We start from the raw sequence: 72,089 nt of genomic DNA, 5'->3' as shown, positions 1-72,089 counted from the left end.
TCAAATGATTGGTAACATCATCTATTAGAATTTGTAGCAAATTCGCATATACATTGTTATGCTATTTAATTTCATATTTTATAACATGATTATATGCTTTGGTCGATCTATATCATGATTGTAATTTGTTATTCATGTTTTTTTTTTCTTATTAAATGTTGAGGGAGAAATCAGAGTAAGACAAAATGAGGTGCAAGACCACACACGGTTATAATATTATTTAGTGCAGGCATACGGGCGCAATGTCACCGTATAGGGGAGACGTCGAGGACGGTAGCCTAGAACTTGCAAACTGCAAAGCTGCAGGTGCAGGCATCACCCGCTGATTGTCGGGTGTGCACGACTCTCCATTAAGACTTTGTACAGCTCAACAAGCCTCTACCTCCTCAACCATCGTCCTTCCTGGTCGATCATTTGCGCCTATAAAAGGGAAGGACTCACACCAACACCAAGTAAGTGAAAAACCTGTCACTTAAACCTCACGATGTATATCCCTATTTTCTTACTTCAACTACTGACTTGAACGTTGGAGGGTATTAGGCGGAACATCGACTGACATCAAGTTTTCTGGCTGTAGGTTCATTTGTTTATTGACGAACACTCTCACACTCTCACATGAGGGACACATGTCCCTCTCCAAAACTTGTAATGAACACAAAATTTTAGGATATTCATTATAATTTATACAAGTTCCAAAATATTTGCTCATTTCCTCGACACTATACATCCAAAAATTGGGCATTCTATAAGAAGTTAATTAGTATTTTTCTATTTTGCCAAAAGAATAAAAGATTTGCAACGTAGCAAAAACATATTAACAAAATATCACTGTCACAAACATAGTAATACAAATAATAAAAAAATTTACTTATCTAAAAAATACAAAATATTTGTTCATTAATTTCTTGATTTATATGATTTTTTTGTTATTTATGTTTCCATCACCGATTCTCGATAAAATCACGATGTCCTATCATCATTCGTACCAAAATTTAAAATGTCAATATGAATTAGATGTTAAAGACAACGGTACTCCAAGTACCCGAGTATTTCCACAATGGGACGATATTGTCCACTTTGTGCATAGCGTCATCACATCTTTACTTTTGATTTCACCCAAAAGGTCCCGTACCAATGGAGATAATTGTCCTCTCTTATATACCTATGATCATTCCCTTTTCTATCCAACGGTGAGACTTTGTTTGCAATCACTTTACAAACCCAACATTAGAAATATTGAGATCTATATTTTATCGAAATGTCAATATCACTGATATTTTATTGATGTTATAAATTATGGATATGTGAGATGAAATCTACAATTCTAAAAATAACACTGAGCTATACTTAGGTTGGCTTCGTGGAATCATGTTTAACGAAAACAAATAAATAAAAAAGAAAACACATAAATAAAAAAGAAAACACATAGTGTCAGTTAGGGGAGACCATGTGCGTTTCCGCACTCTCGAAACGGCGCGTCGCAGCACCTTCCCCTTTAGGCAATACATTTCCAATTAATTACACAGAAAGCAAAAATATATATAAATTCAATTCAATTCAATTTTATAAAAACACGACAAAAACATAGGAATAGGGACAGCCAATAGGGCAGGGGCAGTGGCAGGGGCATAATGGTCATATCACTCCATCTTCCTTTTTAAGGTTACCCTCTTCCCTCTCTCTCTAAAGCCATTTTTTTCCTCTCTCTCACATTCCTTCAACTGAAAACGACTGCAACCATGCCCAAGTAACCTGTGGTCTTCTCTCTCTCTAAAAATATTATAAATTAATAATAATTATTATTTTACTGAAAACGGATTTATACACCGACTCCAAAACTTTCAATGCCCACCACTTTTCTTTATATTTAAGTCTCTTTCTCTCTCTTCATCTTCATCTTCATCTTCATCTTCAACCTCTTATTTTGTTGTTTGTGTACTAAAAACTTTGCCCCTCTCTCTCTCTCTCTAGAAATTGTGAGTGATAAAAATTGTAATGGTGGATCTTCAGATCGTTTGCTGCATGTGCGGCGACATCGGTTTCCCCGACAAGCTCTTCCGCTGCAACAAGTGCCGCAACCGCTTCCAGCACTCGTATGTCTCCCTCTCTCTCTCCTCTCCTCTACCTCTTTCTCTCTCCTCTCCCTCTACCTATCTCCTCTCCCTTAACATGCATGTTCACTCCCACTCTAATTTTAGAGTTTTTGTGTTCTTACATCAGAGCCAATTTTCATCTCCTCGTTGAATTTTGGGTGATGCACTAATTTTAATCCTAAATTTAACCCTTTCTGAAGAACGAGATTATCGATTAGTGGCCCTCGACACCTTGGATTATAGAGATCCAATTCACGAAGCCACACAATATCGAGTTATGAAGAAAAAAGTTACTAATTATTTTATATTGGATGGATGGTATGAAAAGTTGTATGTTGAAATTCGTGAAATGTAACATTTTTTAAAGTTTTTCATGTTTTGATAAAATTATAGTAACTCATCCGCTTAAATTTTTGTACGAGGTGATTTGGTGGGATCGCAAGAAAATGGTGTGGGTTTTTTTTTTTCTTTTTTGTGATGATTGGAGATTTTTAATTTTGGTGAACAAATTTAAATTTGGATTTGAATTGGGAATTATTTGTGTTTATATTTGGTAGGTATTGCAGCAACTACTACAGCGAATCGGCGGAGCCAATTGAGGTGTGCGATTGGTGCCAGTGCGAAGGCCGGAGCTCCTCCAGATCACACGGCAGCTCCTCCAAGAAATCGCCACCGCCGCCGCCGCAAGCTGGCGGCGGCGCCGGGATCATGACCCGCTCCGACTACACCACCGTCAAAATCAAGCACGGAGAAGATCATACCGCCGCCGCCGACAAGGGCAAACACGCCGGCGTCGGCGGCGTCCCGTCGCCGCGACCGACCACGCGGAGGTACAAGCTTCTCAAGGACGTAATGTGCTGAAAAATGGAGCGGTGTGTAAAACGCTGCGTTTTGAATTTTCTTCCGTATAGTTTCTCTCTTCTCTCAAATGTTAATTATTATATAAAAACGTATATATAAATATATAATATAAGGTTGCTTTTTGACTCTGCTTGTTATAATTTTTATATATATATATATTATCAATATGGTTTTCAACTTAGATCTTTAAATCAAACTATTAGTTTAAACTTTATGATTAATTGGTCCATGTCAAAATGCGTTATGAATGAATTTTTAGAATTTGTCTTAATTAAGTAATTTTTACTGTTAAAAAATCAAGTCAAAGTGAAATATTAATCTTTAATATACAACATTTTAATTTTTCTAGTTCAAAAATATATTTTTGGACCCCTAGATAGTTTTTTGAACTATATATGCATAAGAAAGTCGTCCATTAAATGGGATTTTCTGAATAATTAACCAATTCAGAATTGTTGTATGACTTAAATCGTTATGATAAGTTTTAAACTACTATAAAGATTAAAGCTGGTCCGAACATGTATGATAAAAAAAAAACTAAAAAAATTAAATTGTTATCTTCATGGGTTAAATTTTTTACTTTAATGAGATGGTTAAATTTTTTATTTTAATGAGAGTGGTGCATATGCATCTCCTTAATATAGCTGTATATTTTCACTCCAGAAATTAAATTTTATGAAAGACACTATGAAGGTTTATAAAGTCGTCTGTTTTTTATTGAATTATTTATCTTATTTTAAGAGTGAGAAATAATTAATATTTAAGAACTCACAAAATAATAAAAGGATTATCTAGACCTTCTAACAGGGAAAACACATATTCATAGGGATTAAAATTTATGAACTTTATTATTGCTGGATATATCATAGTATAGGATATAATTAAAACTACTTTGATGGTGGTCCTTCTTCTTGAAAAATAAGATCTGACTGCATTGATATGAGCTTGTAGTTTAATTGATTAAAATATCTATATAAAAACCAATATAATTATATTATACCTTAAAAATTACTTTATAGTGGCACCAGAATAGAACACGTACAACTTTATCTTTATTTTTATGCAGTAGACTCTTCAGATTATTTTTGGACACGATCCTAAAACTAGAATTAAGGTGAAACTCCCACCTTTGTTTGTAACATTAGGTTGTTAAACAACAAGGTTTAGTGCCTAGATACTTTTTAGGCTCGTGTCTAATACGTCCCTGAACTTTAAAAATGTCTAATAAGTCCATAAACTTTCAATTTTGTGTCTAATAGATTCATAGACTTTAAAAGTATCTAATAGGTCTCTTTAACTTTCAAATTTGTGTCTAATTAAACCAGGGTTGTATTAGACACAAAATTCAATTTTGCGTCTTATAAAACCTTTAGCTTTAACCTTTCCATTCTATATCTAATAGATTCATAAATCTTTAAATTGTTTAATAAATCATGGACCTAACAGCCACAAAATTGAAATTTAAAGGACCTATTAGAAACGTTCAAAGTTTACCGTCCTATTACACACAAAATCGAATGTTACTTAATCTATTCGACTCAAATTGAAAGTTCACATTGACCTAATTGTTCGACATTTTTTGAACTTCAGGAACCATTAAACACAAATCCTAAAAGTTTAGGGATATAATGTTGTAATTTAAGCCATTAGGTTTTAATTATAATATTGGGTTTTAAAAAAGAAATGAAGGGTTGGTATTGGGTGAGACACACTCATCATTTTGGGTTTCTTGACGAGTAGTCCAAAGGGGAATTGAATGCAGTTGAATGGCTTTCGGCTTAAAAATCTGTCACAGTACCCTTTTCAATCCCTTCTTTAAACTCTTTGCAGGTTCATTGATTTCCAATTTAATACCCAAGGCCCGCCACTGGCAATTTCCCAATAAAATAAAATAAAATGTTCAACAAACAAACTCTGTCAACTAAAATATTGCTAAATGATTAAATTTACTGTAATTATCGGGGTAAATTTTTGAGTTCAGTCATGATTTAACATGTTATAAAAACGTGATTCTTGGTATCCAAATACCCCAAGCATATATCCATATACAATGAGATGATATATCTGCTTTGGACAACTCTCACGACTTTGCTTTTGGTTTCTCCCAAAAGATGTCATACCAATGGAGATAATTGTATTTTCTTTATATACCATATGAATCACTTTCTTTCCTAACTAATGTGAGACTTTGTTTGCACATACTACAATTCCAACAAATATAAAGGTTTATAAGTAACAAAAGCGTGTTAAAGGCCCGTTCAGTAATGTTATCAATTCTAATTTTATTAGAAAATCTAAACATTTGTTAACTACTTAGGTTTGTTGTTTCTCATTTCTTAGAAACATTCTCAAAATTGTATAGAAATCTTGAAAATAACAAGAAGAAGTTAATAGAAACAAGAAACGAGGACGTTACCAAACGGACCCTAAAATGATTCAATTCGTTGTTATCCATCGAATTAAGTATTTGAATTTGGTGGTAATTTACTCGGGAAAAAGGAAGACGAAAAATAGTAGAAGAAAGAGAGGGAAAAAAAAACTAGAGAGAGAGAGTGATGTTTCCCAAGGTAAAAGTTTTGTAACTTTTTAACCCACATCCATTTTCTGAAAAACTTGTTGAAAAAATCACCCCCAAGTCAGAGAGAAATAATAATGAAGCCTTTTGTTGTTATTGCTTTGTGGCAATTCATTTATGTGTCTTTCAAACTACCCAAATATATACATGCACATTTATGTTACATGTTTGAAATACCCTTTTTATAGTCGAGTGTTTGGTATCTAAATTCAGTTACTTTTTAATCTTTCTATGTTTGTACCTCAACTTCACATAAAATATTATTTTAATTATCGTCATTAATTCTTTTAATAGAAATATTACGTGGGCAATCTTTTTTAATTCTTCACCTTATAAGTTTAATTTTAGGTTATTTCAATAAAATTAGTTGTCAAATAAAGTCACCACATTTACTAAAAGTTATTTTTTTCAATGCTTAAGTTTCGGGATTAAAAAAATATATTTTAAAGTTAAGAGGATAAAATATTTTTTTTTTAAAGTTTAGTAATAAAAGGAATAGGGTTTAAACCAATAAGCCATTTTTTTTAAAAGTAGTTCGTGATGCGTTCGAGAGTAACACTTTTAAGTGCAGTTTTAAGTCTTTTTATAAATTTCATAATTACTTTCGAATATATATCAAACACCATCGTAATTTTGAAACGTATTTTAAATTAGTTAAAATATTTTTTACACATGTCAAATTCACCTTGATTAAGTAATTTAAAGTATGTAAATCTCACTTTCACTTTTGATAACTTATAGTGAATTTAGGATGATTATTTTTGAAATACATGTTCTCAAGTGAAACACTTCCTGATCTGAAGTACTTTTGCAAGAAGTATTACTTGAGGGTGTGCTTTGGGATTTTAAATGCCCAATGTTTTTTTATTTAAAAAAAAAGCACTTGTAAAGTTTTATTGGTCTAATTTCTTGACTAAGAAACTTGTAAAACCACACATGAAAGTTATTTACTATATATTGTACATAATTTTTACTTAAGTATCTATAATTAAAGTATTCTTATCTAAAAATAGTTATCTAGAATCTCTAAAAAGTACTTTTTGGATCCATTTTTTAACAAAACATTTTTTTATATAACAAAATGGTACACCTAAGGTTTTAAATGTCGATGTCGATAGAAATATTGATGTCTCAATTTCATGGAAATATTGATAAAATGTCGATATCGATGGATATTTCTATAAAAGATAGAAAAATTAAAAAATCGTAAAACACTATTTAAAATAACAAATAAACATTTTTCTATTTCTAAATTAGTTAAAATAATTAGTATTAATATTATGTATATATTGTTGATATTTTTCATATCTTGTCGATTTTCTTGTACTATAATAGAAACGTCGATTTATCCCTCATGTCGATATCGAACCCATGAAAACATGGATATGTTGATGGAAATGTCGTCATATCGACGGATATTTAGAAATTTCAAAAAGAGCTAATCTACCGAGAAAAAAGGGTACTTCTAAAAAAATGATACTAAACTAAACATGCAGCTATTTAGGCCATTTACAAGAAAGCAACAAAACTCAGTTGAAAAGAGGGAAAATTTCTCAATGTGTCGGCCAAGTCATCACCTTTCTTTTAAACTAAAATGCCTTTTACTTCCATTTGATTGCACCGAGAATTATTCAATAATCATTGACTCTCTCTCATGATGTTATGTTCATGTGATGCTAATTTGGAGAAGAAGAAAAAGCAACTTTACATTATATATATAGCACATGAGATGATGAGCAAGTAGAGTTTCTTAATTATTAGCCTTCTTAATATATATTTTGGGGCTACCACACTTTCCTTTGTTTCTAAACTATTTTTCCATTTGCAATCACTCATCACATGATATTGCTTTCTTTCATTTCTCTCCCTCCCGTGATTATATATGTGCTTGGATTTTTTTTCCCATAAGAAACTCTCGATTTTAAGATCTGGAAACTATATGACTACACTAGCACAATTACTTCCATTTATGCCGAGTTCTGTCAATCTTGAGAAGATCAACTTTTTCTCACCTTGACAAACTAAGTGGAGCGAGTTATGTAAGGAAGACCTGCACATAAGGAACAAACACTCCGTAGTTCAAGACAGTCTGGATTTGAGTTGAATAAGCTAGTCTCAAACAGAATAACATACCTAAATATGAGGAGTGAGAGTCCTTTTATAGATAGATGAGTGGTGATCGTTCTGTTGTGCCTGTTCCATAAACTGGTTGCAAATGGTTATACCTCTGTAGGTTAGAGACAGTGGAGCTTGGAGGTGTGTCTTGCCACTTTCTTTGTCCCTTTTATCTATATAGGTTGGCCCCTAGGCATAGGTCGGGTTGTGTACTTAGTCTGAATAAGGTGAAATAGATCTCTCAGAGGTCAGTTTTGTCCTCGAACATTGGCTCCCTATTTGACGGATCAAATTTTCGACCTATCAAAGAGTATGAAGGAAGGAGTCAATCTACGCGTGGGATGATCTATCATTGGAAAATAAAGATGATCTATCATTGGAAAATAAAGGATGATATATCATTGGAAAATAAAGGATCTTCCGACCATCCTGACAAGAAGTGAAACGTCGCTCTGACAAAGGCGGTAAAATCAAGTGCTTAATTGTCGAATCTTCCACTTGATCTGAGTCGTTGACTGCATATGATATGGATGACTTGAATTGAAGTAAAGTTTCTTAAATAATATCAAGGTATATAGGTATTCACTTTTTACGCATCTCCGTATTTTGCTCTCTGTTGCGTCTCTACCTTGATAGATAAAAGGTTTCATTGCAAGTGCACATTGTCACAAGCAACACAACGAAATACTCCAACTTCATTTCCGCATGAACTAGTTTCTTTTGAAAACACTTGTAATTTGTTCAAGTGAGCAATCAGATTAGGGTAAAAAACAATTGTGAGTGTTTTGGAATTAATACTTAAAAGGGAAGACAGAATATAGAAAGCTAACACCCCTACTACTACCTAATTTTGAAAAGAGTCCTTGCAATTACCAATTGCACCCGCCGTACTTGAAACTTCATATGCAAACTAAGTTCTTCTCCTATTCCAAATCGGTTTTAATTTTTTAGAAGCTTTGGCTAGTACTTGCATATGTTTATGAAACCGTAGCATCCTAAGTAATTTGAGCTTGAACTTTTGTTTGATGGGTAAGTAATCCTATATTTAGGTTCTTGTTTTAGTACTTTATTTCGAAAGCTACTTCCCGTTTTATTTTGATGAGATCTATTTTATTCTAACATTTTCAGTATTAGACTAAACTTGTGTGATTATTTCAGGTGGCCAATACGGAAATCAACTTGAGAGTCCATCGATCAAGACTAGCAATGAGGATCCTGACCTTGGATGTCGTGCTCCTTGATAATAGCAAATTAATGGACGGATAACACTAAGACATTTGTAGAAGGGTTGAGAAATAAATTTAGTTCATGATGGAAAAAAATTAAAAATATAACCCATAAAAATAAAATTCATGTTCATTGAGAATTGGAAATGAATATAGATAAGAATTTAAATGGTAAATGAAATTAAGAGAAAGAAAAGGTTAAGCTAAGTTGCTGGAAAATAAAACTAGAATCGAAAACAAAGAAATGATACTTTATTACAAACTAAAGGAAAGAAAGCTAACACTAAAGTGAAGAAGCTGAGAACGCGAATGGGATCATATCGGTGGAGTAAGAGCTGCTGAATTTATAGGCTTCAAGGATTATTGGTTTGTTGGATTTGTGGGAGAAGATCAAGAAAAGCTGGTAGTTCAAATTGGTAGTTCAAATTGAGGGGCCTAGAGGCACGTGGTAGTTAACATCGACCAGTTCAATTTTGAGGTATGTGATGACAACTTTTATAGGATTGTTGATTTGCACTCAAAGACATATAGTTGTCGGGAGTTTAGTTATTTTAAAATCTCATACTCCCAGCTATTGTTGCGATGACAGTACGCAACATAAATCCACACACGATGTGCGATGATGCATACACGTTAAACTCTTGAATGTTAGTCTACGCAAAACTAATTTTTCTTGTTGGCCACGTCTCAACATGGAGGAGATTGCAGAAGTTGGTTAACATTCAAGTGAAGCCTCTTCGAGAGGCTTTCAAAAGTTGGTAGGAGACAGATAGTGAGGATTGCATCAAAGGGGGAGGTGCGCCAAATGCATAAGTGCAGTCGGTGTAGGACTTCTGACCACAATTACTAAACGTGCCAAGAAACTCTCAACACTGCTTGAATACAATACAAAAGGATTGTCCTGTATCAATGGTTCATGAACTTTTCTCTATTTAATATATTTTATATTTAATAGATCCCTAACATTTAAAAGGTAGCGAAGAAGCCTTTAAACTTAATGTTGTATCTAATAGGTTTGAACTTAAATTTTATATCTAATAGGTAACTTTTTAAGATTCAAGAATTTATTAGATACAAAATTAAAAGTTTAGAGATCTACTAAACACTTTTTAAAGTTTAGAAATCTATTAGACATTCAAAGTTTAAGGACTTAAAATGTTTTTTCTTTTTATTTGAAAACTTATGAGAAATACAATTTTGAAAGTTCATAGACTAAACTTATAATTTAATCCGGAAAAAATAACTTTTAAGATCAAATAAAAAAATGGGAAGGTTCTCCAATTATAAATTATTATGAACATGATATGTGGGGGCAGATTGGGAATAAAGTTTTGAAACAAAAGAAAGCAATGGGGCAAAATTTGAGGGGTGGGAGATGGTAGGTCTGTATTTTATGGTTCACTATCCGAAAATTTCTACTGCCACCGATTTATGTGATACTTATACCCCTAAACCTAGTGTTAAACACAATAATTTTTAAAGAAGAAGCAAAATATTTGAACCGTGGAGTTATACTCGTATTATTGACATGCGAAGCTATACTCATATGGGTCTATAGATAAATTTGGAATAATTCAATTTCTAACCTACTTAAGCCTTGTTTGACAACGTTCACAGTTTTTTATTTACTGTTCCTTGTTTCTAAGTTTTTTAAAACATAAGTATTTTGCAACTGTGGTTGTTTTCCATTTCTCGTTTTTAAAAATGTTTCCAGATTTCTATATAAATTTTTTGAAACAATAGAGTCAAGTTTATTGTTTCTTCGTCCTTTTTTCCAATGTTTTCAAAATATAAATAAAAGTACTATTTTATCATTTTTTTACTTCTAAAATACAACATAAATATTTTTTTAATATAGAATAAAAATTCTGAATATCTAATTTAAAAATTAATTTTCATTAAAAACTTTACTTTTTCTAATTAAAAAACTTTTAGAGAATTAGTAATAAGAAATAGTTATCAAACATATATATTTTTTTCTTTGGTTCTTTTTCAATCATAAAATAAAGAACAGGAAACAATAAAAAAATAAAGAATCGCGCTACAAGAAAATAGAGTTTAAAATGTCGTTAAAAGTGGCAAAATGTTGTTGAAAGTATTTGGGATGTGAAGTCGTTATGTTTCTATTTATTAATAAAGAAGAAACGAGAAACAAGAGCATTACAAGACGTCCTAAGTATTTTGTAACTGTTTTTATTTCTCGTTTCTCATGTAAAAAACATGTTTCAAAATTGTGTGTAAATTTTAGAGACAACAAAATTAAGTTCTGATTCTTGTGTTTTTTCTAAAAAAAAGAACATAAATAAAAATATTATTTTATCATTATTGAGGTATAAAATGTATAATAAATATATAAAAATAAATAAAACCTGAAATTTTTAAATATTTAATTTAAAAAGAACAATAAAGAGGCAAAATATCTCTCTTATAATTTATAAAATGTGGTCATCTTGTTTTAATAATGTGAAAATTTCGCTAATATAATGACTAATCACATCGACAAAAACGTAAGTTTAAACTGAAATTTTGAAAGGTCAGTTTAAAATCAGGATGACTAATAAGGCCCATGGCCCAAAATCTTATTTAAGGGGAAAACAAAATAACTACAATGACGCGCTTTTTGAGCATTGTAACGGTAACAAAACATTGGCATTTTTAAACTTGAAGTTGCCAATGAACAAAACCTGTTTTCCTCGGAGAACTGTCGATTGTAGTAACAAACAAGATCGAAATTCATAGGGACTGAGTACAATACTTTAAAATACCAAACTGAATCATAAACAAAGAGCAAGTAAATGAAAAGACAGCTAAATCACTAGATATAAGAAATGTTGGAACACTAGCAGTAAAATGGGAATGAGGGAGTTACTACGATGTGGTTTCTTACTCCCAGTAAATAGTATAGCAAATCGAAATCAGTTGATGCTTAAACAGACATGATTCCCTAACGAGATACTTAAACACAATTGCTCACAACTTCTGTTGCTACAATTGGACATTGAAACGGTCTATCAAACGAAGTAGGCGAATCTCATTTCTAAGCATTCACAACCTACTAAAGAGTAAAATAACCCAAGTAGAGTCAAACTTGCATGTCATACATTTTTCTACATCATATTAGAGCTTACAATCTTAAAAATGGTGGTCAACAAATTCAAAAAGATGGAAGAAGAAAAACAGCTCTACTTATCAGCTTGAAATCTACAATGTTACTTTTATAAAATACAGCTAACAATCCCCTGTTTGTCTCATGGATGAAGTGAAAAATAAAATAGATAAAATAGAGGAACAATCCATTTTGGTGAAAGCTAAGGAAATACAAAGAATCGTCAGCTGCTTGTGAAAACTAATGGGCAACCCTTCTCCTCTATTAGCTTCAGCCCAAACAACAGACAATAACGGTACTAACATCGGATAATATCTGTGTCAAAAATAAAAGTTACCGCGTTGTCCAAGAATTTTTTGCAACAAGCAATACTCGCATCAGGCATCCTAGCTTTGAGAGTCCTAACGTCTTATTTGGTTCAGCTGCACTGCTAATAATGCTTTTAGTTTCTACATGAACAACCCAAATATAGAAGAAATAAGCTAGAATTTATCTACTTTCACGAAAACAAGAATTTCATATATGATTTTTCTAATTCTCACGTCAATCTTTATTTTAAAAAGGCTATTGCGACTAAGATTCTCCCATTTGCACTCGATTTAACTCATTATTCTGTCAAATAGCTCTCTTTTGGAGAGTTATCACACTCTCAAACTTTAGATTTTACTTGTCCTCAAGCAAGACTACACCTAATATCCCAAAATTAATGAATGTTCAGTCCTATTGCAAACCATACCTTGCATCAAGCTTTACCTTCTTTGTTCACCTACAATACAAGCACACTATACAATTCATTCAACCTGGCTCTGCCTTGCCAACAAAAGAGAGTAGCTTAGATCTTGCTCTAACTTTAAAAAATATTATTTCCTTACACTCTACATCCTCCTACTTTCCCTTTCAAAAACTCGATTCACCTAGAGACTCATTTTTCAAATTCCCTTTCATTTGCCTAAAACCACTAGCTCTTTTATTACAAGTTTGATTTCTCAACTATGGGGTACTAGTCCTTCCTAATTCTATAGTCTCTTTAATCTTGTGTTTCAGCTATGATGAAATTACTTGATTAAAAAGGTTAATAGTTGTACAAAATTGAGCTAAGGAGGGTTAAACACAAAGCGGATGCGTACACCCTCAAATTTAAAAGCTTGCATCGTCCTCAATGCAACTAAGGATAGGACATGTAATGCTCATCAAGCACACCCCTAATTAGCAATAAAGAAAATATAAAGAAGTGAAAGAATTTTCACTAAGCTTGTATGTAATGTGTGTATGGGAAAAGAATATTGGCAACTAATAGGGTAGAAGGTCCAAATAGTAATACTAAAGTAGGGTCTAGACTTGTATGTGTGAGCTATTGAAAATTATCAACCACGCTTTCCTGGTTTATGACCGGTACTAACAGAACGATGCTACGACTTTAGTACTAAAACATAAATTAGGGAGAAAGTAAGAACTGTTGCTACTCGCAACTAATGTCCTAACATTGGTAGAAAAGCAAAATTATACAGGCATCTACCATAAACATAGGGGAAACAAAAACATGCATTTTCATTTCATTCCAAACAAACTAAAAATAGAAATTACTAAAACTAAAATAGAAGAAACACATAATTAAAATACAAAAAACTAAACACATTAAAGTAGGATGAGTGGGTGATATTGTCTTGGGATTTTGAATTTGAAATAATTGATAGAGAGCAAGTGTACACCCATCACAAGTAATAAAATAGAATGAGTATTCCGAGTATTGATCTATAGGGACTAATAAAGCTTTTTTTTTTTTTATAGAAATCATGTTGATCGACGACTTTTCAATTATTTTTAAGGAAACAAATATCAAGAATGATATTGGTTTTGGTGTTTAAAACTCAATGGAATTAACCCAACCCAGTTACTTCAAATTAGCTAAAAATACACCTGGACCTAAGCCTCCTATCATGCTATTGCTTAGTTTTCTCTTTACAAATTTTCGTATTTTCATAATAAAAGTTTCTATGCTCCTCAAGTTTCATCAATTGGAGCTTCCTTGACTCACCTACAGAAGAAAGATTAAAATTTAGTCTCTTTGTTGCCCAAAAAGCTTTATACTCTAATTCTAACGGCAAATGGCAAGCTTTACCAAAAATCAATCTATATGGAGACATGCCAATAAGAGTTTTATGCGCTATCCCATATGCCCACACAGAATCGTCTAGTTTTAAGACTAGTCTTATTTTATTAATATTGACAGTTTTTTCGAAAATAGACTTTATTTCTCTATTTGACACCTCAACTAACCCATTGGATTGGGGATGATAAGTTGTGGCTATCCTCTAATAGACGTTATATTTAGACAAGAGACTTTTTATTGCTTTATTAAAAAAATGAGTCCCCTCATCACTTATCAAACATCGTGTGGTTCCATAACGAGTAAAGATATACTCTTGTAAAAACCTTACAACTTCCCTAGCATCATTAGTAATAGCTTCTATCCACTTTGATACGTAATCGACAACTAACCAAATATAATTCTTACCATACGAAGGCAGAAATGGGTCCATGAAATCAATACCCGATGCATTAAAAATCTCAACTTCCAAAATGGGGTTCAGAGTCATTTCATTAAGTTTAGAGATGTTACCTCTCCTCTAACACTTATCACAAACTTGGGCGAAGCTATGTGCATCACAGCATAGAGTGGACCAGAAGAACCCACTTTGTAGTACATTCGTCGTGGTCTTTTGTCGTGCAAAATGACCTCCATATGGAGACGTATGACAAGCCTTCAAGACTGCTTTTTGCTCTTCCTCCACCACACACATGCAAAAGATTCCATCAAAACCAAGTTTGTATAAATAAGGCTCATCCCACCTATAATATCTAACATCGTGAAGAAACTTTTTACCTTTTGTCGGCTGAATTCATGGGGAATAATACGACTTACTAGATAATTTGCAGTGTCAGCATACCAAGGGACATCTTCAATATGAATAATTATTGTCTATGAATTGTTCACGAATCTCTACTTGACCTTCCTGAAGTGGGAACTCGAGCCTAGGCAAGTGGTCGACCATTGGGTTTTCTATTTCCTTTCGGTCACTTACTTCTATGTCAAATTCTTTTGCAAACAAATATTTCAAAGCAAAGTGGTCAGTATAAATAATTACTTTTGTCCCTATCAAGTAAGACTAAACTTATCAAAACCAAACACAACTGCTAATAATTCTTTTTCGGTAGTGGTGTAATTTAGTTGTACTCCAGTTAAAGTCTTACTTACATAATATAGTAGGTGTAAAATTTTATTCCTTCTCTAACCTAACATTACCCCTAAAGCATAATCACTACCATCACACATGAGTTCAAAGGGTAAATCTCAGTTAGGTAATATTATGATTGGAGCCGAGCTCAAAGAAGATTTCAAAGTTCAAAAGCTTTCATGCAAGCATCACCAAACACAAATGGTCTATCATTTTGTAAAAGTTGGCAAAGGGGTTTTAAAATCTTTTCAAAATCATTTATAAAATGTTTATAAATACCCTTGTGGTCTAAAAAACTTCTAATACATCTACCATTCTGAGGTGGTAATTTTAAATAGCATCAATTTTAGCACGATCCACCTCTAACCACACTCATACCATAAAATGACACTTTCTCCTAGTTTAAAACAAGATTGGTTTGTTCGCATCTTTATTAAACATTTTCTAAATTTAATAAGTAGGCATCAAAAGAATTTATAAAAACTGAAAAGTCGTCCATAAAAACCTCAAGAATGTTTTCACCATATCTGAAAATATGGTTGTCATACACCTTTGAAACGTCATTGGTGCATTGCATAAACCGAAAGGCATACGCCTAAAGGCAAATATCCCATATGGACACGTGAACGTCGTCTCTCTTGATCATCCAGAGCGATGGTAATCTAGTTGTATCCCGAATATTCGTCTAAAAAGTAGTAAAACTCCTTACCTATACAAGACAGTCCACTAATAGACGCTGGTTTTCAATGTTGCTATTGCAGTTACTGCAGCACCACGCATGACAAACTACATTAATGCAGTCTGCCATTTTTCTTAATAAACAAAACTAATGTTAGTCGGTTCGGTTGAAATCAGTTTTCTGACCAAACCAACCGATCAACAAATTAGTTATGTATATAAAAAACCGACTCTGACCGAATCATTCATTAAATCGATCAATCGATATCGGTTCGGTCTGTTTTGGTCGATCGGATCAATTTTTCGAAGTCCTTTACTCACCCCTACCATTTAGAGACATAATCCATAGCTAGCAGGATGAATGAATGCTCATTTGATCATGGGAACGGTCCCATGAAGTTCGTTCTGAAAATATCAGAAGACAACTCCACCTCTAGAATGCAAGTCAGGCGAAACGAAGTAGAAAAAAGTTGGGGAGGTGAGCTTCTATGCGATTCAAGAGATAAGAAGAAGAAAAATAAAAAAGAATGAAGAAGATGAGGAAGAAGAAGGGACAGGTGAGAAGAAAAAAATGAAGAAGAAAAATAAGGGTGGGTGGTGTGCACTGCAAAGTGAGGGATAAGAGCATTGAGAAAAGAAGGGAAAAAAAACAAAGAAATGAATGAACGGAGAGGAAAAACCATGATTAAAGATTAAAAAAACTAAATTAAATTTGTTTATGCAAAGAATTGCACAACGGGGTTTGTGAACCTAGCTCGAACTCGGTCACCAACTCGACCCGAACCGTGGAGTGAACCTGCACAAAAGGGCAAACTCTCCAACGATCAAGTCAGTATAGGTCGAACTCAATATTAAGTTCGAGGTGAGATTCGATACCTGAGTGTGAAATGAGGCCCTCTATTTATAGGTGGTGGGTCCGACAATACTCACGACTGGCTGTTACCTTTGTTCTTTTTCATGTCGAACCTGTCGGGTTTGAACAGATCGAACCCGTCCAGGTCGAACCACGGCTTTTTACACTTAGCCTTGTTTACAGACAAATCCGGTCTCCTCGGCAGGTTCGAGGTGGACCTGGAATACTCTTTTATTTCTAAGCACCAATGAGCGTCCTCCACGTGTCCACGATATTTTTATCCCCAAACATTGGCCCCCTCTCTGTCAGATTCGATCTCGATCTGGCAGAGAAGTTTCTTGGTTCAAACTGGGACACGTGGTGACTTCTGGTTCGTGGAGGGAATATGACCGTTGTTGGAGGCGGAAGACGTTTCAACCTGACAGGCTATCGGAGCACTCAAGTATTCTGACGTTAGAAATTCCGAGGTGATCCCAGCCGCTCGTTTATTACACGTGTACGGTGTAGAGGTTTTTCCGGTTGGCTATAAATAGTTCCGAAACTTCAGGTCAAACCTTACACTTTATGAATTCTTGGAGTTCGATCTGAAACTAGCTCAAACCCTCTGTAGGTCAATCGCTTTCCTTGTTTTAATCTTGATTTGAAATATGGTAGTCTTCATGTCGTCCCCCTCCAGTAGAGATAGCTTAAAGAGTGCAGGTCTGACTATAAGCAGCTCGCCCCCTAAGTCAAGTGACTCTGGGGAAGACTTAGCTCTTAGGTTAGAGTCCGAGCTGGAAGAGATAGAGAACTTTAGGTTTTCTGATGATGGGGAAGATAGTGATGCTTCCACGTCGGGCCAAGGTCTAGAATATCCTTCAAGAATGCCTGAGCATTATCTTGGATCCCTCCGTAGGGGATTCAGTATTCCGGATGATATCGTCCTTAGAATTCCGGAGGAAGGGGAAAGAGCTGACAACCCTCCAGAGGGGTGGGTCACTCTTTACTTAAAGATGTTTGAGTACGGCCTCAGACTTCCTCTTCACCCCCTTGCCCAAGAGTTCTTACACCGAACTGGATTAGCTCCCGCTCAGATGGCCCCCAATGGATGGGGCGTCATTTTTGCCTTGGCCATCCTTTTCTGGTTAAGAGCTCGGGAAAAGGACGAGGCCGAGCTACTAGATGTTGGGCAACTTCTATGGTGTTTTGAAGCCAAAAGGATAGCTAAGAAGCCAGGTCGGTACTATATAAGCGCGAGGAAGGGTGCATGTGGTATAGTCAAAGAGCCGACCTCCATTAAGGGGTGGGTGAAGAAGTGGTTCTTTGCCTCTAGAGAATGACTGGCAAAGAACGAGTCTGGTCGTCCCTTTTTTGACGTTCCCGTTAGGTTTGGGAATTTAGGTACGAGGTCGTTACAATTATTTTTGTGGCTTTATATCTTACAGCTCTTTTGCTTCTCATACTTAACTTTAATTCTTTTCTGTCTTATGCAGCGTCAATCAGACCAATTCCCGAACTTACTCAAGCGTCCTTCAACACCCTTAAGTATTACAAGGACCGCTTCCCAAGGGCAGGAAGGTCGAAACCTTGGTGACTGACAAGCTGCTGCTTGAATCTGGGTTGTTAGATTACAACCCCTTGGTACGTTCAATCGAAGCCTCAAGGCCAAACTCCAAACTCGGTAAGTCGTGCTCGACCTCAATTTTGAATTTGCTTTTCGATCTCGGTCTCTGACCTTTGGGCTTGTTTCTTTTGCAGCAATGGTGTGCAGATTCTCAAGCAGCGTGAAACGCAAGTCCAAGGGCCGTGCTCACGCCCTTAAGACTATCTAGAGCTCGGAGCCAAAGACTCCTGCTACTGCTCAACCTCCGGCTTAAAACAAAGCTGGACCTCTACTGAAGCCGAAACTCCAGTGATCGAGGTGGACTGTACAGGGGAACGTTCCAGAGAGAAGCGTTTGAGGAACGAGTCCGAGGCGCTAGACATGTCATCTCTGAGTGAGATGAGAGAAGAGTCTCCTGTGAAGAGGAAAAGGAAGAAGAAGAAAATCGCCTCCTCCTTAGAGGTCGGACCTCGTGGGGACATGCCTACGAGTCATGTTTATCTGGTGGACGACCCCGAAGCTAGGATGGGGGGGACGTCCGACGTGACAATGCGGTTCCGAGTTGACTCTGAATCTTCCTTAAGACCACATATTCGACTTGAAAACTACGAGGTCGAACTCGGGCATTGTAATGTCTGGCCATTCTGTTCTGTTACTCTGCCAAGCGTAGCTGTGCCATTTCCCTTTTCTCTTCTAATAAATCAAGGTTGAGGAGCAGCTCTTCCTCATTTCTTAATGGTTCGTACTGCTCTACCCTGTGTGTTGGCACGCCGATCTCGACTGGGACAACAACTTCGTAGCCAAAGCCGGTTGACTCTCTTAGAGTAGCCCGGTATGACCACAGGACTTCGGGTAGCTCCTCAGCCCATCTTCCCTTTCTGGAGTCCAATCTCAGCTTGAGTCCACGCTTTATGATTTTGTTTATTGCTTCAATCTGCCCATTAGCTTTTAGATGGGCAGGGGACGAGCTGAGGTGGCTTATGCTCAACTTCCTGCAAAAGTCCTTGAACTTTGCGTTATCGAATTGCTTCCCGTTGTCTGTCACAATGGCGTTCGGTATACCAAAACGGAATACAATGTTTGTCCATATGAACGATGTGACCTTGGACTCTGTGATGTGGGTGAGCGTCTCGGCCTCGGCCCACTTTGTGAAATAATCCATAGCGACAACGGCGAATTTGGTTTGTCTTTTGCCCAGGGGAAAAGAACCTATGATGTCTACCCCCCACTGTGCGAATGGCCATGGGGCCGAGATGGGAATGAGCAGTTCGGGAGGCTGATGAATAATGTTTGCGAAGCGCTGGCAGTTGTCGCAAGTCTTCACAAACTGCTTGGCATCCTGATCAATTGTGGGCCAATAATACCCTTGTCGGACCACCTTGGCCGATAACGACCTGGCTCCTGAATGGTTGCCACATACTCCTGAAGGGATGCGAATCCCGGAGCGGAAACGAATTCTCGTTACTGATTTTCGGGATACAAAATCGAGTTTTAAAGAAGAAAATACAGGGGAAATTCCAAACCTTTGAAGAACGTTTCTTCAGTGAATTCCCCTTGAACACCACCACCGGATCTTCCTCGCTATCCTCTTGGGTCTCGGGATCGTGCTTGTGGTAGCACCTTGATCGAAGAGAGGGAGAAATTGAGAGAATTTTGAGAGAAATCGTTGGGAGTTTCTTTTTTATCTTCTGTTCTGTAACACCTTCTTCCTCATTCTTCAACACTTGGAGAAGAAGAAGGGTGTTCCCCACGTCACAACACTTCCCACTCCCCTGCAATTTTGCAGGGGAGTTAATATTAATATTAATATTATATATATATATATATATATATATTTATAGAATAATAATTAAAATATATATAATAATATATATATAATAATATATATATATATATATAATAATTAATATATATATATAATTAATAATTAACACTTAACACTTAATTATTTATTATAAAATTAGAATCATATTCTAAAACATTTCTCTCGTATAACCTATAGTTTTAATGTACATCTTATGCACATTATTTTTAACCTATAGTTTTAATATGAATCTTATTCATATTAATTTTATTTGAATCTCATTCAAATAATATCTCTCATAATATATAGTTTTAATTTACAATTAACTATATATATTATAATGTATCAATATACATATAATCCCTTAAGTAATTTGAACAATTCAAATTCTTCCAAAAAATTTGATCCTCGTTTTACCCGTTATGAGCTAGCAAGGGGACCTAATGGACCTACAGATCCGAAGCTCCAACGATGCAAGATTAATCGGTCAAACTCATTGACCGAGTTAATCTAGATTCGTTAACTACGGGTCATTCCACTAAAGACCCGCAGTTGCACTCTTCTCACTGCAGATTGTTTTCGTGTCCAGGGATATATGATCATTAATGACGAGTCAATCCTTCACGAGTGTTCGTAACTCAAGTTGGGTCAAATTACCGTTTTACCCCTGAGTTACATCTTACTCCTTAAACACCACTGATCCTCTAATGAACAACCCGGTTATGGTCCAACCAATAACCGGAAGTCCCTCTCGGCCAATGAGAGGGTGGGGCCCCTTGTTCAAGTCCCAGAGTCAGCATTTAAGGGAACACTCATCTACTCCCCTAAAGTCGGGGAGGAGTGAATTTCATCTTGTGAAGTTATGTTCCCAGCTCCCCACTCGGTCTCGTCCCCAAAATGGTAGGAATGTTGAGTCCGCGACTCGGGCCACTCTCACCCATACAGATCAAAGAATGAGCCCTCACGGGCAGGAGTCCATAACTCACTCAGGATTGAGAATGAGTTGCCTGGTCATCCTAAGAAATGACAATCTATTAGTTAACGGTGTTACATCTAAAGATTGCCTATTTCGCGGTCCGGTCTTATACAAACTCATTGTATAGGATACCCCCACTCGCATGTCTCCACACGAACGACCTGGATCGAGTCGTCTGTAACCTTTACAGAGCGGGCCGTATCCATAGTGTTGCCAGGATAAGGTACCCAGCCTTATCCATACACTATAGACCCTTTAGGTTATTCAGGGGACATTATCCATTCATATATCAGGGGTATATCAAATATATACCCCGTATATCAACTATATACCCAGTATATATACTGTCCCGATTACATCAAAAATAACCTTGGATGTTTAGTTTATTGGATTTTGGACAACGCAAAGCTATGATTCAACAACAAATTTATTGAATAAAACTTTATTAAATAGACATTTGTTTTTACAAAATACAAACTACGAGTTTAGGGCAACACACCCAACAACTCCTTCGTGAATTTCCCTGAGGATGTAATTCCCCTCTTCAGGAGTTACACACTTAAGGAAAGGCAGGCAGAACCCTCGTCGGTACAATGCTCCATCTCGGAGTATGAACCGAGCTGCTCTTCGTGCCATCTTCTTGTGTGCTGTTGAGTCTTGCGGTGCGTTTCCTTTGATAAACTCTACAATTGGATCAATCCATGAGCGTGTTGGTGTGTCAATATCCATCATGTCTGGCTCCAAAATTGAAGGATTATCCAAGATTTCAACCGGGACCGACCTCGCTAGATCGGTCTCGTACGCCGACGCTAATTTGGCTATGGCATCTGCGTTTGAATTCTCTGATCTTTGAACCTGATTCACCTCGTAAGTTTTGAATTGGGCGAGGTGCGATCTGACTTTACTTAAATATTTCTCCATTCGGGAGTCTTTTGTTTAATACTCCTCCTTGATCTGATTTACCACCAACTGGGAGTCGTTGAAGATTTTGATGTGAGTGACCCCTAGTCCTTTGGCAACGCGGAGTCCTGCCAGGAGCGCTTCATACTCGACCTCATTGTTTGAAGTCCGAAAGTTGAATCGTAGGGCATACTCGAACCGCATGCCATCTGGTGCGAGCAAGAGGATTACTGCTCCGCACCCTCTTTCGTTGGAAGATCCATCCACGTAGATCGTCCACGGGAGGTCGGTCGGGCTGAGATGGGGGAGTGAGCTCCGCGATGAAGTCTGCAATTGCTTGCCCTTTCAACGCAGTTCTGGGTTCGAACTGGATGTCGTACTCACTCAATTCCATTGCCCACTTCATCAGGCGTCCTGATGTTTCTGGCTTGTGGAAGATGTTCATCAGCGGCAAGTCGGTAAGCACCACAATGGTGTGTGCTTGGAAATACGGCCTAAGTCTTCGGGCTGAAGTGACCAAAGCATACCTGGTCTCGGCTTCGGTCATGGCCTTACTTGTGTAATAAACTGGACTTTGGCGTACTCCTTCCTGTTTGATTAGGGTCGAGCTGACGGCACTATTGGGTACCGCCAAATACAAGTGGAGCTACTATTTGAGCTACTATTCTTCAACTTAATCCGCTCATATGTTAATTACATACCAAGTTTAAGAACACATTCGGTAGATCATGTACCATTGAGCATTGAATACTTTAATTAAAGACAATTATGCACGTGTAAAAAGCATAACCAATTTTATTCATATTATCAAGTTTACTAAAACATTACAAGGCTTTAAGGCATAAAACCCAACAACAGGCACCTAGATCGCAACGTGCTTGCCCCACGCTCTGTCCTCCTTTTGACATAGGAATAGTAAAGCTCCCAAGGTCCTTCATCTTTTAAGTGATCTCCTAACCTCCTCTTCTTTGTCAGAATATCCTTCAAAAAATTCACATAATTGAGTATTGTTATACTGCGTTCTCCAATGGTGTATTGATGTGAAGTTGCTTCAGGACATCTAAGAATTTTCTAAAATACGCAACCTGATTCTTTTTCTATAACCTTTGAGGGTAAGGTGGCACTGGGTGATATTCTGCTTGCGTACTTCTCTGTTCTACATGCGATTGCTTTTATTTCTCAATTGTTCAGACCTTTGATGTGCCAACATTCATTGCTCTAGAGGAAACCTTTTCGGCATTGACTGTTGGGTGGTCTTTGATCTCCTGTAGCAACACATCGATTGATGCTCCTATAGTCTGCGAATTGTTGTTAATTGTTTGAGTGATCAGTGGAGCCTAATGCAACAGGTGTTCTAACTGGCATCTGTTGCATCTCAACGCTGGTTGGTCTTTCTAATTCATATCTTATTTCTTCTGTTCATACATGTTCCTTGTCCAATCTTAGAGCATTGGGATGAGTAGGTGGCAATGCCTTGCCACTCCTAAGTGTAAGAGCTTCTACATTGCTCTTTTCCATCCCTCTTTGAATGTTCTGTATCACTAGGCAACACTCAGACCTCTAAATTTCTCAATGAAGCTGCTTTACTTTGTAATAATGTAAATTGACTTTGGATAGTCGCATCATTCTTGACCATATATGATTTGAACATACTTTCTAACGACATAGACATACTCTTAAACTGCTTAGTTACTGCATTCTGGTTCTGCCCTAAGAAACTAGGAGGATAATTTCTTTTTTGCTAATATGGTGGAGCATACGAAGTCCTTGACTGTCCTTGCCCTCCATGTAAATAACTTTATTATCATCCAAGACTCGCTCTATTACTAGCATTTGGACATTCTGGGACTCAACCATCTAAGCATGCATGGCATAGTTGTATCACTAAGCTTGTGCACAACCTTCCCTCCTAATGCTGGTATATTCTCGTATGCCCATAGCTGCAAACACATATAAAAAAAAAAGTATACCGTTATTACATGTCGAATGACAACAATGTAGGTGATGAATGTCAATGACCAAATAACTTGTAGATCGTAGTGAACATTACCTGGAAAGTTGAAGGAAATCTTGGGAGATTATACTTTAATGCGTACTTCAGATTTTTCATCATTTTCCTCTTATATTCCATGACCTTTTCCTTTAAAACAAGCCAAAGGCCCTTAATTGTCAACTCCTATATATGGTTTCCCCAATTGATGATGTTGAAATAATTCAAGTCATGCACTTCCCTGTATAAATCCTCATCCACAAGGAAATTCCCCTTGACTTTCCCCATCATGGCCAATTCAGAGTTCCAATGACACCTTAATTGCATCGTCGTTCATTCTCGAACATGAGCTTCTTGTACTCTTCTTTGAACAAATTAATCTCTATGTCCACTTTATTATTAAAGTACCTCCTTCTGCACTACTCTACCAAGGGAACGCCACAAATCAGTGATTAAAAGAAATTCAGCCTTCAAGAATAATGTAACAATGGTTCCCCTTATATTGAATGTGATCACATCTGGCGACTTCTCTTAACAAGATGTAGTGCACCAACCCACTACAGAAGACGAATCGAACGCCCACAAATCGGCTAAAAACAATCCCCCTCAATATTTCCATTTGTGCCAAGGTCAACTTCTTTATAATAATAATAATCACATGGCTTATGTGGGACAAGCGCGAAGTTTGCCCAGGAAAGCGATCACCCTCAATTATCTTTAAAACTTGTTTCATTTTCAATCCTGCTACCCAAATTCAATTCGCTTAAGAATGACAAAAAAGAAGTTCAGAGTTGAATTTAACTGTATAACGATTCTATTTTGCCTTTTTGAATTATCTCTCGTATCGCTGCCAACAGTATATCTCATATTACTATCATTGCTTGTGTTACATTTGCCCTCCCCACCATTTATACAATTACTCTCACTACTAAACCTCTACGTAGTATTATTGTATATATCATCATTGCTATCTATATGATTTTCTCAACTCTTACTACCTACTTCAATCGACATGTCATCATGTCGTCATGTCAACTGACTCGAGATATCATGTAAGGAATAACATTTTTTTCCCCAAATATTGTCGACGCCAGCAACAATTTTGCGAAAACTTTGCTCTAAAACGAAGTTTTGCAAACATTTCCACGACAAACTTTAATTAATTTCATCTCACGGGCAACAAGCCCACTATTTGAAAGCCTAAAAGCCCATGCAAGTGAAGTGAAGTTAAACAGAGGAGAAATACCTTTTTATAGTACATGAATTGCTTCCGTCCTTCCAAATTTTTGGATGTGGGGACAACATTCCCCCACTCCCACATACAAATTTGTCTAATATTATGAATTCTCAATTTTTTTCTACTAAAAAAAGATTTTCTTGTCTCTACTCTATCGTCTTTAATTTCATCATTATTATTTATTTATTTACTTTATTTTTAAAAAATTTTGTTTTATTTTATATGCATATTTTGTTATTTTTTAAAATTCTCTTTCATCTCTCAACATAAATATAATTATGCTGAGTATGTTAACGTCTTTTCGATTGATTAAGGTGTTCCTAGGTCATTAGTGGTCACCTCCATTTGCCTGCCAATGACGTCTTTGCTAAGTAACTTAACACATTTTTGGTTGGTTAAGGTGTTCCTATGCTAATAGTGGTCACCTTTATCTACCTACAGTGACATTGTTGCTGAATAGGTTAATGTCTTTTCAATTAGTTAAGGTGTTTTTAAGTCAGCAGTGGTCACCTTCATTTGCCTAATAGTGACGTCTTTGCTGGGTAGATTAACACCTTTTAGATTGGTTGAGGTGTTCTTATGCTAGCAGTGATCATCTTTATCTGCCTTATAATGACATTATTGTTGAGTAGGTTAACACATTTTCGATTGGTTAAGGTGTTTCTAGGTCAGTAGTGGTCACCTCTATTTGCCTGACAATGATGTCGTTGCTGAGTAGGTTAACACCTATTAGATTGGTTGAGGTGTTCATATGCCAAGAGTGGTAATTTTTATATGCCTTGCAGTGATATCATTGTTGAATAGGTTAACACCTTTTTGATTGGTTAAGGTGTACCTAAGTCAATGGTGGTCACCTCCATTTGCCCGATAGTAACGTCTTTGCTGAGTAGGTTAACACATTTTCGATTGGTTGAAGTATACCTATGCCAACAGTCATCACCTTTATCTACCTTGTAGTGACAACATTGTTAAGTAGGTTAATGCATCTTCAATTGGTTAAAGTGTTCCTACGTCAGCAGCGGTCACCTCTATTTGCCCCACAGTGACGTCGTTACTGAGTAGGTTAACACCTTTTCGATTGATTGAGGTGTTCTTATGCCAAAAGTGGTCACCTCTGCCTACCTTGCAATGACATCATTGCTGAGTAGGTTAACATCTTTTTTATTTGTCAAGATGTTTCTAAGTCATCAGTTGTCACCTCCATTTGCCTAATAGTGACGTCTTTGCTTGGTAGGTTAACACTTTTTCGATTAGTTGAGTTGTTTCAACACCAACAGTTGTCATCTTTATCTGTCTTGCAGTGACATTATTGTTGAGTAAGTTAACACCTTTTCGACTGGTTAAGCTGTTCCTAAGGTCAGCAGTGGTCACCTTCATTTGTCATTATTATAGCCACTTTGCAATATCTTCGTCAACCATCAAGTAGCTATAATATCTTCGACAACCATCAAGCGAAGATCCAACTTGTAGGACGACGCTTGAGGAGCAACACCTTATTTAGTTGTTTATGTCCCTAGTTACCATCTTTCATTCTGAACTAATTTCAATAGGGTTGAGCATCATGTTGTCACCCTTTATAAGGTTATACATATTTGTCTTGCATACTAATTGTGATGTCACCATTTTTTAACTTGGAAATTTTTTTAACTTGGACTAAACTTAAAGTTTAAATTTAAGTTGCCTACACACCCTCTAATAAATAGATCAAGTCATAACGTAGTTTATTTGCAAATTTTTTTCTGGGTCATTCACCTTTTAAACTCAATGTGAGCTAGGAGTAACGTGCAGTTTAGATTATTACGATAAGAAGTGTTTACATTTCACGCATAAAACTATCTAAGAAAATTTCCATTAATCAGACCGATTCTTAATCCATCTTTATCAACGATCTTATACGCTCCATTTGTGTAAACTTCTTTGATGATGTAGCATCCTCCCCCCCCCCCCCCCCCCCCACCCCCACCCCCATTAGGTGTGTCTTTGTTCTCTGTGTGACATGTTGTGATGATGGGTCTTCAAACAATGAGTATCAAATCACCAACTTGAAATGACCGAGGCCGAACATTTTTATTGAAGGCTTTGGTCATTCGTGTTTGGTAGCATCTAGTGCCTGTTGCATATCAAGTATCCTCTTGTCAAGTGCTTCTAACTCTTGAAGATGTATTTTTGCATTGTCTTTAGTGGTTAGACCTTCTTGTATTGTCATTCGTAATGATGGAATTTATCTCTCGAATGGAGGGATAGCTTCTACGCCATAAACTAGAGATAAATCTACAACTCATGCAGGAGTACAATGGGTAATTTGATAAGCCCATTTTACTTCACCAATCTTCTCTTGTCAATCTCTTTTTGTTTTAGAGACCACTTTCTTCAACAAATTACAGAGTGTCTTGTTGAATACTTCTGTTAACCCATTTGTTGCGGTATTATACATGGACGATTTATATTTGCTTGAAGTAAAACTTTTAGCATAGTTCGTCCATTAGGTTATTAGACAGATATCTGCCATTGTCGCTGGCAATTCGTTGAGGTATATCGTATCAGTAAATGATATGATAAATTTGTCATGTTCTTTTTCTTTGCCTCTTTTAGCGCCAACCTATCTTAAAAAATAATCTATCCTTGTGAGAATATAGGAATGTCCAACCGATGATTTAGGCGTTAAGGGTCGACAAGGTCAAGCACCCAAGATTCAATTGGCCACGAGGCTACAGTATGCTATAAAGATTCTGGTGGCTGATGTATGACATTAACATGAATTTAGCAAACTTCACATTTCTTCGCGTATTCCATGGAATCATAAACTATTGTGAGTCAATAGTAGCCCATCCTCTTTAATTGGAAATGGATCTTTGGTTTGGATTGATGAGCATTGCAAACTCCTACATATGCTTCTTCTAATGCCCTTGCAAATTCTTCCTTTCCCATACATCGAAGAAAGAGGCCTTCATATGAGTGTCGATAAAGAATTCTATGTAGTAGATAAATCGAACGGCTCTTCTGCGTATTTCAGTCTTATGTTGAAGGTCTGATGGAACCTTTCCATGTTGGAAATAATTTATTATGGATTGTCGCCAATGGTCTTTTTCGATGGCACAAATTGATATTATGTTTGCCTATTGACACTCATTTTCAATTGGTGGAGTGATCCATTTTTGGCAAAGTGAGATGTTTAACATCTCATCTTTCGAAATTGTAAGGGTAGTAGCCAAGTTTGCTAAGGCATTTGCCTTCTTATTCTAAGAACCAGGAACATCCTCTAGTGTTTCGCCCTCAAAGTTTTTCAGTAGTTGTCTCGCATAAGTGAAGTAGGGCTTAAGGTTGTCGTGCTTCGCATCATGCTCAAGCAGAGATTAGTTAAATATCAACTGTGAATCATCGTAGATCTTGATGTACGTTATTATGATTTTTACGGCCATTTTGAGACTTATGGTGAGTGCTTGGTAATCTTGTTCGAACACAATTCACCAAGTGTGAAGCTATAGGATAGCATATTTTTCTCGGGTGATATGAAAACAACACCTACCCATGCTCCATTCTTTCATGCTACACCGTTGAAGTACATGGTCCAAGTTTCAGTAACTTCAACATAGAAGACTTCTTCGTCAGGCAAGTCCTCGCACAATTTCCATCTAATGGGATTTGATGATTTGCTAAGAAATTTGCTCATGTATGTCCTTTCATTGCCTTTTACCGTATGTAACCACTATCATATGGCTGAAGTAGAATTGCTCATTTTGCCAAACCTCTAGAATGATTGTCCACACGAGATTTCCAGAGAAAGTGTATTTCGTGGAGTTCAACTTTTATGTTGTTGTATGTTTGTGTAATAAATTTAATATCTAATAATATTTATCCTCTGATTCTCTCTTGAATTTGATGCGAAGATTGAGATGCTTGTTCTCGAACTTGAATCGAAGTTCTATGTGCTCCAAAAGTCTTACAAAGTTTTCAAATTGGTTTTCCAATCATGAATTCTTTAGGGAGAGTCTTCATATTTGATGTTTGAATTCTCTCAATTTTCAATTTCTAAATCCTTTGAAATGAAAAAGACTCATCTATTTATAGAGCTTCCCACATGCTTTAGTGGGCTTTGGGCTTGAGTAATTATGAACCCAACCCATGAACTTGGGCTCTTATTTAGGTCACGAGCCCAATTTAATTTTAGAAGATTCAGGTTAAGTGATTTTTTGAACTTAGCTTTAAAGTTAGACTCAAGTGATTTTGGACCCAACCTAATTTTTTTAAGTGAATTTAGTTCAAATTTAAAAAAACTCTATTATCAATCTACTACAATGGTCTTATATAATTTGAGTTCCGAGCTATGACCAAATTACCATTTAATGGATTTTTTGAACTAAATTGATTCTGGTACCAATTTTCATATGACCCAATTAAACTCATTAAGGTCATGTTTACTTCAAGGGAATGAGAATGAAGGAATAACAATCAATTTTTTCATTCCTATGGTGTTTACCAAATTGTACGAATGAGAATCAAATGGTGGGACCCACGCAATTTTTTCATTTCTATTTCTTAAAATGGGGCAATCTCATTCTTCTCCTACACTCTCATCAATCTCATTCGCATTCCTTATTTCATTGGCCCCATACATTAATTGCAATTATTTTTCTACTTTTACCCTTTCTCCCTCGAGTATTAATGAGACCCCTTTTTTATTTCTTATTCATTTATATTACTAATAATCTTTCTTCTAATAAAAATTTATACCCATTTTATTAGTTGATGTGATTTTATTATAAAATATTATAAGTTTATATTTAATTTTTAATCTTTTGATTTTATTTTGTTATTATTAATTAATATCAATAATTTTTTAAAATATAATTCATTATTATTAAATATTATAATAATAGAATTTAATAATATTTTATATTAGCCAAAGCGAGCATAGCTCATTGGTAATTAATATATATCTCCAACCAAGAGGTTATGAGTTTGATCCCCCACCCCCACATGTTGTATTAAAAAAATAATATTTTATATTAAATGATGATGGTTCTAATAAAAAAGTATTTCAGTGGATGTAATTTTATTTTAATTATTCATTTTCTATTAATATTAAATAAATTGTTATGATAAAAAATATTTACTATCAATAATATAGTAATAAAATAAAATATAATTATTATTGTAATTAAAGAAAATTAGTAGAATGTATTTATAATATCTAAAAAGAAGAAAGGAGTATATTAGTAATTGTCATCTATCTGATTCCAGACAGTTTTAGTAAACAAGATCAAAGAAATTCTAATTCTGATTCCAAAAAATTTTTGGTAAACAGCATCAAAAGAATAATATTTTCATTACGATTGATTTTCATTTTGATTCATTCTCATTTTAATTCTTGGTAAGCAAATAAAGCCTAAATTCAATCCAGATGTCCCAATCAAAGACATGTGACATTATTTGGCAATTGTCATTTTGTCTTTAATTCTAATTTAGAGTTAATTTATAATTGACCCCAAATAAAATATAGTTTCATCAATAATAACGTGACCGATTATGATTCTACAATCCTCATTTATTAATTTAAATAATTTATATTGATCCCTAGGCTTTCCATTATTTTTTCCTAAATTCCCATCGATATTAAAATTTTCATACAATAAATTATTTATGTGTTTTGATTTCACAATTACAAGTAGTCAGTTATAGTCCAATTAACTCACAAATAAAATATTAATTACTAATTGAAACAATTCCTATTAATTCTCATGTTTTCCATACTTTTTCTCAAAATTTGTATTGACATCAACAATTCCGTAAAATCAAGACCTCAAAATTTTTGTTAATGTCGAAATTCTGAACCTTGGAACTAACACATATATTTAGCATTATTTCTTTTACCAACAGGTAGCCAACAAAAATGGAAGGTCCGACATGATTTTTTATTATTAAACAAAATTTTTGGCAACACGTTTTAGCCTTGAAGTAACAATTTAGTCAACTTTACCATGTAACAATTTAATCTTTATATTTAAAGGTTTAAAATCTATAATGATTTAATCACTGTATTTTAGTAGTAAAAAAAAAAAACCCATGTAGTTTAGAATTTAATCTTTATACCACTGTGAAAATTCTCATTGAGTTGCAATGCCAGATGAAAGACTAAATTGTTACCATTTTTAAAGACTAAACTGTTATATACAAACATTTAAGAACTAAATTGTAATTTATAAAGACAAAATTGCAACATATTTTAGTTCATGACTAGATCAATATTTCAATAAAATGTCTTTTAAAGAGGTAGAAATGTCTTCTTTTAAGTGCTAAGTTATGCTCAAACTAGATATTTTATGGTTGATTTAAAAGTTTTAATTTCATAGCTAATTTTTTACTTTGATTTTAATAATTTTTCGTAATTTAATCGAAATTAAAGAAAACAATTTGATCAAGTGAATCTAAAGTGAGAAATAGAAGACTTCAAATAATAGAAAGAAGAAAAAAAATCTTAAAAAAGTGCAGAAATTCAGACTTACAATTCACACAAACTTTATTTCTTGTAGGGAGGTTGTTAATGTCTAGATCCATTGAACAATGTTTAAACTTACATAAGAATTCATCAAATTCGATGGGGGTGATTGTTTGGCCACTAATGGTCGCACTAAGATTGAGCAATGAGCAAAAATGTAATCACCGAAATCTTAATTAATATAAAAATGACCAATAACAAAAAGTCTCTTTAAATATCAAGGAAAAATATCTAGTTACAAAATGTTCTCAATACTAATGCATTCCTAATGGTCTAATGTGACGAACATTGTTAATCTGAAGTGGATAAAGTGCATGTTATCATTCAAAATATCTCGTTTGTTGAATGAAAGTAATAATAATACCAAGGTGAAACAACATCGTGTTGACTGCTGCTTCTAGAAGTTGAATCTTATCGTGTATCCACATTATTTAATACAATAAAGACGAGCTTTAATGAGCCAAGGCAATGATAGAGATGAAGGAATGAAAAACAAAAAAATGAAGAACGAGAAATGGAGAATGAGGTTGGGACTGTGATCTCCTCCCCCTCCTTCAAAGTGTAATGAGAAAAATCCTCCTCTAAAGCCTTATCGATCCTAAATGAAAGATTCCCCATTTGAAAAGTGACCTCATTAGAAATGCAATTTTACAAAGATGGAAATGGTGGAGCTCACCTAGGCTCACTCTTTCCTCTAAAGCCTTATTGACCATAATCAAAGAGGAAGCATAAACATCGAAGTTTATGAACCAAAAATGCTTCATTTCTCGGGTTTGTTTCTTTTTCCACTTTTTACTTAAAAAAATATAGAATTATCATAAGTCCACCAATAAAATTTACTTTATTCATTTTCTTTTAGTACAACAAATATGGAAGTATGAGAATGAACCTCCCACCTTAGAGAAAAGAAAGATGTCATTTACTATTTGGACAAATGTAAACCAAGTGTTGCAAAATTTTGTATATGCCAAAAGGTGTATAATGGCAGGCTTTCAAATGACCTAAATGTAGAAAGCTTGATAAATAAAACTCTCCAAGTTCATTACCTCAAGATTCAAGACCATATGAAGAATAAGAAGAAAAAAGAAACAATCAATTAGTAACACCTAGTCTAGATCTCCACGTCCTAGTCTAGATCCCACGTCCAACATGGACGAGAAACAATCTCACTAATTAATCAAACTTCAGTATCTTATTAATCAAACTTCAATATCTTATTTAGTAACAATTAACTCAAGATTGTCAACCTGAATATAGTTCAGTGACTAAGATATATCTAATCCTCTATGTTTGTCGTGATAATCTAAGAACCAAATTCTATTGGGTAGATGTATTTTTTTGACTCGAGCATCCCAATCATTTCTTACTTAGAAGATAATGATAATCTTCCTCAACAACATGCAATCACATTAGTACACAAGTAATGGGATAAGGAATATTCATTGGACTACTGACTGACGAGCTCACAATTCTTACTATACAGTCAATACATGATTTTGAATGTATGTACTACATGATTTTGAATTAGTATCCTAATCTAACTCTACCTTTTTGACTAAATGAAAAATATTATCCATGATTCTCACCATTCACTATATCAACCATTCAAAATTTAAGATTACGATATAATCAAAAAAACCAACTCTATCGGTATTGCATATATAATTATTCTACTGAATAATCAAGTTCACCTTTCAATGGTACAACTCAATGGATAGTCTTCAAAACTTATTTTGCCGGAGCAATATAAAAATTAAAAGAAGCTATTCCTCCCACAGAAAATAAAAGAAAAATGAGAGAGGATATGCAAGTCGTGCATATATTCAAAGATTCAGAGCAGACTAGGCCAAATTTGAAATAGAGAGTAAGATGGGTGTATATCGTTAAGGACTGACCCAATGTTGAATTTGAATTATCAGACAGATATTCCGTAGTTGCTAATTTTGGAGACCTCCTTTCCCAAGGCAATTCTTTCCTTCTTTGCCTCAGAAGCAAGGTTGGAAACCTGCCAAGATGAGTGTACGTATATTTCAATATAAAGCAAATTCCTTATTTTTTCCCTTTTTTGGACCAAAAAATATATATACGTGCACACGCACACACAAAGTGGGCTTTCAAAACATCAAATCAGAATTATCACATAAGATAAGAGATTGAAGACTTTGATAGGCCGAAGCCCCAATTTTATTTATCAAAAACACAAGTCAAAGCCTTTATTTCCTGTTTTATTTTCTCCTTTGTAGTCTTGTCCTATGTTTTATTTTCTATTTCCTGTTTTTCTCTATCACTCCTTCGGGAGTTTGTATCTTTGAACAATTTTGTTCTTTTTCATATATCAATGAAAAGTTTGTATCTTGTTAAAAAAAAAAAACACAAGTCAAAGCAGAGAAAACACATAAATGCTATCCAAAAAGATACACAAAACAGCTAGCCGCCCCCACCTTATACGTCTATGAGTATGGGCCCACACATAACTAACAAAATTCCCTATGGGCTCCACCTGCTATTGCGTAATGCTCCCTCTCACACCAACTCCCTCTTCCTCACATCCTTGCGTTCATTTTTTTTTTTAAATGAAACAAATATTTCATTGATGGTATGAAATATACAAAATGCCTCATGGGCAATTACAAGAAAGCCTTCCAGCTTGTAATAAGTTCATTTAGAGAATAGCTATAATAAGTTCATTTAGAGAATAGCTATTGAAGGGGGTAGAAACATTTACACCAACCAAGAGCTAGGATAGTAACCCTATCAAAAAAGATATCAAAAGGGAGGGCTTTGTCATTAAAGACCCTATTGTTCCTTTCTAACCATAAGCTCCATAGGGAAGCCCGAACAAATTGAACCCACAAAGTCATTTTTCCTTTCTTAAAAGGATGTCCCGCCAAAAAGCTGATCAAGGAAGGTAGATGGTTTGTTGTGCAGGGCTATCTTCCACCCAAAGGTAGGAAGGAGATGATTCCAAGACCGATTTGCATAAGCACAATGAATGAAAAGATGGCCCTGTGTGGAGCTTCAAAACATAAGTGACAACAATTTGGGGAGGGTAATATGTGGGAGCTTTTTCTGAATCCCATCGTGGGTGTTGATCGCCCCATGACTAAGCTCCCAACAGAAGAATTTGACTTTTCTAGGACACTTCCCTTGCCATATTCGTGGGAAGTGGGTGGAGGCCATGATGTTTGTGTTTGTAGTGAGGGTACGGTAAGCCGATTTTGTGGAGAAGGATCTATTTGCTTCTAGGGGTCATATCCAACGGTCATCAAGGGAGGTGGGCATGATCTCATTTAGGATATGGGAGAGACCCAACCAATCTGTAAGCTCCTCATCCTTTAGAGGTCTGCAAAAATTATAATCCCAGGAGGATGTAGTTTGTGACCAAAGATCTGTTATAGTGGCCTCTTTGTTTGTTGATATGGCAAAAAGGTTTGGGAAGAGGCTGTCCAATGAGCCTTGTGAAAGCCACTTATCATGCCAAAAGCTGAGATGACTTCTTTCCCCCACTCTGCAGGTTGCATATGTCTTTTATGATGCTGGTTTGTTTTATGATTCCAGTCCATGGTCCCTTAAACAAGCTATTTTGGATGGTAGGCCAAATAACCGAGAGAGAACCACTGTATTTTGCCGTGATGAGCCTCCTCCACAGCTGGTTTGGCTCAATAATTAATCTCCAAATCCATTTGGATAATAAGGCTCGGTTCCTTTGATTGATGTTCCCAACACCTAGGCCTCCTTCATGAAGTGGAAGCTGGGTACGGGTCCAATTTATGAGATGTGGCTTCCATTTAAACTCAATCCTTCCCATAGGAAATCTCTGAAGATTTTACTTATACGCTCGACAGCCTTTTCGGATAGCTTGAAGAGGGAGAGGTAATAGATTGGGAGATTTGTGAGGACTGATTGTAGAATGGTGAGTCTCCCCCCTTTAGAGATGAATAGGTTGTTCCATCTGCTAAGCCGATGTTGAAGCCTTTCAATAATAGGCAGCCAAAAGACCTCCATTCTAGGATTCCCTAGAAGAAGACCCAGATAACTGCTTGGCCAACTCCCTGTTGCACAACCCTATTCTTTTGCAATCTGCTCCATGACTTGTGGGTTAATAGAAACACAATATACGCTGGATTTTTTGTAATTTATGTTGAGACCCAAGGTAACTTCAAAGAATTGATGACTTTGTGGAGATTTTTTATGGTGGTGGAATCCTTTTTGGTAAATAAGAGTGTCATCCGCAAAAAGATGCTCAATATTAACCAAACCACATCTATAGACAAAACCTGGGAGGAAGCCTTTGTGTTCTCCATGGAGGAGCAACCGGCTATGTCATCCGTCATCATGATGAAGAGGAATGGAGACAGTGGATCCCCTTGTCTCAAACCTCGTGGCGGTGAGTTTGCCCCTTGGTTTTCATATACTCTAGTGATTTGGGGCCTATCAGATAGGGGTGAGCATCGATCAATCGGGGTCGGTTTTTGGCAAACCCCGACATTGAAAACCGATGTAGACGGTTTCCAGACCTGAAAACCGATGATTTTTCCAACCATCTCTGTGTCGGCCGACTGACAATCAATTCGGTCGGTTGTCAGAAAATCGACATTTAAATTTGGAAAAAAAAAAGATTGAAAGGAAGCGAGGTCGTGGCGCTGCAGCACTCAAAACGAAGAAGAGGATGAGAGTGAGGGTGTGAGATGCGCCGGTGGAAATTTCAAATGAGAAGGCGAAAAAAAATGTTGACCGTGGAGTGCTGTGCGGCTGAGAAATGGGAAGAGAAAAAGAAAAGAATGGAGGGGAGAGGTAAGGAGAAGAAAAAGAATGGAGGAAAGAGGAGAACGAGAAAATATGGGAAGAAGAAAAGAAAAGAATGGAGGGAGAGGTGAGGTGAGGAGAAGATAAGAACAGAGGAAAATGAGAGAATAGGAAAGAAGAAAGATGAAAAGATAATAAAAATAATTAAAAAATAAAAAAATATATAATAATGAATAGGCTGAAAACCAGCGGCCATTGGATTTCAGCCTGCAGCAAACTGCATTAAATGCAGTCTGCTTCATTTTTTTCTTTTAATATTAATAAATGATCGGTCAATCGGTCAGTCGGAAATCATTTTTCTGACCAAACCGACCGATCATACTCGGTTTTTGTTTTTCTAAAATCGAAACCAACCAAAATTGTTATTAAACCGACCGACAAATGTCGGTTTGGTCGGTTTTGGTCAGTCAGATGGGTTTCTCGGTCTCCTATGCTCACCCCCTACTATGAGACATTAAAATGGTAATACTACGAGGAAGAACTATAAGTTTATAGGCTGTGTATCCTGAAGTTCCTTTTAACCAAATGTGTTCAATGGGGATCTGACACTACAAAGAAATGAATAGTTAAATATATAACACTCACCTGAGTCCTAAATTGTGAAGCTTCCCTTGTGGGAAGATCTGCAAGAATATCTTTCAAACCTGATGTCATGATACAGACAATAGAATGAAATGAGATGTAGCAAAAATTCCATGCACAATGTTCTTCCATCCTTCAATTTTAACGTGGCTAGAAGACCCCGTTTCAATTTTCGTACCTCTTGCCTTTCTTTCAATTGTATGAGCAGATTGAATCACACCTTCAATCTGTTTGCCTGCTTGCCTGCAGGAGAACAGGAAAAAAAAGATGAGAACGGGCACCAATGAGGTATATTTCTGACACCCTTTTACCTACAAATTGAGTGCAAACCTGAGTTTTGTTCTTCCTCGTAACAATTCCCCTTCTGCTTGAAGTGTTCTTTTCTGAAATGAATAACATAATAGTTTCTCACTCCTAGAGTACAAATAATTGATAAAATGGAAAAACTGACAAATTACAGATGCGAATTTAACAAATATGAAACACGATCCTTTTCTGGATGATTTCTGTTTGAATTGAACCCTAACAATGCATAATGCATCATTCCATGTGAGCATCTTTTGTACAGTTCATTAAGTTATCACATCCTACTGCAAATTTACAAAAATAAAACATGATCCCTTCTGAATGCCTTCCATTTGGACGCTACAACTCATATGCTTGCATGAATGCCATGTGAGCTTCTTTCATACAGCATGTCAACTGTCAAGTCAAGTTACCTCATCCATACAGTCAGATAAATTTTAAAACTGAAAAGCCAAGTGCTAAAACTGGGGGAAATAACTATCCCTGCAAGAGAAAACTTCCACTATTGTATAAAACTCTGCTCGCTCTACGGCGAAGTGCAAGTCCCTATTATTTGATAAATCTCATTCTTGTAGATGAGGCCTTTCTTGTGAACATGATAATGTAGTTAGACTTTAATGGATTATAATGTATGCAATCCTCAATAATAGACCTTTTTATGCTTCCAATATGGCAAAGCAATCATCGTGGGAAGCACATGAGTATAACATCCTTCACCATTCCACCAGTCTGACTTCCCTTTACTGCCATCGACCATCAAACACCTCTTTAGTATACTTCCATGAACTCTCGTCATTGCCAATTGTATCTTTCTTTTCTTACCTATCTCCATCCCTCCTAATTTTCAAATCTCTTCTTTCATCACTGGATGAAGAAGTGATCCCATATACAAGTGACCTTAGTTGGCTAATTGCTCCACCTAACATGATCTTTCTGTAATTCTTATGTTTCTAAAGAATTTCTGGTTTTGATTGTATTCCAAATTCATCTTAATCGCCTCTGCCAACCATCATAGCTTCCGAACACTCCACTAAAACAAGACTTCTATTTCTTCTTTTCTCTCGAATCTTCACTCTTTTTCCTCCTTACTAAATTTTATACTAGTCACCAAGTTTCTCCGATGGCTACCGAAGTTTCATACAGGTCACCAATGTTTCCTTTTCACTTTTATCTTTTACGACTGTTTGCTTCTAAACTTTTTATTATATGCAATGATTTATAATAAGGTTTAGCAAACTTTGTAACAATATCCTGGGGAGTAGCATTTCCCTTTCAATACTAGTTTATCTTTCCTGTTAAAAAAAAATCATTTCAGCTCTTTTCAATTTATTGGACACAAAGGTATCCATGTTCCAATTTTACTAATCTTTCCATCAGATATAATGAGTTAAGGATTGATGAGAAATATATAATCCTACCTCCAGCCTCTCGCTTTCGACCTTTATCCGATCAATTGACTGTCGCAACTCCTTAACTTGAGCATCAGCTTTCGAGAGTAAAGACTGCAAAATCAATTCAAATATAGTATTTCCAGTGGTTGTCAATCCAAGAAATGATGACATTTGTAGAAGTTGGAATAACTGAATAAATTAATTAAGTTCAGAATGTTATAACAAGAGACAACGCCATGTGATAGAATAAAATTGAACACGGGTACATCAAGTATGTGAAAATGGTGCGAATGCAGATTACATCATAGAGTGAATTTTTGGGTGTATATGCATGTACACATACCCCTACTCCCATTAAGGGAGAAATAATTAATGCCTAAGGAAGTCAGCTACCATCTAAGGAAGGTGGAGCTCTATTGGAAGAGTTGAGCATGAGTATGTTGAGGAACTCCGCTCAACTAATAGGCGAGTCTACATAGATGACTACTTTAGAAAGCCCAATTCGAAAGCGTGCACCTAAGACATAGCCTTGGTTAGCATGTGTAATGGTGAAATTTCTTTAATAAACTAGTAAGTAGTAACAACTAAAAAAACAAGAAAAAAAAACCTTAAGCAAGAAACTATAGTTTCATCTCCATATTTTTGACCAATTTCATTGATGGTATGAAATAACAAAAGGGAAAACCTCATTTGAAGGGAGTTATGTAAAACATCCCCTCTATAATGATGAAAGATGTGAGACAATTTACACCCAGAGATGACAAAAGAAAAAAAAAACTATACTTTCAAAAAACCTATTGTAGGTTGCTCCTTGTGAAAAGTTCTGTGGTTTCGTTCCGAGTCCTCCAGAAAAAAGGCCTGATGTAATGCATCAAAGGATCTTCTTTTCCTTTTTAAAAGGGTGACCAGCAACCATGAGGGAGATAAGGTCGTAAGGCTCATTTGAAAGAACCGTTGAGAGCAGCAAGGATGGCCTCCCAGACAACAAATGTGGCAGTTCAAAGGACCTACTGGCGAGTGGCGAGCTTCTCATTGCTATACTTCTTCTTATTGGTGGCTTCCAAGAATGAGCCGAAGTATCCTATGTAATGGTCATTCTGTTTTTTATGAGAACTTGGATAACAAGTCCAATAATTATGGGATCATAGCGCAGAGAACAAAGAACCTGGCTATCTTGAGTTCAATTTCTTGATCCAACCAAACTTCTTTGAAACAGGTCGGGCAATGGTTCAACGATTTTGAAATGAATATGTTGAGTACATTGCAACCTGGCATCTAAACCCTTTTTTAGCTTCTTTAATCTACTCGGATAGCTTAGCTCCATCTCCAACACAGCAAAAATCTAGTTGGGGGTTGCTTTGATATCCCATTGGGTGATCACGTGTCCAAAACACTTGCATCACGTCCCTCCAAATGTACACCTCCACTGTCTTACTTAAACATTCAGTTGGATAATCTAGGTTTCCCCACATTCTTCAAGCCAAATAACATTGCTTTGTAAAAGTGTCTGTTGCTGACAAAATGCAGTCTTCTCTTAGTCAGATGCAGAGAATCTAGTGGCAGCCTAAGAAGGTGTCCGTGAGGCTCAATGAATCATGGTCATCCATAACATCTACTATCTAATTTTTTTTAGATAAGAAACAATTTCATTGATATTTGAAATTACAAAAGGGGAAAGAAAACCCCACAAAAGCCCAATGGTCTCAAATTTGGGAGAGAAAAAATAATTATTTCTCATATATTTTTAATAATAAAACCCTAAGTCACCTTAAGTAGAGGTGAGAAACAAGTCAAAATAAAATCTATCACAATAATCTACTAATTACAAATAATAAAAGAAAAATAATAAATAAGTATCTACAGTAACTATTTACTAAAAACACCATAAAACCAACACTCCCCCTCAAGCTGGTTTATAGATATCTTCCATTGCCAGCTTGTTAATCAACTTATCGAATTGCATTTTTGGAAGACCTTTAGTCAACACATTAGCAATTTGCTCTGTTGTTGGCAGATAAGAAGTACATATGACCCCTGCAGTGATCTTCTCCTTAATGAAGTGTTTGTCAACCTCAATATGTTTTGTCCGATCATGTAGGACTGGATTGTGAGCTATGGACATGGCGGCCTTGTTGTCACAATAAACACGAATAGGTGCCTTCTGAGAAAACTTCAATTCTTCTAATAGCCTTTTTATCCATATACCCTCACAGATACCATGAGGCAACGCCCTAAACTCTGCTTCAGCACTACTTCTTGCCACTACATTCTGTTTTTTGCTACGCCACGTAACTAAGTTACCTCCAACAAAGGAACAGTAGCCAGATGTGGATCATTTGTCAACAGTACTACCAGCCCAATCGGCATCAGTATAAACTTCAACCTGTAAATGGTCGTGCTTTCTAAATAGTATACCTTTGCCTGGAGTTCCTTTCAGGTATCTTAAGATCCTATGAACAGCTTCAAAGTGAACTGTATTAGGGGCGTGCATGAATTGACTTACCACACTTACAGCAAAGGTAATATCAGAACGAGTGTGAGACAAATAAATGAGTCTACCCACAAGTCTTTAATATTTCTCCTTATCTTTAACTTCTTCGTCTTTCGCAGCTTGCAACTTCAAATTCAATTCCACAGGAGTTTCAGCTACCCTGCACCCAAGTAAACCTATTTCTTCAAGTAAGTCAATAATTTATTTTCTTTGATTAACAAAGATCCCTTTTTTCGATCTAGCAAATTCCATCCCTAGGAAATATTTCAAAGTTCCCAAATCTTTAATTTGAAATTCACTAGCGAGTCTTTTCTTCAGAGAGGCCAATCCATCTACATCATTGCCTGTGATAATAATATCATTAACATACACAATCAAAACAACCATTTTGTCATTTCCACTATGCTTATAAAAGATAGTGTGATCTGCTTGACTTTGAAGGAATCCATAGCTAGTGACTGCTTTCTCAAAACGTTCAAACCATGCTCGAGGAGACTGTTTTAGACCATAGAGAGATTTCTTTAATTTGCACACTTTATTCTTTCCAATATCCATTTCAAAACCAGGGGGTAAATCCATAAATACCTCTTCTTCAAGATCTCCGTTGAGAAAGGCATTTTTGACATCCAATTGGTAAAGAGGCCAATCTAAGTTAACAACAACAGATAGAAGAACTCTAATCGAGTTAATCTTAGCAACAGGGGCAAATGTTTCCTGATAATCAATCCCAGGTTTGAGTAAAGCCTTTAGCTACCAACCTTGCTTTGTATCTCTCAATGCTACCGTCAGCATTTATAGTGAAAACTCATTTGCATCCTACAACTTTCTTCTCTCTTGGTAAATCTACAATGTCCCATGTGCAATTCAGTTTTAGAACATTCATCTCCTCCATAACTGCTAATTTCCAATTCGAATCATTTAGGGCCTCCTGAATGTTCCTTGGAATAACCATGTTATTTATCCTAGAAGTGAAAGCTTTATGACTATCTGAAAGGTTTTCATATGAAAGATAATTAGCAATAGGATATTTAGTGCACCTACGAACACCTTTTCTAAGAGCAATGGGAATATCAAGATCAGACACATTAAGTAAGTTGTTTTGAATGGGAGATGAAGTAGGAATAGGAGATGCATTACCAGCATTTTCAGTATCATACCTCGGAGTATTAGACTGGTTTAGTGACAAGTCAGCTCTCTGATCTTCATTCCTTTGATTTGGTCTCCTTCTAGTATAAACCTGAAGCTCAAGATTTTGATCACTAGGGTCATTTTGTAATGTTTCTCCCCCTGAATAAGAATTTTCTACAATTGGCATTGAGGAACTAGGGTCATCAGGACAAATGATATTAGGAATAGGGGTAGAGAGATCCCAAAAATTACCTTCATAACTGGATTCCTCCCCCTGAAGAGAATTTTGGGGAAAGATGGCTGATTTTCTAAAAAAGACACATCCATACTGACATAAACTTTTTTTGTTGTCGGATCAAAACACTTGTAACCCTTCTGTGTGGAGGCATAGCCCACAAAAATGCATTTTACTGCCCGATGATCAAGTTTGGACCGAAAAAAACTAGAGATGTGAACATAAGTAGTACACCCAAAAACTTTTTTCGGTAAATCAGAGAAAATACGAACAGTGGGAAACATTCTATTAGACAATTCAAGGGAGTTTTAAATTTCAAAATTTTAGAAGGCATTCGATTTACTAGATTTGCAGCCATGAGAATTGCTTCTCCCCACAAATATTGTGGAACATGCATTGAAAACATAATGGTACGAGAGACTTCAAGTAAGTGTCTATTTTTTCGTTCTGCAATACCATTTTGTTGGGGAGTGTCACGACAAGTAGATTGATGGAAAATACCTTTATCTTTCAAAAAATTTCCCAAAGAGTCATTAAAATATTCCGTCCCATTATCAGAGTGGAAAATACTTATTTTTGTTTGAAATTGAGTTTCAATCATATGATAAAAATGAATAAACAGGTCTTTCACCTCAGATTTTTTTGTCATGAGATAAACCCAAGATAAACGTGTGTGATCATCAATGAAAGTTACAAACCAACGTTTTCCACTATGAGTTGAAATTTTTGAAGGCCCCCACACATCACTATGAATTAAATAAAAAGGTTTGGAAGCCTTATAAGGTTGAACAGAATATGTCGAACGATGATGTTTAGCCAAAATGCAACTCTCACATTGAGAAATTGAACAGTCAACACCTTTAAATAAGGTTGGGAACAAGAATTTTAAATAGAAAAAACTAGGATGACCCAGCCTACGATGCCAAAGCATTATTTTTTCACTAACAGAAGGAGAACTGACACTACTCAAGCCTTGAGCTTTTTTATTACTAGTTGGAAATTCATCAAAGTAGAGACCATCGACCATCCTAGCACGTCCAATCATCCTCTCCGAATCCTGATCCTGAAAGACAGAATGAGTTTCAAAGAAAGTGACACGACAATTAGAATCTTTAGAGATTTTACTGACAGATAAAAGATTACATGCTAGTTTAGGAACATGGAGAACAGATTTTAAGGTAATAGCTTCAGTCAATCGAATAGTTCATTTTCCTGCAATAGAAGAGGAACTACCATCTGCTATTCGAATTTTTTCATTGCAATAAGTAGGAGAGTAAGACTGAAAAAGTTTAAAGGAACTAGTCATATGGTCGGAATCTCCAGAATCGATAATCCACGGAGATGAATTAAGGCATGATAAAGCATGAGGATAATTACCTGATTGTGCCAAGGAAACACTAGGATTACCAGATGATGGATTAGTCTTTAGCAGCTTCAGGAGTTGATCAACTTGCTCTTTACTGAACTGGTAAGAGTCAACAGTATTTGCAATAGAAGACAACTGACTGCCACCACTCCTCTCAACCGTTTTATTGCTCTTCCAGTTAGCTGGTTTTCCATGAAGCTTCCAACAAGTTTCACGGGTGTGTCAAGATTTATTACAATAATCACACCATACACGAGGTTTCTCATTTCCCTTACTTTGATGATTTGATGCTTTATTTGCAAATGCTTCCGTCACCAATGCAAAGTCCTCAACAGTGTTGCTTGTACTTTTCTTACCGAGCATAACATTCCGACGACTTTCTTCACGGCGAACTTCAGAAAAGGCTTCATCAGTTGTTGGGAGTGGCTGCTTACCAATAATTCTGCCTCTGACCTCATCAAATTCCACATTTAGGCCAACAAGGAATTTGAAAATTCGACTTTCTTCTACGATTTTCAAATAAAGTTTAGAATCATCTGAACATTTCCACTCATGAGTATCAAATGAATCTAAATCTTGCCAAATTCTTGAATTAAAATACTTTGTAACCGTATCTGTTCCTTGTCGAATCTCACTCAACTTTAGAGTCAGTTCAAAGACCTGAGACTGATTCCCTACATCAGAATACATCTCTTTCACATTGTCCCATAATTCCTTTGCAGTGGAATAACACATATAATTGGCATTGATCTCCTCATCCATGGAATTAACTAACCAAGTCATTACCATGGAATTTTCAGTGTCCCACGTAGTAAATAAAGGATCTTCTGCAGCCGGTGCTTTTTTATCTCCAGTAATGTAGCCAATTTTGCCTTGCCCACGAAGATACATCCGAACACTTTGAGACCAACGAAGGAAATTGTCTCCATTAAGCCAGATGTTAGTTATTTGGACAAGATGACCACTGGGGCTGAACCAGGTTTCAGAAATCTTAGAGTTATACGGCTGATCTGTTTTCTTTGAAGATACATCAACCATGGCTACTGATTCTCACCAACAAACCACAATGGCAGAAAAAACAGCAGCAAATAATAAAAAACGAGGCGGCAGCAGTGGCGACCAGCGGCAGCGTACCCTAGGTGGCGACGGCAGGCGGCAACGACGCACCCTTAGGCAGTATCGGCGAACAAACAGCAGCGTCGAAACCCTAAAAGGGAGCGACGGCGACGAAGACCTGCTGCGAAACCGAGGGAGGTGGCGGCGGTGATGCAATCCCACGAACCTGCTGCGAAACCGAGGGAGGTAGCGGTGGCGATGCAATCCCACGAAGACCCGCGGCTGAGACCTGTAACCCGACTGCAAACACAACCCGCGTCTGTGATCTGTAACCCACGAAGACGACGATCCAAAAAAACGCACTCTGCAACCCACGACAACAACGAGCTGACAATAGCGTCGGCGACAGTGTGTATGCAGCGGTCGGCGACGGCGAAAGTGGGTGGTGGCGGCGGCGGCTAGATTTAGGGTTAGGGTTAGGGTTTCAACCTCTTGGCTCTGATACCATCTCAAATTTGGGAGAGAAAAAATAATTATTTCTCATATATTTTTAATAATAAAACCCTAAGTCACCTTAAGCAGAGGTGAGAAACAAGTCAAAATAAAATCTATCACAATAATCTACTAATTACAAATAATAAAAGAAAAATAATAAATAAGTATTTACAGTAACTATTTACTAAAAACACCATAAAAGCAACAAATGGAGTTACAGAAAACTTCTCCAATTGGTTAAAAGAGAGGTCATGCTATATGAGTGAAAATAAGTGGATGATTTACACCAAGACATAGCAGTGAATAGAATGTTGTCAAAAAGAGTGTTGAAAGGTAGCTCCTTATCTAGGAAGAGCCTATGATTCCTTTCATTCCAAAAAAATCCATAGAAAGGTGCAAATGAGATGCTTCCACAGTCTCCTTTGCTTTCTTGAAATGCTGTCCCACAAGTACAAGTGAGAGGAGATCAAGGATGTCAAGAGGCAGGGCGATTGACCAATCAAAAGCTTGTAGGATCTTGTTAATGAGAGCAGATCCTTGGGACATGCCTTGTTCAGAATCTTTTAAGTAAATGCATACTTTCTACTTTCAAGTTCTTCTGCTTGATTACTTTTTTTTTTTTATTTTAACAAGAAACAATTTTTCATTGATATATGAAAAGGAAAAATGTTCAAGATACAAAACCCCCAAAAGTTGTTTCTTCTGCTTGATTACTACCATGTTTGCAAGCTAGTTAAGGTCCTTGACCTATGAGATGAACTTGGTGTCAAGCAAGCATTGGACCTTCTTGTGGATGATCAAGTTGCACTTGAGCACAAATGAACTGCATTTACACCCGTTGAGAATCCACATAAATGAATTAAATTTACCCGACCCATCAGCTTAAGCTTTTGGGTTGAGTGGTGGTTAATTCATCCTTAAAATGGTATCAGAGCAGGAGGTCGTGTGTTCGGAACCCCTATTGTTGTTTCCTCCCCATTTATAATGATTTTCACTTGTTGGGTCTTGTGCAATTATCCAAGCCCACAAGTGAGTGGGAGTGTTGAGAATCCATACAAATGAATTAAATTTATCCAACCCATCAACTTAAACTTTTGAGTTGAGTAGTAGTTTATTCATCCTCGACACTACCTAACTTGAGCAAAGGAACTATCAACTTTTGGCAGGTTAGGACCTTGAAGGACATGCTTCCAGGCAAAGGAGAGTGGTTAGGCTTAATTATTTAACTCAGTTGAAATTTTATCATACTTGGAAGGTTTGAACTGAGTCTGTTAGATGAAGCTGAAAAGGCTGAGACTTGTCCTTTGGGGTATGAAGGCTCAAACCAACAAGTTAAGGCCCAACATGATGGTTGCTATGATGTCCCCTTCGCATTAATGCTTGTGAGCAACTTCAGCCTCTGCTTGGCCTCATAGGAGAGATTTCATGCCCTGGGCAATGGGTATTCTAAAAATTGTCAAATTCCCATTACATCTTCCATGATTCCATCATAGCTAACGTCTTAATTTTTTAATGAATATGACAATGATGAGCTCCACAAGATCTTTGGTATTCTAATAATATTCATATTAGCTTCTAGTTCGAGGAACAACCTTAGCAGAACAACTCTCACAAGTTTTACTATTGACCATCATAAAACAGTTTAGGAAGCAGGAATATTTAGTTGTAGTTGGAAGGCTCTCATTAAATTATCTTGGCATGCCCCTTGGAAGAAATCCTTATCCCTTTGGAACCCTTGTAGTGAAAGGAATCTCTAGAATATTTGAGAAATGGAAAAACATCATATTCTCAAAAGGAAGGTAGGTTGACCACATCTCCTGGCATCGTAATTTTGCTCAAACAGTGTTGGGGTTTCATTTTGAATGAGTTTGGTTTGGCTTTTTGTCTGCCAGAGCATGTTGACTGTTGGCTTTCGGAGAGTCTAGCAGGAAACTTCTTAAAAGGGAAGGCTAGAATTTTGCGGGGTGCTACCCTCGGGCTTATTTGAAAGGAATGTAACAAACAGACTTTTGAGGATAAGACAACATCGATAGATTCTTTTTGTAATTTTGTTCAGCATACAAGATGGTGTTCAAACCACAAGAAATTCTTTTATAATTATTATTATTATTTTTTTTTTTTTTTTTTTTGAGAAAGAAACAATTTCATTGATGTATGAAATTACAAACCCCATGAGAGGGTATACAAAAGCCCATAGATGGGTTACATAAGGTACTTCCAATTATACAAGAGGGGAGTGTAGCTATAGTAATGAAAAGTAGGAGAGGTTTTACACCAAGAGATAGCTTTATACACTATAGCATCAAAAAAACGGTCAAAGGACTGTGTCTTGTCATTGAAGGTCCTTTGATTTCGTTCACCCCAAGTAGTCCAAAGAAAAGCTCGAATGAAATTTGTCCATAGTTGTTCCTTTTCGTTCTTGAACGGGTGTCTGTTTAGGGTGGCCTCAAGGAGAAGTTGGGGGTCATTAGGCAAAGCTGTGGACCAACCAAAAGTATTGAGAATATCCTTCCAAAACTCAGAAGCAAAGGTGCAGGCGGTAAAGAGATGCTGTTGGGATTCCAAGCTGTTCTTGCAAATGATACACCACTGTGGAGAAATAGCCATGTAGGGGAGTCTTCTTTGTAACTTATCATTGGTATTGATGGCACAGTGACCTTTTTTTGGGCACTTGACCTTCCAGATAGTGTTGTAGAGGCTGTTTTGGGACACTTTGTTGCTGTGTGCGAGGTCCTTTGTGAGGGAGCTGGTGGAAAAAGATCCATTTGCTTCTAGTTTCCAGAATAAAACATCCCTTTCTGATGTTAAATGTACCCCTGTGAGTCGAAAACTGAGGTCTGCCCATTCAATTATCTCATCATCTTTAAGATTTCGCCTCAATCCTAAATTCCAGCCTGCTGTATATTCATCCCAGTTCATCCCAGAAATCAGAGATTGGAGCCTCCTTTCTTGTTGATAAAGCGAAAAGGAGAGGAAATGTTTGTTTAAGGGGCACGCTATCCATCCATGGGTGATCCCAAAAGGAAATGTTCCTGCCATTTCCAGTTTTGTAGGCCAGCCGGTCAAAAATCAGATTTTGTGTCTTTCTAATGGCAGCCCATGGACTTTTTGCATTCGGGTGAGATGTAGTGACAGGTTTGTGGTTTCAAGATGCTTTCCCAAATTTTGCCTCGATAACCATCCTCCAAAGAGCTGTATCCTCCTTGATGTATCTCCAATTCCATTTTGCAAGGAGAGTTTTGTTTTTCAGTTTCATATTAGCAATCCCTAAGCCTCCCTCTTGGATTGGTAGTTCTAAAATGACTCTTTTGTGAAGGTGCATTCCATTGTTCTCCCCATTACCTTTCCACAAAAACCTTGAAAATAAGGTGTCTAATGTATGAGCCACTTTTGTTGGCAAAGGGAAAAGGGAAAGATAGTATGTAGGGAGGTTCGTTAAGGTGGCTTGTATGAATATGTGTCTACCGCCTTTGGAGAGATAGGAAGATTTCCATGATAGGAGATGTTTCCGAATTTTCTCAATCATTGGATCCAAAAAGAGATGGTCTGATGCTTACCACGGAGGGGTAATCCAAGGTAAGTGGACGGCCAAGTCCCCATTTTGCAAGCAAATTTAGATTTGAGAGATGATAGTTCCTCTTCTCCAAGATTTATCGTTTCTGATTTTTGGGGGTTAATGTTAAGCCCTGATGCCTCTTCAAAAAGCCTAATGATATTGAATATATTTGTGAGGGAGAAGTCTTCAAATGGGGAGAAGAGAATGGTGTCGTCCGCAAATTGTAGGTGATGAATGGCCAATGAGTTGTTTCCCACATCAAATCCCTTAATAAAGTTGTTGTTTGCAGTGACATAAGTCTACTATAAACATCAACAACCATTATAAATAAAAAGGGGGAGAGGGATCACCTTGTCGGAGGCCCCTTGAAGCTGTAATTTTACCTTGGGGTCGCCCATTAATAATGATGGAGAAGTTTGTTGTTGAGATACAGCCCCAAATCCATTTTCTCCATGTGTGACCAAATCCTTTGGCTGCAAGAACCTCATCAAGGAAATCTCAATCAACTTTGTCAAAAGCCTTCTTTATATCGAGCTTGATAACCACTCCTTTTCTCTTTTTTCTATCCCAATCCTCGATGATCTCACTAGCTATTAGAGAGGCGTCTAGGATTTGTCTTCCGGCCACAAAAGCTGGTTGTTCCTTTGTAATGGTGTGGGGCAGCAAGCTTTTCATCCTTTCTGAGAGAAGTCTAGCAATAATCTTGTAGAGGCAACAAATAAGGCTAATGGGGCGAAAATCTCCAACCTTCCATGCATCCATTTTCTTTTGGATGAGACAAATGTAGGTTTCGTTGAGACTAGCATTAATAATGTCATTCTTAAAAAAATCTTGGAACACTCTCATGATGTCTGATTTAAGAATGTTCGAAAATTGTTTAAAGAACTCAGCCGTGAAACCGTCCGGTCTAGGAGACTTGTTTGATCCCAACTCTTTTGCAGCTCTCCAAATTTCTTCCTCAGAGAAGGGCTGTTCAATGAGGCACTTTGTTGGGTGGTGATCGGGCTCCAATTTAGTGGGGTTGGGAGAAACGTAGTGCCTTCCTTCTTTGTATATAACCTGTCAAAAAAAGAAAGAATTCTTGTTCAATATCCTTTTCTTCAAAGAGGTTATTGCCTTCTGAAGAGAGAATTTCTGTGATCGAGTTCTTTCGCTTTTTAACCACCACAATTCTATGGAAAAAGGATGTGTTAAGGTCTCCCTCATGTAGCCATCTGTTTTTACACCTTTGTCTCCATAAGGATTCTTCTTTTGCCACTATCGAGAGCAATTATGCCTTGATGGCTCTCCTTTGTGTGGATTGAACAGGTTGTAAGAATCCAACTTCTTCTACAATACAATCCAATAGAGAAAGTTTAGAAAGAAGTTGATTCTTTGTTGGATGATGCTGCCAAAAGTGGTTTTGTTATAGCTTTAGAACATATTTCAGCCCTTCTAGCTTTTCAATAAAACCATGACCCAGCCATCCTCTGAGTGGGGTGTTAAGCCACCAGTATTCTATCAAAGGTTTGAGGGATTGATGTTGCAACCAGGCATTTTCAAATCTGAAGGGTGAAGGGCCCCATTTAGCCATGCCAAAAGAGAGTAGGATGGGGTAGTGGTCTGAGGTCGGGCGACTGAGTCTCCTAACCGAAGCGTTCTGGAATTTTGTGAGGAATGCTATGGAGACAAGGAATCTGTCAATCAAAGTGAGAGTAGGGCTATCTCGATAATCTGACCACGTATAGAGACCGTTTGTTAAGGGAATGTCTTGTAGCTCTGCATCCTCAATGATTGAATTAAAACATCTCATATTTCTGGTCGGTTCGGTGGTAAGTTCACTTTTCTTGTGACCATCTAATGGAATTAAAATCTCCTCCAAGAAACAGAAATCGGCACAGAGGCAAGATAGGTCTGTTAACTCTCTCCAAAAATAGGGCTTGTCTGTCGAATTAGAAGGTCCATAAACCCCTGTCAGCCAGAAATTAAGACCATCAGAAAAGGTGATGAGGATGGTTAAAGTGAAGAGACCCGAAGTGATGTTTGTAACATGGAAAGAGGGATCATTCCACATAATAAGAATACCCCCTAATGTGCCTGATGCATCCAAGGATGTCCAGCCGATATCCCTTGAGCTCCAAAGCGATTTAATGGTGAGACGGTCAATCTTTTCTAATTTCGTCTCTTGGAGGATGACAATGGTAGGATTATGGTTGTTGATGAGACTTTTGATCATAGCTCTTTTGTCCCATGAATCGAGACCTCTGACATTCCAAGATAGGATAATCATCTAGCAAATGTAGACCCGCCTGCCATGTGTGTGGAGTAGGGTTTGTCGTAGTTTATGGAAGAAGAAAGACCTGCTAACTCCCTTTTACCTTGATTCTACTTTCTGTTGGTAAGCATCTTCTTTGTGACTTTAGTAGGGATAGGGAAAATGCCCATTCCCATAGTATAAAGCCAAGGAGCAACCACTTGAAGATACTCAGAAGGGTGGATGTTGGGGTCAAACAAACAAGGAGGGTGTTCTTGGTCAGTGTTCCCAAAGAATTCAGGGGCCACATTATCAATTGGATGAGTAGGGGTGGTTGGGAGGGTGGCTCAGTGGTAAGGGGATAGGGGCTAGAGATACCTTGTTCAAATTCAGAGAGAAGAACAGGGGAGTTTGTAGATTGTTTTGTACCCGGGATAAGGAAGGTCTTTTTTTCCTCGATACTAACGGCTAGTTTTGGTCCTTCGAGGAGAAGGGTTGGGTTGGGGAGAGATGAAGTCTGTGAGGGAGGGGTTGGTATCAGAGCTAGGTTGTGGTCAGAGACCAATTCGGACGGGTTAATGATGTGTAAGGGGGGAGGCAGGGGTGGGATAGGTGATGGCAAGTTTGATTGAGGGGGAAGGCTGTCAGATTTAGGTAACCTGCCACAGTGGGAGAAGGACAATTTGGTGAAAAATCAAAGGATGTGTAAGGTGGCGTGGGTCTCCATAGGCTGGGGTTTGACTTTGATGTTGATGGGTCACATGGGCCATCTTTATGATGCAGGGGGTGGGGCCCATCAGCGCAGTGATTTCGAGGTGCACCCGGGCGCTCGCCTTAGGTGAGAGGCGAGGCGATTTCGCCCAGGTGCGCCTTGCAAGGTGCCCAGGCGAGCGCCTTCAACCGGGCGCTCGCCTTGGCACGCCTCGACACGCCTTTGCGCACCTCTCGCCTGAGGCAAGGGGATCGCCTTGTTGAAGGCGGGCACACAAATAGCCCACCTCAAATGAAAAACCCTAAAAATTATCCAAATTCTCCTTGACAGCTTCTTCTTTGTTTTTGTTCGCCTTCTTTGTCTTTGCCGGCAACTATTTGCCTCCGTCGATCGTCGAAATTAAAAAGAAAAAACATTAGGATGGAAGAAGAATGAAGAGTCGAAGAAAGAAGAATGAAAAGTAGAGTAGAAGAGTGAAAGGAAGAAGAAGTATTGAAATTAGGAAGAAGAAGATTCGGATGCAAAAAAAAGAAAAATAAGAAAAGTGGGAGAAAAGCAAAAGGTAGAATTATATTTTCAAGAAGCATTAAATGAGGGTCATGCATGGTATTATTTTGAAGAACATTTAGTGCTAGTGCCATGCATGGTGACTAATAAACAGATGGCAGCTTAAATGGGTTATTGCTATTGCATTTTACGATATAAAAACTTAAAATTTTTATATTTTTTTTCTTAATTTAAGTGAACTTTTATTTAAACATTAAATTATTTTTTACTGTTTTAATGTTTTAAAAGATGTACGTTAATATTTTTACCTCTTTTCTTTATTTTATTTGATATATTTATTGTTTAATCTTTTTTTTATAACTTTGGCATTTTATATATATATATATAAAAATAAAGGTGCGCCTTGCTTCACTCAGGCGTCGCCTTTTTATCGTCTCTCGCCTTAAGGCGATCTAATGGCTTGTCGCCTTGAGGTGCACCTTGCGCCTCGAAAACACTGCATCAGCGACAGAGCAGGTACGAAGTGAGGTAGTTGGCAGTGCACTTTCTGTATCGGGGCTGGTGGAGTTCCATTTTTGTGAAACAATAGGTGCTGGTCCCAAAAGTCCGTCGGAGGGGCAAAACATGGTCGGATCAGTGCGAATTCTGGTGGGTATGTCTCCATGGATTCTGGCGGAATATCCCACAAAGTTTTTTGAATGGAAAAAAGGGTTAATTTGTACTTTGATAAGGTTTGTGGGCGTTGTGTGAATATTAACCTCTGAAGGGATGAATCCATAAGGATTATTCTTTATTTTGATAGTTGCCTCCATTAGGTCAAGTCTAAAAAAGAGTTTTCTTGGCTATTTCGATAAATCCACCGCAAGTGTCTCCTATGATCTTCAAAGTACCTTTGTCCCATTTATCCAGAGGAAGATTCCGAATTTTTATCCAGCCTCCATATGAAGGAACTTTTGGAGAAATATTTGGATCGAGATGGTTGATGTCAAAGAATTTCAGGTGGAAACTACCAACCTTATACCAGTCTTTAATATTGCAGAGAATGATGGCCTGTTCTTTGCCCTCACACCGAAGGAGAGCTTTATCAGCTGTGTATGGATAAAGGGTGCAGAAGAAACCGATGTCTTCTCTAAGGGCCCTTGTAATTTTGAACCAATCATCGTGTAAATGTTTCCTCATGACTATAATGGAAGACTCGAGCTGAAGGTCAGCTTCTGCATAGTCACTAGTAGGTGTGTTCCGAGTCCTTTTTGGCTATGGGTGTTTGGTTAAATCCAGTGTTTTCAAGGTGCACCCAGGCGAGCGCCTCAGGCGAGAGGCAAGGCGATTTCGCCTAGGTGCGCCTTGAAAGGTACCAAGGCGAGCGCCTTCAATCGGGCGCTTGCCTTGGCGTGCCTCCTAGCGCCTGGGCGCACCCTCACCTTATGGCGAGGCAAGCGCCTTGTTGAACTTAAGAAGAACCCACTTCAAAATGAAAAAAATAAAAAAAAATGAAAGGAGAAGGAAGAGTAAGAAAAAGAAGAAGGGGGAGAGGAGAAAAGTAGGAGATGAGGAGGGAAAGATGGTAGGTAATGTTGAAGCGTTGAAGAAAGAAGAGGAAACGAACCAGAACATGAAGAAGAAGCATAGTTGAAGAAGAAGACTCTTTTTTTTCTTTTCGGTGCAAGAAGATGAAACGTTTCGTTTTCCCATAAATACAGCTGTTTCCATTTAATTATTTGGTTTTTACTGTTTATTTTAAATACAATTGAACTATTTTTTTACTATTTATTTTAAATACAATTTATCTCTACTTTTTCTTCTTTATGCCTACTTTTCTGAATTATTTAAGTTCATTTTTATTTGAATATTATTTTCTTTTCAAAATTTTCACATTTTTTAAAATTGAATTTTGATTTATTTTACTTACAAAAATTATTTATTTATTATTTTATTTGGGGTGCCTTGCTTCACTCAGGCCTCGCCTTTTTATCGCGTCTCGCCTTAAGACGATCAAAAGGCTTGTCACCTTGAGGTGCGCCTTGCGCCTTAAAAACACTGGTTAAATCAACAATCGGTTGTTTACCTTTGTTGAGGACATCACGGTAGGTAGGTGGGTGATTAATAGTGGTGGAGGGTGGTGGGTAAGAAGGGTGGGTGAGGGTTTTATGATAGGAATCAGGGGTTGTTTTTGAACAGTTGGTCCATTTAAAAGGTTGTAAAATGTCTTCGAACCTTTTCTCTCTTCCCCAATAGGAACAAAGAGTTTGTTTAAACCTCCATTGTTGTTCAGCTTGGCTATCTCGGCAAGAGTGCCTTTTCTATTGAAAGTCTTTTCTACCCAAATGGGTTGGTCATCAATGTGGGTTTCCTTGAAGAACTTTGGTTCAAAGGTGCAGTGGGAGGGTGGTGAAGAATAAGAAGATATTCTTCAGCCATTCAAGAGATGACCAATGAAGTGAGATGAAGAAAGCTCGATCCTTTGTGGGTTCCGAAATTCTTACTCTGCTTCCACAGTATCTTTGGTCAATAGTTAAAGCAAAGCTCTCCGTTCAATGACGACGGGACGCGATTGTGGGTAGGTGGCCATGGGAGAGCTTCAGGAAAGGGCATGGTGGATTGCCGGGAAGGGGTGGGGGGTGGGGTTGGTGGGTGGTCGCGGGAGAGAGAGGTGAGAGGGCATCTTCAGTTCACTTTCAAAAGGAAGACGACTATTCATTCCATGAAAAGTAGAATAATTCTTTTATAATTATTACCTCCTCATAATTATAAATGATTGGATGGTATTGTTTGTGTAGCCCTTTCAGTAAGGGTTCCCTCTATCCGACCCCTAGGTTGTCACCTTTTTTGTCGATTTATATCATTTCCCCTTTCTGATTAAAAAAAAACAAAAAGGAGGTAGGTAAACTATTATATAATCAATCCTATCGATAGTCCCCACATTTTTTTTATTTTTTTGATAACTGGAAGTCGGAACTTTGCTCCCCTATACCCTAGAGCACCCGCAACCGCCCCAAATATTTTAAGTTAGTTTTCCAAATATCAAGAAAATATTCTAAATCCAAGATGGATTCCCTCTCCTCTCTCCTCACCGTCACCCTCTCCACCATCACTCCCATCTTCCCCCCACCACCGACCCCATGCCGTCCCTAAGCTTTTTCACAGGTAGCCATGTTCGGCAAACCAGCGCCCTCTCATAGGTCTGCCACGATAGAAAGAAAGCATTTCTCGGTAGAGTTGGACCATAGATATCGGGGTTCTCGTATGAAAATCTCAGAAACCTCGAAAGACAAGGCCTTCTTCATCTCTATTCATTGGTCCTCTGTTTCATGGCTCGCCAACTGTTTCTCCTCCCTCTTATCTGCCCCAATCAACCAGCGCTTCTTTAGAGAGACAAGGATCGATGATCAAGCTTTGTGGGTAGAAAAGTCATCTAATCGAAAAGGCACTATTGCAGAAATAGCTAGACTAGATAACAATGGGAGCATTAACAAAATCTTGGTTCCAGTTGGAGAAGAAAGAAGGGGCTGGAACACCTTTTACAACCTCCTTAAAGACTTCACACCTAACACACAGTCAGAGAAATTGATTGCTCCAGCACCAACCCTACCTGCTGCTTGTAAACAGCAAAAGTCTTCTTCCACGTACTGTGATGTTGTCAAAACTAACACAGCCACTATTAAAGACATGAAAAAAGCTCATGTAGGTCCCATAAAGTCAAAGGATTTGAAAGTTGCTTCATCCTCTCGTTACCCACACGCTAATCCGAATCTAGAATCTTCCATTATTGTCTACAGACGACAGTTTCACGATGACTGGTTCAAAATCATGAGGGCTTTACAAGAACACATTAGTTATTTCTGCTCCCTTAATCCTTTTGCAGCCGATAGAGCTCTTCTAAGATGTGAAGGTATTGAACAAGCCGAATCCCTTACCAATATGAAGGGTTGGTATAAGGTGGGTAGCTTTGATCTCAGATTTGTTCCGTGGGATAATAAGACCTCCTACAAAGACCCAGTGGTCCCTTCATATGGGGGATGGATAAAAATCAGATCTTTGCCTTTAGACCGATGGAACGATGATACCTTAAAATACATTGGAAACTGCTGTGGAGGGTTCATAGAAATAGCAAAGAAGACCCTATCCCGAATGGATCTCTTGGAGGCAACAATTAGGGTGGAGAAGAATTTCGTGGGTTTTATCCCAGCCAAGGTTATTTTACCCGCAGATGATCAAGAAGTAAACGAAGTACACATTGATCCTTTTTTCTCCAACGATTATTTCATTGGTTATTTGGCCGGAATCCATGGAGAACGACCACCGGAAGTTCCTCCCACGCACCGGAAAATGACTGGGGACGGCCTCCTAGGATCGTACCCTCGAGCCTTACCTTCTGACACTTGCAGCGGCAGTGATACAGACCTACAACAGAGACCTCCAGACCTACAGGGTACCACTGTTGACCTTTTTTCTGGCACATTAAATGATCCATCTACAAAACCCACTGCCCCTGACTCCTTGGATATGGGGAAAAATGCCCATAGCTCAAAAGGGAAGGATCCTATTGTTGATGATCACGTGATTACTCATTTCACCCCAAACCTGCCTTACCACCCTCTGACACTGTTCCTTTGCATACAGAAGGGCTTTTGTTTCCTCATCTCTCATCTACATCCCCCCCCCCCAACCAAACAAACCCATGTTCCCTCCTACCCGAACCCAAACAAGTTATCCACAAACCTAAAATAGCCGTTGAGATTAAGACAAAAAAGGCCTTCCTCATCTCTGGCACAAAGTACAACACCAATCCTCTCCCCTCAGAACCCGAATCAGAAAACCATCTCTCCAGTCCTTACCCAACCTCACATGCCTCCTTGCTACAATCCTCTCCTCCCCTCTCACCCACACCCATTACCAGACACTCGCCTCCTAATAGCCCCCCCCCCCCCCCCCCCCCCCCCCGCTAATTCTGAGCACCTTGCTTTACAATTATTTTCGGAAGAACAAGAGGAACCTTCTCCCTCTCCTCCTTGTTTCTTTGACCCCTCTATCCATCCCTCAATTTATCTGCAACCAGTGGTCCCGTGGCTGAGAACGATGGGGTTGGGTATTCTTCCCCTACCCTCCAAGACACCCAAGCTAAACAAAGAGCTGAAGAAACAGAACAAATACGTCAGAGAGCTTACAGGCCTTTACTCATCCATTAATTATGATGGACCATCTTCTTTCTCCATCCACATTGGTGGGCCATCTACCACTATATGAATGTGTTATCTTGGAACATCAGGGGTATTGGCTCAAAGGACAAACGAGCCCAAATCAAAAGCTTCATTCAACATCACAATCCATCCATAGCTATCCTCCAGGAAACCAAAATACAGACAGTCGACAGGCTCCTCATAAAATCACTTTGGAGTTCCAGGAACATTGCCTGGGCTTACAAAGGATCCACGGGATCTTCTGGAGGTATTATCATTCTATGGAACGATCCCTCATTCTCGGTTTCTGATATTTCCATTGGCTCTTACTCCCTCACCCTCAGATTTACGCTCTCCGACAGTTTCTTCTTCTGGTTATCTGGGATATATGGGCCATCGAGGGCTGCCGACAGACACCTTTTTTGGGAGGAACTCCAAGGCCTATCCACCTTATGCTCGGACCACTGGCTCCTTGGGGGAGATTTCAATGTCACTAGATGGTCGCATGAGAAATCTACCAACCGGAGACCCACCCGCAGCATGCGCCTCTTCAATGAATTCATTGCAGATGCCAATCTCAGAGATCTCCCTCTTATCAATGGCCTCTACGCTTGGTCCAACCTGAGGGAGTCCCTTTATCTCTCTCTTATTGACAGGTTTTTATGTTCTGATGCTTTCCTCAATCATTTTCCTAATGCCTTGGTCAAACGTCTGGACAGGGAACTATCTGATCACTATCCCATTCAAGTCTCTTTGGGTATCAATCAATGGGGACCCTCACCCTTCCCGTTCGACAACATATGGATGCAACACCCCTCATTCTCTCCTATGATTGAACAATGGTGGAAATCAAACCCAGTGACGGGTTGGCCCGGACATGGTTTCATTCAGAAACTTAAGAGTCTTAAAGCTACAATTCGTTTGTGGAAGAAAGAGACCTTCGGTTGCATTCATCGTCAACGTGACCAGTGCCTTACTGAATTAGCTTCCTTGGATGAAGTAGAGGAGAGGGGATCTATCCGACCGGAACATATAGTTCATCGGACAGCATTGAAAGCACAACTCCTTTCTTTGGCAGTCTTAGAAGAAACTCACTGGAGGCAGAGATGCAAGATGAAATGGTTGAATGAAGGGGATGTAAACTCGGGCTTCTTTCATCGATTGGTAGCTGCTAAAAGAAGACGAAGTACTATTTTGGAGGTGTTTTCCCGAGATGGTAGGAGTCTGACAGAGGATGGGGACATAGAGCGTGAGTTTCTGTCTTTCTATGAAGAACTCTATACAAAAAAGGCAGGTGATAGATTTCTCCCCCACCCCCTTAATTGGGATCCCATCTCCCCTCAGCAAAGAGACTGTCTTGAATTCCCCTTCACAGAGTCTGAAATATGGGCTGCTGTGAAGGATCCTGGTCACAACAAAACACCGGGCCCAGATGGATTTACAGCAGAATTCTATAAAAAATATTGGAACATTCTGAAAGAAGATATCCTTAGAGTGTTCCAAGATTTTTTTCGAAAGGGCATTGTAAATGCTAGCCTCAACGAGACCTACATCTGTTTAATTCCAAAGAAAGTTGATGCACGATCGGTTAGTGACTTCCGACCTATAAGCTTGATCTCTTGTATGTATAAGATCATAGCTAGAGTCCTTTCTGAGAGACTTAAGAAGGTTCTGCCATCTACCATTTCTCCCCAACAATCAGCTTTTGTGGCCGGCAGACAAATCCTTGATGCCTCCCTAATAGCAAACGAGCTCATCGACGAATACTTGCGGAAAAAGGAAAAAGGAGTGGTGATAAAGTTAGACATTGAAAAGGCCTTTGATAAGGTTGATTGGGACTTTTTGGATGGTATCCTTGCAGCAAAAGGCTTCGGATCCCGATGGCGAAAGTGGATTAGAGGCTGCATTTCATCCACCAACTTCTCTATCATCATTAATGGAAAGCCTAGAGGTAAAATTAAGGCCTCCCGGGGCCTTAGACAGGGTGATCCCCTCTCCCCTTTCCTATTCATCCTTGTTGTTGATTGTTTCAGTAGAATCCTCTCCCATGCAGCGACATCGAATCTGACTAAAGGTTTCCTGGTGGGCCAATCTCAGCTGGAAATTCACCACCTACAATTTGCAGACGACACTATCCTTTTCTCATCACCGGACAGTGACCATCTTAAAAATCTCTTTTGTACCATCCAAACCTTCGAAGAAGCTTCAGGACTGAATTCTAATCTACAAAAGACGGAATTGCTGGGTATCAACTTGAAAGAAACAGAATTGGATCTCTTGTCCAACCGTTTTGCCTGCAAAAAAGGAACTTGGCCAAATTCTTACCTAGGTCTCCCCCTAAATGGTAAGTCTAAATCAGCTTCTTTTTGGGACCCCATCCTTGATAAAATGAAGAAAAAGCTCAACTCTTGGGAAAGCTCCTTTATTTCTAAAGGTGGTCGTCTTACTCTTCTACAAGCTACCTTATCCAACCTCCCAATCTATTACCTCTCTTTATTCTCCATCCCCACACAGGTTGCTAATGAGGTTGAGAAAGTCATGAGGAATTTTTTTTGGAAAGGGAGTAGCACCAAACATGGGCAAAACCTGGTGCGATGGGATAAGATCACTCATCCCATTGAGGATGGAGGCCTCGGCATCACCAAAATCAAGGAAAAGAATAAAGCTCTATTAGCAAAATGGATCTGGAGGTATCATACAAAAGAATTGGCCCTTTGGAGGCAAGTCATTGAAGCCAAATATAGGCCCCTCGATAGGCACAAAAGCTCCCTTCACCATTCTCTTGCTTCTGCCCATGGTCCCTGGAAATCTATATTAAAACAGAAGCAACATGTTCTGGTCAGAAGCTGCTTCAAGATAGGCGATGGATCTAAAGTCTTATTTTGGAAAGATGGATGGCTGGCCCCCGGTCCTCTGTGTACTGTCTTCCCCCTCCTATATGCTTTACACTCTTGCAAAGATGCCTTGGTGAAGGAGATGTGGTCGATAACTACAAAATCATGGGACCTCTGTTTTAGACGGAATCTCAAAGACGCAGAAATCCAGGAATACCTAGAGCTCCATCTCCTGCTGTCTCCCATCCACATCAATCGGGGATGTGATAGATTTGTCTGGAAATTGGAACCATCTGGCCTTTTCTCCGTCAACTCACTTCTACAAGATCTACAAATCTCACAAACTACTCATGAGGAGACTATGCTCTACAAATCGATTTGAAAGGATCATTACCCAAAAAAGATCAGTCTTTTTATGGGAGGTCAACAGGAATGCCCTTAATACCCATGACAAGCTTCAAAAGAAGTTGCAGCATATGTGTCTTTCACCCCAATGGTGTGTGCTTTGTAAAAAACAAGAATCCATGGGCCACATTTTTGTTTCCTGTGAATACACAGCAAAGCTATGGGCCTCTATTCTCTCATCCTTCGGTTGGCCTATAGTCCTACACACGGATCTTTGTTCTCTCCTAGCATCCACTCTTTTGGAGCACCCTTTCACCAGTGAAGCAGGAATCCTATGGAAGCATTTTGTTAGGGCGCTGCTCTGGTCAACATGGTTAGAAAGGAATCGCCGGATCTTCTTAGGAAAGGAGCTGTCCGTTGGCATCATTTTTGAAGCTATAGTGTCTATGGTTGTATCTTGGTGTAAATGTTCTCCTATCTTTAAACACTATAGCTTTGTTTCTCTTTTAACCAATTGGAGAGCTTTTTTGTAACTCCCTTGGTTTGGGATCTTCCCCTTTTGTTTCTTTTACCATTTCATTACATTAATGAAATCTGTTTCTTTTCCAAAAAAAAGAAAATATTCTAAATCCACAAACAAAAAATGAGAGGTTTCTATAAGAACTAGTGAATGTAACCAAAGTGGTAGTCATCGAATGGGCCAGAATAGAGCTTTTAATCATAAAAAAGGTGGACTTCAAGTTGAAAACTTGTCAAGGCTATCACTTTTTGAGTTATTGTAATCCTAATCAAATAGAGGATAGACTGAGTTAGAATCTTTGCAACACAGGCACCTTCAAGTGCAATATCTACATGTCCTTCCAGACAAATAGATGGTCCATTCTTCCCTTCTCTTTTTTTCTTTTTTTTTTCTTTACCACCGTGAATATTCAAGCCAGCTTGCACGCACCTCAACTATTCTCATGAGACAACCAATTGACACTATTATATTTGATTTCCAAGGTAACTCGTAGGATTAAGTAAAATTCTAGGTAGGTAGCCACCATGGTTTAACTCATTCTCTCTAAGCTTTTACTACAGAGGGTCCATCCTTATGATCAATATTATACCTTATGTTTTTGAGGCAGTCCTACAAAAAATGTGATATTTTCCCTTTGGTGCCTACCTTTGGAAAGTTTAAACACGGCTGAAAATATCCAAAGAAAATTTCCAAATATACTCGTCTCTCCTTCTATTACCTTTGAGCTTGGAACTTGAAAGATTGCAACCATCTAGTAGACTAGTGCCAAACTATCCAAGAGCAGGGGAGTCTCCTATTCCAAGAAATCAACATTAAATGGCGTTAACTGGTGTCCTTGACTCTCCAACTCTCTAATGGCAAGCTAATCTCTATGATAATGAGCTGTCAAGAGCACCTTGGAACCTTGCTTGGAACCTTGCTCAAAATAAACTACAGAGTTTCCAAAAACACAGGTAGAGATATAAATTTTGAAAGTTAGCCACTTTCAAGCTTTTTTTTTTTTTTTTCCTTTTCCCTTTTGTAACGACGATATTTTTTTTATCAATGCTAATTGGAGAAAACTTTTGTAATTCCTTGGCCATTTCAAATTCATTTCTCATTACCCATTTTTGTATCGTGAAAAACTCCTTTTTGGTCATCCCTTCAAAAATCAATGCTTAAAAGCATCTTGGGGGAAACGGTAAGGTATCACCTTACGATTTTTGGTATTAAAAGTAGAACAAGCGCTTAGGTAAACAAAGCAGCAACCAGCCTATTCGAGAGGGCTGAGAAACTCTCCAAAATATTCCTAAACACTATCCAAAAAAGAAAAGAACTTGCCCTAATCCCATGGACACCTTGCTACTATAATCCCCACCCCTATAGACAACCGCACCATCAGCCTAACTAACTTGGGTGGGAAGTTCCCCCTTTACCCCTAATTAACTTGGATGTGAAGTTTCCTCTCTACCCGTCCTAGAATAAATATTAACAATTGGTGGCCTCACAGAAACTTGGCTCAAAAGAAACCAAAGACTTTACAAAGGCAGGTGAAAAATCTAACTAAAATTCAGGAAGTTAGAAACTTTAAAGCCCCTCTACTTGGTGTTTCTTTTTTGCTTCTACGATATTCTGTATAAATGCTAATTGGAGGAAGTTCTTCTAACCCCTTAGTCTTTTCATGTTGATTTCATATTATCATTTTTGTATTATGAACAACTCCTTTTAGGTCATCCATTCAAGAATAAATGCTTAAACTCTATGGGAAATGTGCGGCCAAATTGAAAGCATCTACAGAAAACTTAGCTCAAAAGGAACAACAGGATTTCCAAGAGGATTTCCAAGGGCTCAAGTAGATATCTAAATAAAATTTGGAATTTTAATCGCTTCACTCTAAAGCTTCTACTTGGAGTTCCACATCCTATGTTTTTTCTTTCATTTTGTAATTATGATATTATATTATTTATGCAATGCTAATTGGATAATTCCTGTATTCCTCTTTCATGAATGAAAGGTCTCATTCTTTATCCAACAAAAAAAAATCAAAAAATAAAACCGAAGAAGAATGAGGAAACAGAACAACAAATGGAAAATTAGATTTTGCTCACCTCTTCATTCATGAAAAGACGAATGGTTTTGTGGTATAAGAAATTTCTCGGCTCTGCAAGAACAAATAGAATATTAGAATTATGTTTGAAAAAAACAAGTTCAAGAATTCAGATGTAAGAAGTCTCACGTATAAACTAGATAAATAGCCTCCAAGTCTAGGTGAACTGTGAATCTATTGCAATGGTGTCGTAATGTACGTGCTTTTTGGAGATTGAACAAGATAAAAAATTTGGGGTTACTGGAAAGCAAATGTGTAATATGATATGTATTTAGAGTTTAAAAAATGAACCTATGAAATTAGTTGTATAAGAACTCTCATAAAACACATAAAGAAAACAAATAATAAAATAACCGTACTTTTAAGGACTAAGAAACCCAAACCAGTTGCAACTCCGCAACTGATCAGCGGATGTGATGCAGCAACAAGAATACCATCTGCAGAAAAAATTGAAAATAACACTTTTCAGTAATTTGAATGTTCAAAAAAGAAAAGAAAGAAGTTAAAGTTCGAAACTAACTTTCGAACACAATGTTTGTTAGCTAAGGAACAAACCTCTAATTTTTCCAAATAATAAATTCTCATAAGCAGCAAGCTCTGACTTTGCATCTTGAAATGAATCCTAAAGGCAATTCAATGCATATAATGATAAGCTTAGATAAAAAAACAAAAAAACAAAACAAAACAAAAGAGTCAAAAGTAGGACAATCAGAAAATGAACGAACGAGGGGCTACCAATCAAGGAGTCCATTATAAAGAACATGTATTATTTATTTTGGCAAGAAAATAAAAATGAGATAATATAACTTTCATTTATTTATTATAACGAGAAACAAAAGCTTTTAATGATTGAGATCATGTAAGTGCCATCAAGACAAGAAAAGACAGGCATATAACTTGCATCTTTAAATTCCAAAATGTCAGATGTTTCATGTTCCCAAGAAAACAATCACTCTTTTTGCTTTTTTTTTTGGATAACTGAAAGTCGGAGCTTTGCTCCCTTATACCCGGGGAACCAGTAATTACTCTTTTTGCTTCATAATAAGAAGCCAATAAAAGATTCAAAGTACAAGGAACAGCACCATAACTTCCTCTGTGCAGACAGAAAGCACTCTATAAATAATTCAAAAGCAGCAAGATATTGGGTAGAGAACTCCAACGTCCACTGAAACTGAATCAACCCCATCAATATTAGAAGTAACAACCTTTCAAGTAAGGGTCCTTTAACATGGGAACTTATTAGAATCAAAATCAAAATTTTAGAGTTGAAATTAAAACTTTTTAACATTTAGAGACTAAATTTACACAACAGTCCAACTTCAAGGACTAAAAATGTAATTGAATGAAACAAACCAATAAATCTCCAGCAGCAATTACAACTAAAATAAATGCATCATTCTGAAATTGAGAAAAAATAGAAACCTTCTCCAGCACTTTATAATATAAACCAATGTACATTACACCCTTGACTCTTGACTACCAAGTATCCTGGACAGGACAACCAACTTCACCCTCAAAACTTCAACTATAGCTTTTTCCAATTTTGTCTCCATAATAAAACCAAAGATGGATATTCTGCTGCAACAAATTTTTCACAGCTCAAAATGCCCAAATTTCTCTTAACCACAAAAGTTTACAAAATGATATTTGCTGGTTCCTCTTTTTAAATGAAAAACTAAGCTTTCATTGATAAACATGAAAGAAAAACACAATGGCACACAAAAAACCGCCCCTCAAAAAGGAGTCTCAAAAGGAAACTACCTAGGCACTCCAATCAAAAATAATAACACCTAACTGATAATTACAAAACTATTTAAAAACCAAAGCCCACAAAGAGGTGTCAAACCTAACATATCCCATACCTCTTTCCAAGATCTTTCAACCCCTTTAAAAACTCTATCATGCCTCTGAAGCCAAATATTCCATAAAATGGCAAAGAACAAGTTTGCAGAGGACTTCTCAGAAAGGGAGATTCACAATAACCTCCTCCATCATAGAACAACAATCTCCTCATTACCCACCCCGTAAATCCCAAAAACTATCACAAAGCGACTCCATAAAGCCTGTGCGAACGAACAGCTCCACAAGAGATGGTCAAGATCTTTTGTTGCCTGTTTACGAAGACTACACCACTGCGGGCCCAACACTATGGAGGAATGCCTTTGAACACGATCTAAGGTGTTCATTCTCTCATTCAAGACTTGTCAGCAAAGAATTTGACCTTCTTGGAGATCTTTACCTTCCAAAGAGCAAAGAAAGAAGGGGCCTCGGGTGGGGATGAAGGGACACATAAGATTCCCAAAGGGTTAGGGTTCAAAAGTAGACATCCTTCCTCCCTGGAATAATCACCTGTTCCACCCGAACGTTACCCAAACTCGAAAGAAAGGTTGCCACTTCCAATGTCTCTCTATCCAACAAAGCACGATGAAAACCCAAAGAAAGGGAGGATGAAGAACCAGAGGAAGGCATGACAGAGTCCACCAAATGCAACCTCTTATCGAAAAGATGATACAAACGAGGAAACATAGAATAAAAAGGCTTGTCTCCTACCCAACACTCCTCCCAAAAATAAGTTTTTGAGCCTTCCCCAATAGCACATTCATGAATTTAAAAAACGATTGGGAACCTAAAATTATAGCATACCAGAGGTTTTTAGAATAGCCCTTAGACCCACAAGCTGAATCCCACTCAAACAGTGTGAACTGTATTTGCTCACAGTAATCTTATGCGATAAAGTGTTTGGTTCCATAAGGATACACCATCCAACCACTTTCGGCCAACAAGGCCTCATTATGCAATCTCAAGTTACCAATACCCCGACCGACTTGGACCAAGGGGCACACGATGACCTGCTGACTAAACAAATGAGAACCTCCCTTCTCATCAACTCACTCCCATTAAAACTCCCTCATTATTTTCTTTAAATTTTTACTCACCGAGATAGAAATTCTAAACAAGAAAAAGTGGCAATAGGCATTCAACTAGAACTGACTAGATGAGAGTTAATATACCCCTCTAAAAAAGAAAGCCTTCCCCCTAAGAAGAGAGATGTTTCTGAATCTTTAAAAGAGAAAGCAAAAGCATTGTGGAGTTGCGCTAGCCAAGCTCTTATTTGGTGTATTTGGAAGGAAAGAAACCAAAGAGTTTTCAACAATACCTCCACCCCTTTTGGAATTTTTTGTGAAAATGTACAAATAACAACAGCCTCTTGGTGCCTCACAAATAGGAGATTTTTTGGTAATTACAATATAGCTTTACTCTCTCGAGATTGGAAAGCTGTAGTGTATTAGCTCTTTTGGGGAGGGCCACCTTGGCCCCCGCCCTTAGGTTGTTGCTCCTCATTTGTCGATAATACATTTTGTTTCTTAACCAAAAAAAAGAGAAATGTTTCATAATCTTTTCTAAGACTCGATACCAAAATGTTACCCTCTTTGAATTACTACCCAAAGGGAGCCAAGGTAAAAGGAAGGAAGGAGGAATGACTTACTTTAAAAGGCTGCACTTCTTCTCTATTTATAGGATTGGCCATGTGCCCTTTCAAGAAGCATTTATCTTTCCTGGCTATATGGATAGTTGTTCATTTGTAGTGCGAGCCTAAAGTTGCACAACGAGTTAGGCCACGCATGTGACTTGGCTGTGCAGGGGCCTGGCCGCGCAAGCTTTGCATGGGGCTTGGCTATACGTGCTTGGCTACGCTATGCGCATGGCTATGGGAGCTTGGCTGCATGCGCCGTGCAATGCGCGTGGCTGAGCCCACACTACGCTTCCCACCTATTCTTTTTGGGCACTTCCTTGAGCCTGGCACAAACTCTAAATAGGTCTGTTAGGTTTTTCTGTAGGCCCCCACTTCAAAGTTAGGGTTTTTCTTAATTTGAAAGTATAAATGTTTGATTTCTCCTTCTTTACACTTCCTTTCCCTAGCCGCCAAACTCCTTGCGCCACACAACCGATGGACTACTCTATTGCCGCCCTATTTCCGCTTTAACCCGCATTCCCTAACCGTCAAGTTCGTTGCGCCACTCAATCTCACGCATTGCCCCATTGCCGCCACTCAATCTCACTCACCGCCGCTCAACCCACACGTCGCCCCATTGCCGCACTATTTCCACCTCAATTCGCCTTAAATCGCTTCCCTTGCCATCAACATAGTGCGGCAATATGCGCCTTTTTTCAAGGATCATCGGATGTGACCTCAAGATCGGAAATTTTCAAGGTAGGTCTTCTCGAATATAAATAGGGGTCTTGGGCTTAAAGCTTTCTATTTGTTTCTTCCCTTGCCATCAATATATTGTGTGGTTTTAGGTTGTATTTTACGCGGCCGTTTTGACAGATTTAGGATGAATTTTTGCAACGGTTGGTGCAGTTGCTCACTATACCTCTCTTCGCAGTGTTTAGGCGTTTTTAATGCTGCTTTTGGCCAGTCTTCTTTTTAGCAGCTTTCAGGTAGTGATTTGGGTGGTTTTTGGCTGCGAGGTAACCACGTATCTTTTGAACCTCCCCTTTTTTCGAATATGCCTGACTTAGAGGAGTTTTCGACACTGAGCCCCTTGGGACTTGAGTTAAAGGAGTTAGGGTCTAGGTTAGTAAATACCCCAAGTTTAGAGAGACTCTCGTTTTCTTCTTCACCTTTAGTTATAGACGACTCTAGGAGGGAGAATAGCCTCGCTGGGCGTTTGAATGCGGAGATTAATGGCATATCTGACGACGGTGGGGTTCGCTCTCTTAGTGAAAATAGGGTGATTTGTGGAGAAATAGGAACATGGGGCTATAGGTTGTGTTGATGTGGAGAGGGCGCCTTGCAGGTAACGTAACAGTAGTACATTTACCCGAGAGATGTACCAACACCTAGCTTGTCGAGAATTCGCTTGCAGGTTACGCAAAGTGTATTAGACTGCTATCGGTCACGGTATGGCGTCCTATACGATTACTATTAGGGTCCTAGGGCCCCATGAGCGTATGACTCATCCTCCAGTAGGAGAAATGGCTCTATATGTTACGATGTTCGAGAATGGAGTGCAGCCGCCACTCCACCTCTTCATACAACATTTTCTGAGCGACATTCAACTGGCTCCAACATAGTTGACTCCCAACAGTTAGAATATGTTGCTGGCCAGTATTATCGCATGGCGGTGGCTCAGGGAGGTGACGATATTGCTACCCCAAACGTTTTGTATCCTTTTGCCTTGAAGGTTGAATCTCCAAAAGAAAATTTATTTGTTTATCTATCTAAAAATAAGGAGAGAAAACATTTCTCGAAGGAGGGGGTGAGCCAAGACCTAGTCAAGATGCTTAGTGTGCCACAGAGGGGCAAGGCAAGACCTAGTTAGGATGCTTAGTGTGCCACAGAGGGGCAAGGTCCACCAGGACAGGGTCTTCCTTCAAAGGCATCGCTTCGCGGCCCTAGGCAAGTCATGACATGCCCAAGTTTAGTAGAGGATTTGAAGGACTCTTGGTTCTTTGTCGGCGGGGAGTGGCTCGTGACTGGCACGAGTAATTGCAATGTCCGGGCAAGGTTCGGATTACCGGGTCAGTTGATCGCCCTCCATTAAACTTGGGGGAAAGAACTTAAGCAAGAAACCGAATAAAAGTTCTCTACTACAAAGCTTACTGACAAGAAAGCAACGAGAATAATATTCTTGCAAAATACAAGAAAACCGCTCTCCTAGGCAAACCTATGAATTAATAGTTTAGTACTAACTCTTCTCTGTTCCAAAAACATCAGTTGCACTTAGGAAATGCCACCATTTTACATCACCTCACCAGCTTCCTGCACACTCCACTCACAAGCCAATCAGGAGAGCCAGTCATAAGTTTTTACCTACTTTTATTGGACAAAGTCAACAATTGCTTCAAGAGACTTTAAGAGAGCTTTAATTTTCGTTCAACAAAGAGGGTCTAGAGTTCGATTATTCCTACTGTCGAACCTAAATGAAATCAAGCGATACAGAACAAGCATCACTCAACCAAAATGTCTACAAATTCACTTCAATTCAACATGCATAGTAACAATTCAATACCTCTCTAACATCAAAGAATAACAGAAAAAAAAAAAAAAAAAAAGAGGAGAAATTACAATGGTCTTCTGTAAATGAGGGTGGGAGGTGGAACGAATCTGAGAGAGGCGAGATTTTGAGGCTTGAATGGCAGATTCTAAGGAATCGTCGATAGTGCGCTGGTAGAGAAGCGCCTGATGGGCTGCGTAGTCGGCCCAAGGCTTGGCCAAGCTGGCCAGTGATTGAGGTTTCCCTGAAGAAGATTCGTTGAGAGGGGAAGATGATGATAGTTCTTCTTCCGAGGACGATGATCCAGAATCCGTCGCCATTGAAACGCGGTTTTTTCTTTTCTTTTCCTCTTATCGGTGGCCTCTTATGCTAAATGCAGCGACTTGCAAAAGAACAATTCCGAAATCTTGGCCTCACAGACCGCTGCCCGGCTTTTGCTAGTTGGGGCGGTTTTTTTTGGGTTTATTATCATAGCCAAAGTTTAAAATGTCAAATATCTATACTATCTTAAAAGGCGAGTAGGTAAGAAAAATATTTTTGGACACTTTTATCCCCTACTAATTTTACAAATTACAAACTATGCATTAATATATTGTTATAAATGTCAAACCGAGTATAGCTCAAATGGTTTAGATATCTATCTCTGATTAGAAGGTCATGAGTTCATAACAATAATTTTGACATATTCATCAAGTGGCAAGAGATACATATCTATCGAGTTGCAAAGGATGTATGTATACCTAAAAGATGAGTCTATACTTAAGGATTAAGATTTTTTCTATTACCATTTTTTTTATTATTCTTTTTATAATTATTGTATTTTTTTATTTATAATGTTTTTCTTTTGAGCAGTTTTATTTATACTATCAGTTTAAAATATAGATCGTTCTTATTGTGGAAAAAATCTTAGGTAAGTTAATACATCAAAAATGTTTAATTAATTAAATAGTAAATTAATAAATTAATTATCAACAATAATTGTATAAAATCTTAAAAAGTGAAATATAAAATTTTTGTCATTTCATAATAATATAATTTAAATAAATTTTCTTTAATAAATTTAATGATAATATTTAAAAGGTTAGTTGTAAAAATCTTTAGAATCTTTAACAAACAAACACAAAATTTTAAAAAATAAAGGATTCATATTATGTAAAATAACATTTTAAAAATAAAAATATTAAAACACCTATTTATTTTTTAATTATTATATAAAAATAATTAAATGTAACTCAAAATTCGTTGAGATAATTAATTTAAGATATTTCATATATTTTTATTTTGAGCATATTTATTAATCATTACTAATTTTAATCTCATATTTGTATAAATTTACTAATTGTAAATAATAAAATAAATTTATCAATTTATAATATATAAGCAAAGAACTTTTTATAAATTTAAATTATAAAGTTTATATTAATTTTACTATGATAATATAAAATAAAGTAAAAGAAAAAAATAGTACATACACGTGTTAAGGTTAGAATATGAAAAATTTTGTTTACTTAAATTAATTTAATAATTATTACTGTTAATTATATTATATTTAATCTTAGAATAACAAGAATCTTAAAATCTCTAAAAAAAATATAATGAAATTAAATCTAAAAATACAAAAAGATTCAAAAGAATTAATATATATATATATATAAACTTATATATATACAAACTACACTTATTTACTACTTTAAAATAAAATTTATTTCAATAATACAAATTCGAATTAAAAATCTTTAAAATAAAATTTATTTCAATAATACAAATTCGAATTAAAAATTTTGAATATGAAAAGTTTTACTATTTATTTTCTAAAAATTTATAGATTTATCTTTAGTCATAATTAATTATGGAATTTTAAAAAGCTTTATAACTCTTTCACCCTCTTATTATAAAAAATAGTTATTCTACCATTTTCTCCAATGTGAGTTTTATTTTATTTTTTCTACTTTGGTTTTCTTTTGTTTCCTTCATTTTTCAAGTCTACGTAATATCAAAAGTAATTTAGGATGTTATGTGATGTATTAAGAGAATATATTAATCCATATTATGTATTATTGATTTGAGATGTTACAATTAAATTTTGGAACTAGGTGTTTGTCTGCAATTATGGAGGTAAATATATTTTGCAATATATATATAATTAATTAAATTGATACATCTTAATTTTCTTCTTTGTTTAATATTTTTTTTACAATTAATGGTAATTTTTTTATTTGTGCTATTATAAAATTAATTAAATTAAAAATATTTCGTGCATGTGCACGTGGTAGCATACTAGTCGATAAAAATGTCGGAATCTCAATTTTATGGAAAAATTGATATTGAATTGATGTAGATAGATATCTCTAAAAAGATTTACAAAAATATATTTAAGTCGTTCACCATTTTTAAATAAAGTTAAAATTTCTTATTTTTAGTATTATGTCCACATTAGTCAATTTGGTTGATTTTAATTTTTATTTGTTGATTACTTTACCATACTACATAAATGTCTATTACCCTTTATGTCAATGTCAAATCCATGAACACA

General features: G+C 37.3%; 2 protein-coding genes across 3 annotated transcripts; one reads left to right on the top strand and one right to left on the bottom strand.

Moving 5' to 3' along the window:
* The first annotated feature begins 1,823 nt into the window (after nucleotides 1-1,823).
* On the top strand, nucleotides 1,824-3,079 carry LOC111024997 (uncharacterized). The gene is made up of 2 exons (XM_022302839.2): nucleotides 1,824-2,093; nucleotides 2,651-3,079. Exons 1-2 carry the CDS (start codon nucleotides 1,996-1,998, stop codon nucleotides 2,952-2,954), a joined length of 402 nt encoding a protein of 133 aa, XP_022158531.1. The 5' UTR covers nucleotides 1,824-1,995; the 3' UTR covers nucleotides 2,955-3,079.
* Nucleotides 3,080-33,354: 30,275 nt separating this feature from the next.
* Nucleotides 33,355-69,960, bottom strand: LOC111024998 (alanine-tRNA ligase). 2 transcript variants are annotated; one of them, XM_022302840.2, is made up of 9 exons: nucleotides 69,628-69,957; nucleotides 64,110-64,176; nucleotides 63,914-63,991; nucleotides 63,556-63,608; nucleotides 38,841-38,924; nucleotides 37,447-37,499; nucleotides 37,295-37,359; nucleotides 37,120-37,178; nucleotides 33,355-33,733 (listed from the first exon to the last, which is right to left on the bottom strand). In XM_022302840.2, exons 1-9 carry the CDS (start codon nucleotides 69,874-69,876, stop codon nucleotides 33,644-33,646), a joined length of 798 nt encoding a protein of 265 aa, XP_022158532.1. In that variant the 5' UTR covers nucleotides 69,877-69,957; the 3' UTR covers nucleotides 33,355-33,643. The 2 variants fall into 2 exon arrangements, with proteins under 2 accessions (XP_022158532.1, XP_087982507.1); XM_088126381.1 differs by lacking the exon at nucleotides 37,120-37,178 and having other exon boundaries at nucleotides 69,628-69,960.
* Nucleotides 69,961-72,089: the final 2,129 nt, after the last annotated feature.

The sequence above is a fragment of the Momordica charantia genome (genome assembly GCF_013281855.1).
Source record: "Momordica charantia cultivar OHB3-1 chromosome 7 unlocalized genomic scaffold, Mcharantia_2.0 BLBB01000007.1, whole genome shotgun sequence".
Classification (NCBI taxonomy): domain Eukaryota; kingdom Viridiplantae; phylum Streptophyta; class Magnoliopsida; order Cucurbitales; family Cucurbitaceae; genus Momordica; species Momordica charantia.
This window is presented reverse-complemented; position numbering and strand designations above follow the sequence as displayed.

Excerpts from the sequence above, each read along its gene's own strand:
- LOC111024998 (XM_022302840.2), bottom strand. The coding sequence starts at position 69,876 with ATGGCGACGGATTCTGGATCATCGTCCTCGGAAGAAGAACTATCATCA. Across the intron at positions 63,609-63,913 it reads GGGTTTCTTAGTCCTTAAAA|AGCCGAGAAATTTCTTATAC; the intron begins GTACGGTTATTT and ends TTGTTCTTGCAG. Across the intron at positions 38,925-63,555 it reads GTCTTTTCATGAATGAAGAG|TCTTTACTCTCGAAAGCTGA; the intron begins GTGAGCAAAATC and ends TTGATTTTGCAG.
- LOC111024997 (XM_022302839.2), top strand. The coding sequence starts at position 1,996 with ATGGTGGATCTTCAGATCGTTTGCTGCATGTGCGGCGACATCGGTTTC. Across the intron at positions 2,094-2,650 it reads CGCAACCGCTTCCAGCACTC|GTATTGCAGCAACTACTACA; the intron begins GTATGTCTCCCT and ends TATATTTGGTAG.